The sequence below is a fragment of the Gambusia affinis genome, linkage group LG20 (assembly GCF_019740435.1).
Source record: "Gambusia affinis linkage group LG20, SWU_Gaff_1.0, whole genome shotgun sequence".
NCBI classification, from domain to species: domain Eukaryota; kingdom Metazoa; phylum Chordata; class Actinopteri; order Cyprinodontiformes; family Poeciliidae; genus Gambusia; species Gambusia affinis.
The window spans coordinates 13726633-13795672 of NC_057887.1; the positions used below are offsets into that span (position 1 = coordinate 13726633).

At 37.6% G+C, this 69040-nt stretch overlaps 8 protein-coding genes across 11 annotated transcripts; 7 read left to right on the forward strand and 1 right to left on the reverse strand.

Moving 5' to 3' along the window:
* The first annotated feature begins 4839 nt into the window (after positions 1-4839).
* On the forward strand, positions 4840-7499 carry pde6gb (phosphodiesterase 6G, cGMP-specific, rod, gamma, paralog b). The gene is made up of 4 exons (XM_044103740.1): positions 4840-4934; positions 5970-6187; positions 6281-6321; positions 6410-7499. Exons 2-4 carry the CDS (start codon positions 6042-6044, stop codon positions 6484-6486), a joined length of 264 nt encoding a protein of 87 aa, XP_043959675.1. The 5' UTR covers positions 4840-4934; positions 5970-6041; the 3' UTR covers positions 6487-7499.
* A 1727-nt stretch (positions 7500-9226) lies between these two features.
* On the forward strand, positions 9227-18303 carry LOC122823771 (elongation of very long chain fatty acids protein 6-like). The gene is made up of 4 exons (XM_044103741.1): positions 9227-9530; positions 13296-13427; positions 13795-13946; positions 15284-18303. Exons 1-4 carry the CDS (start codon positions 9448-9450, stop codon positions 15712-15714), a joined length of 798 nt encoding a protein of 265 aa, XP_043959676.1. The 5' UTR covers positions 9227-9447; the 3' UTR covers positions 15715-18303.
* Positions 18304-20059: 1756 nt separating this feature from the next.
* LOC122823774 (transmembrane protein 150A-like) lies at positions 20060-34320 on the forward strand. 3 transcript variants are annotated; one of them, XM_044103744.1, is made up of 8 exons: positions 20060-20256; positions 21959-22079; positions 22652-22699; positions 24745-24831; positions 26058-26125; positions 28860-28987; positions 32540-32717; positions 33365-34320. In XM_044103744.1, exons 2-8 carry the CDS (start codon positions 22015-22017, stop codon positions 33610-33612), a joined length of 822 nt encoding a protein of 273 aa, XP_043959679.1. In that variant the 5' UTR covers positions 20060-20256; positions 21959-22014; the 3' UTR covers positions 33613-34320. The 3 variants fall into 3 exon arrangements, with proteins under 3 accessions (XP_043959679.1, XP_043959680.1, XP_043959681.1); XM_044103745.1 differs by lacking the exons at positions 20060-20256; positions 21959-22079 and having other exon boundaries at positions 24691-24831; XM_044103746.1 differs by lacking the exons at positions 20060-20256; positions 21959-22079; positions 22652-22699 and adding an exon at positions 22820-24609 and having other exon boundaries at positions 24691-24831.
* Positions 34321-34416: 96 nt separating this feature from the next.
* Positions 34417-37376, forward strand: LOC122823773 (L-seryl-tRNA(Sec) kinase-like). The gene is made up of 6 exons (XM_044103743.1): positions 34417-35677; positions 36053-36299; positions 36397-36598; positions 36706-36781; positions 36888-36981; positions 37064-37376. The coding sequence occupies exons 1-6, from the start codon at positions 35471-35473 to the stop codon at positions 37276-37278; spliced, it is 1041 nt and encodes a 346-aa protein (XP_043959678.1). The 5' UTR covers positions 34417-35470; the 3' UTR covers positions 37279-37376.
* A 1781-nt stretch (positions 37377-39157) lies between these two features.
* LOC122823772 (zinc finger protein Pegasus-like) lies at positions 39158-41729 on the reverse strand. The gene is made up of 4 exons (XM_044103742.1): positions 41492-41729; positions 40937-41094; positions 40655-40843; positions 39158-40220 (listed from the first exon to the last, which is right to left on the reverse strand). Exons 1-4 carry the CDS (start codon positions 41587-41589, stop codon positions 39307-39309), a joined length of 1359 nt encoding a protein of 452 aa, XP_043959677.1. The 5' UTR covers positions 41590-41729; the 3' UTR covers positions 39158-39306.
* A 200-nt stretch (positions 41730-41929) lies between these two features.
* acadsb (acyl-CoA dehydrogenase short/branched chain) lies at positions 41930-46465 on the forward strand. The gene is made up of 10 exons (XM_044103142.1): positions 41930-42040; positions 42306-42468; positions 42546-42680; positions 42775-42857; positions 44058-44228; positions 44341-44481; positions 44576-44665; positions 44766-44903; positions 45064-45163; positions 45865-46465. The coding sequence occupies exons 1-10, from the start codon at positions 42008-42010 to the stop codon at positions 45939-45941; spliced, it is 1131 nt and encodes a 376-aa protein (XP_043959077.1). The 5' UTR covers positions 41930-42007; the 3' UTR covers positions 45942-46465.
* Positions 46466-51721: 5256 nt separating this feature from the next.
* LOC122823776 (homeobox protein HMX3-B-like) lies at positions 51722-53023 on the forward strand. 2 transcript variants are annotated; one of them, XM_044103749.1, is made up of 2 exons: positions 51722-52199; positions 52421-53023. In XM_044103749.1, the coding sequence occupies exons 1-2, from the start codon at positions 51917-51919 to the stop codon at positions 53002-53004; spliced, it is 867 nt and encodes a 288-aa protein (XP_043959684.1). In that variant the 5' UTR covers positions 51722-51916; the 3' UTR covers positions 53005-53023. The 2 variants fall into 2 exon arrangements, with proteins under 2 accessions (XP_043959684.1, XP_043959685.1); XM_044103750.1 differs by having other exon boundaries at positions 52424-53023.
* Positions 53024-56242: 3219 nt separating this feature from the next.
* bub3 (BUB3 mitotic checkpoint protein) lies at positions 56243-60702 on the forward strand. The gene is made up of 8 exons (XM_044103748.1): positions 56243-56452; positions 57383-57577; positions 57662-57731; positions 57940-58091; positions 58175-58333; positions 58485-58662; positions 59059-59275; positions 60397-60702. Exons 2-8 carry the CDS (start codon positions 57383-57385, stop codon positions 60404-60406), a joined length of 981 nt encoding a protein of 326 aa, XP_043959683.1. The 5' UTR covers positions 56243-56452; the 3' UTR covers positions 60407-60702.
* The last annotated feature ends 8338 nt before the right edge of the window (positions 60703-69040 follow it).

Genomic DNA, 69040 nt, shown 5'->3' on the forward strand with positions numbered 1-69040 from the left:
CTTGGTTCATTTTATCAGTAATCAACTAATAAACTGCTGCTGTTTTTGGAATTATTTTTTTTTTACTGTTCCTCACATTTGAAATGAAAAACCTGATAAATATTTAAAGCAATCTTGTGTTTTCCAGATCTTTTTTGTTTCCTTGTTACACATGAAAGCTCATCGCGCCAGCCTCTGTCCTCTACATTTATGGAGACATTGTCTCCATAGTGGGATCATTCGCTTTTTGCCAGCCGGACCAGAATCCTCTCCGCCTTCTGCAGTGACGGACCTGGCTGACAACACTTCCTTAGATCAGAGCCAAGACTCCTCTTCTACTTGGTCTCCTGAGCAAGGACCCCCACCTGCTCCCACCCATTGCTGCATGAGTGGTTGCCATAACTGCGTTTGGATTGAACATGCAGAGCAGCTCCTGGCATATTATCATGATGGAGGAGATAGAGCGCTCGCTGCCATAGAGGAAAATGTTCTTGATGAGAATCTTAAGGCATATCTTAAGATGGAGATCAAACTGCTGAAAAAGACGTGATGCTTTCCATGGACTCCCACTCATGGACTCATGTGGTCAGATTTTTGTTCAGTTTATGAGCTTTATGTAAGCTCAATAAGTAACTTGTGTTCTGTTTTTTTTTTTTGTTTGTTTGTTTCCTGCAAGCAGCCACAGAGTTTTGACAAGAAAATGTTGAAGCGTCCTTTGACAATGATTGATGAAATTGCATTGTGTCTCTTTAAGTAGTGTAAAGTTTCGACGGTGGAAAGTGTCTGTTTTCTTTTCTCCAGTCAGTGTCATATTCCTGTAGCTTTAATTCACAAACGCACATTTTTTGAAAATCATCTGTGTGTAATTTTATTGTAATTTAATTGTATTCTATTTTAATAATTTTTCTCAGAGATTTTTTATTTTCATTAAAGTTTGTTCTATTTATGTATATTAACTTAAAGTTTCCTACTTTTTTTCCCTTCTGGGCACAGAGAAATAGTCCAAATAGCCAAACAAACCTACTAGAAACAAGAAACTATCTGAATAGTTCAAACAGTAAAAAGGCCGAAGGAATGAGCTGCGGTTGTCTCGAAGTGTTGATTCGAAATTAGTTTTAAATTTCGCTACTTATACCACAAACCTTCCTCCAAAAATAACTTGTGCAAGTGAGCTGTGTGTCAAGAAATATGTCATAATGGTGTTTGAGAAAATGGCTGAAAAAATGGCACACTTTCTAACCTCAGAACAGGAAATGTCACTGCATTTTCATGGTCAGTCATAGCTTTACTTGGTAGAAGTGGTTGCGAAACACTGGAATGTTTGATTAAGGAGTTTTCATCAAACATTTAGCTGGTCATCTTCTCAGAACTGAAGTCTCATCTATAGTCATTCTCATGTCAGTAAGCTTTATTCAAGGAAAGGGTTTTGTGGGAAGCTTATGACTATTGAGTAATGTTGCTTTATCAAGGCAGATTTTCATCAATTTTTATCTCAAAGGTATTTCATCCACAAATGTCTTTGAAACTAACCTGTTTACCCAAAAGAAGCTACATTTAAAAAGTCATTTATGGCAAGTTATTGATTGCTCATAGCTTATGATAAACCTGCTTGAAAATCTGAACTTTGTCTTCAAGGAGCCAAAACCTGAAGAATGTTTCTCATATTTATGGCATAACTCAATAAAAAGGCTAAGAAAGTTTGGCCAGCAAAACTTGGTTCGGTTTTTAAATTTGACTAAATAAGAGAACCCCCAAATTTGAAAACTATAGCATTCTTCATAAAACATACAAATTAATTAAAAACGTGACATTCTGCCTTACAATTTTTGTAACAAAACATCCAAACATATCAGTGACCACTAGAGGGAGTCCTAAACCCAGTTTGAAAGTTTTCCTGACTACTGAAATATTTTCTGGATTTTTGTCAATAATTTTCCTATTATACTGATCCCATCCCTCCATTTTCCTGCTGTTTGTTGTAAAGTACAGCAAACACATTTAACTAATAAAACCAGCAAACCCTTTCTGTGTCACTGATTTGCACTTCAAATATTTATCTTCCAAGTGTTGATGTTCTCCTGATGTTAATAGGATTTAGAGGACTGACGGATGCCATTAGAGGACTGACGGATGCCATTATTGATGTCTGTCAGTCACTCAGCTGGTGAGTGCTGCAACCAGCCTGCCGTCCCTCACGTCAAGTCACCAAGGTAACGGTGACCCTGACCCCATGCTCTGAGTTAACACTAGAGTAGTAATACAATACAGTTGTACGGTGTTAATAATACAGTGATCAGTGCTGCAGCTCCAGCCTTGCACAGTGATGCCCTGATCTGGGTTATGCATTGGATTTTACTGATCATACACAGTAGTCTGAACTAGATGACTCTGTCAGTGTCGGATAAAGTCGAGACAGATTATCACTGATGCCAAGGCTCCAGTTTCACTTTGCGTCATGGCAGTGTGTGTTAATTAGGTGGCATAAATCTGCGTAGATGTGCTTTCAAATAATTGAAATCCTCTTTTGTTTGGTTGTTGTCAACTTCAATGTTGGCAACAAAATAACTAAACACTTAGCAGATAAAAACAAATGTATCTGGAGTTGTGCTCTATAGTTTTAGTCATCCAGCAATTCAACAACAGAGATATGGGAAGAGTTCAAGGAGTTCAAATGCAGAAAGTATTTGTTTAATAAAACATACCATGCCAAGATAGGGGCCTGCTGGTATGTCAGTAACTTTAAAAGCCAAGGGTACTTACTGGTACATAATTTGCTTTTTGCAGATGATTTTGTTGTATTGATACCATAAAACCACAACCTTCTGTCCAAAGTGTGATATAATCTTCTGATTTTGTTAGAAATTTGAGATATGAGAATATTTTGTTTCTGTCCTGGTGGATTAAAGGACATAAACATTTTTTATACATTATGTGTAAAAAATTAACTATTTATCAGAATGTTGTACATTTTCATATTTAATATAACTGTTCTGTTTCATTCCCCTCTGTAAAACAAAGAACAATCAAACATATTTTCCCTTCTGACCATCCAGCTAAGGAATTAGAGTAGGCCTCAAGTCAGCTGCACAGACAGCCTGGAGGCAAGGAAAAAAATTCACAGCAAAACAAGAGAAACATTCATTCATCCATCCATTGTCTACTTGCTTGTCCTTGCAGGATTACAAAGGGGTTGGTGCCTATCCCCAGCAGTCATTGGGTGAGAGGCAGTACACCCTGGACAGATCACCATTTCTCTGCAGAGCACCACAGACACACACATCTAAGGACAATTTGGAGAGACCAATAACCTGACCATCATGTTTTTGGACTGTGGGAGAAAGCCAGATTAACAAAGCAACATACTTCAAAAATAAAATGGATCATGGGTGTTTTGATAGCTACTTTTCTAACATTTGTATTTTACTGAAAGTCAGAAATCAGATTCGGTAAAGACCTCACAATTGTCTATTCCATGTGTCATTGGCTTGTCTTCAGTGAGCAATCTAACTACTATTAACAGTGCAAGAAGACAACATATTTTACAGCTTTTGATGAATTCAACCACTAAAAGATCATGTCCACAAACATTCAGCAAAGTTAATGTCTGCCTTTACTGCACTAGGACACACAATGTCCGAAGTAAACTGTTTATTACTGTCACTTTCGCTTATATGAGTGGTAGCCAATTTCTAGGTCAGGGTTTATGGAAACTCCAACTTTAAGAAGCTTCCTGTTAGATAGTTGGATAAATCTGGAAATTCTCTCATAACTGAACACAAATACAGCACAATTACTTCTTCTAACTGCTAGCTTAGCTACACTGCTAACATTAGCTTGCACAGGAATGAAAAGCATGTAAAGATTTAGGTATTTTTGTCAACTGCTATGACTGATACCATTGAAAACATTTTGAAGAATGTTATTGTAAAAATATCTTTTAATTTTTTTAATTTGCTGTTGCTGTAGTCAAACTTTTGTTGAGTGAATAGCATGTTATGTTTGCACTAGGCCAACTCATATAAAATGTGAAAGCCACAGCATTTTTTTAATGGATAATAAAGTACTATCTGTCTCCAATTTGCGACCTCTCAGTCTGTCTAAATTGTTGAGTATTTCTTAGGGTAGGAGATGAAACTTTTTCCTAAATGAGTTACTGCTTTTAAAGTCACAATACCAGTTTGGTTGGGAAAACTTTCTTTATAAACATAGCAGATGTTGGAGAATTGCATTGCTAACAGCCAGGGAAGATTCTGACAGCTTTAGGAGTCTTCCTGTGACATTGATAATCTGCATGAACATAATCTGGCCTGTGTTATCTTGTCCTGCATTCTCATTGTCTTCAGTCAGTAGTTTAATTACCTTCCAAGTGTTGACATGACATTTCTAGAGACCTTTGGTGACATTTCTGGAACTTAAAGTTTTATAAAATTTCCTACGAAATATAACAGTGTGTGAAAATGGGAGAAAGCCATAAAAAAAAAAAAACACTTCATGCCTTAAAATTGGAAAATTATGAAATGATAACATAATCCAGAAACAACAAAGTTTCAACATATTTCTTGACTGTAGAGGATCCTCTTTTAGGCAGTCTGTATCAAAAATGGGCACAACAGTACTCTTCAGTAACAAGAGGTAGAAATGTTTGGTTAAAGTCATTACATATTCAATGTACAAAGTAACATGAAAATTCACAAAAGCAATCAAAACTGCACTAAGATTAAAATATATTTGAACCCTGAAAAATTCAGTTTGCCTCAAGCCCAATCAATTGATATGTTGTCATAAGAGTTTGGAGGCGGCACCTTCATAATCGCCTGCTGGAGTCGGGTTATAAAAGGCCCTGAGGTCCAAACTAGCCCTCACAGCGAACCTAGCATAGAAGTCCACTCATCTGCTAGACTGAGCAGTGCTGCACCCACATCCACTCGTTTGGCTGTGCTTCAATCAATCAGTTGGTGAGTACATTGGAAGTCAGGTGGATTTATTATGCATAGAAAACGGGATGATCTGCAGATGAATGGAAGTTGCATTTATTTCTTATTTGCAGATAATTTATGAAAATGTCAGACTTTAAGAAAACAATCTTATTTTACCAGCTGATGTAATAAATGTAATTGTACTTTTTTTTCTGTGTCGTAATTAGGTTTGAATTGTAATGTAGCTCATTTCATTTTAAACCATTTTTGTCTTTGAATTTCATTGGTTTGAATTATATATATTTTAGGTTTGGAATAAATTTAACTTGTTTTTATTGTAAAGTGTCTTAGGTTGACCTCTCTTCTGAACTGGTGCAACACACATGAAATAAATCAAGCAAACTTAATTAATAAGTCTAATAAACTGGACGTTTTATTAGAAAATTTATAGACAGAAGATCTGCGACAGACTGGCGACCTGTCCAGGGTGAACCCCGCTTCTCGCCCGGAACGTAGCTGGAGATAGACACCAGCAACCCTCCCGGCCCCATTAGGGACAAAGGGTGATTAGAAAATGGATGGATGGATGGATAGACAGAAGATAATGTGGAAATTTTAATGTTTTCTCCAGTTATTAAAAAATTTTATGGATTGTAAAGATACAAATTATGTATCTTTACATAATTTGTAAATTATGTACGGTTGGTCAGTCATTGTAACGGGGACAGATTGTTCGATTAGACCCTCAGTGCACAGCTCAGCAATTCCTGCCAGTCATCCTTGTTTTAACAGGATTACATGAGTGCACCCTGCTTGAAATGTAGAGGGTTAGAACATCTTAACTTGAGCCAGGGATTAGAGGAAATTGGGTCATCTTTGGTGGACAGGCTGCAGCATGGACCCCCAAGGACTTTCAGTTACAGGAAAGCGTCAGATCTATAAGAGGATTAGAGCTGATAATGTCAGACAGAGGTGACAGTAAATCTTACATCAAATCAAACTGGACTTGGAGGCAGGAAAGAAGACCGAGGTGACACTTTTTGTCAAATCGTAACATGAGCTTTACTTCCACAGATTTCATCACGACAGCTTCACTTCTGAGAAACCCAAAGACTTACCTGCGCACGTCCTTTCGGAGTGCTCAAAATGAATCTTGAGCCACCCAAAGCTGAAATCAAATCAGCCACCCGTGTAACCGGAGGCCCTGCCACTCCTCGCAAGGGCCCGCCCAAGTTCAAGCAGCGGCAGACCCGACAGTTCAAGAGTAAGCCTCCAAAGAAAGGAATTCAAGGGTACGTCTCGACTGAAGCTTTTTCTCCTTCAGGTCTTACAAAAAGAAAAAAATTAATGAATATTTTGAGGTGTAATCTATGGTGTTCTTTTAGCTTTGGAGATGACATTCCTGGCATGGAGGGCTTGGGCACAGGTGAGTTTACAGTAAGACTTAAAATGCAGAACATTTCAGCAATTGAGAAAGTGCCTAAGCAACTTCACATTTCCACCTCTATCCCCAGATATCACCGTCATCTGCCCCTGGGAAGCCTTCAACCACCTGGAGCTGCACGAGCTGGCCCAGTACGGCATCATCTGAGCCTTCCCATTATGAGCCGAGTGTTTCCAACCACCCGCCTCAGGCTCCATCCCAAACCTTTAAACGGAACTGTTCTAAACAAAAAAACAAAATAACGAACCGTAACAAACATAAAAATCGGAAAAAGAGAAAAAAGTGAACAAAAAAAGGATGTTCTCTGACTCTGGACTCTCCAACTCTTACACAACATCTGCTTGTTTAGGATTTGTTTGATTTTTTTTTTACAACTTCACTCAGTAGATCTGCTCCGTTTCTCCTCCATCAACAAAAAAAGAACATCTATGCCTGCTCTCTGTTCTTTTGCTTTCTTTTCTCTCTCTTCTCTTCTGTCCTGAACACGGATAAAAACAAGAAACATATGCAAGCACGGCAGCCTCACAGTGAGTTTAAGTGACAGACCCGTGAAACAAGTGGGCTCCTGTTTCACGTGCCTCGGTGCCTCGTTCTCCATCTTAAGAGGGTTCTTCCATCGATGCCGAACACAAAAAAAATCCTGAACCTGAATTCTGTAGAGAGCAGACACCAGCTTGCCATTGCTAAGCGTAAAAACAATAATCAGAGCCCCACGATGCAAAATGAAACTGCCCTATATACTGCACATATCAACACTTTGACATCAGCTCAAAAACTGGCGTGTTATCATAATTTATCACTGTCCCTCTACCGTCGTGTTTTCTAATGAGGCCAGTATCACCCTTCTACCTTGTAAATTTCCCTTGTATGATGTTCATCTATGTTGTTACATTTCCTAAATTCTCCAACTTTTCTTTGGATGCTATAATAAAATCTGGCATATTGCTTCCTTTATCCCACTATTTCTCCATTTGTATTCTTAATATACATTTTACTAATATTTTTAACCTCATTTTACTCATTTTAATATTTAAAGAATGCAGAGGGATCAGTGGAATAAATACGAACAACAAAAGTCTATTGAAATGTGTAATGGAGCTTTGTTCTCTCTACAGGACAATGGAACAAAAAAAATAAAGAAAAAAAAGAGTAAAATAAAACTGAATCTGTTTCTTCATATAAAGCTCTTAGATTATTAGGAAAAACATGAAAATGTAATCTATCTCAGGGGAAAGGTGACATTTTATAAAGCCTTAGAATGTTATTTGAGCCAAAGTGACAGGAGATGAGAGGACGTTACATGTGAAAAGAGAAGAGTCAAAGGCCATGTAATGCAAATAAAACAACAAATGTGCAGTGAGGATTGCTATAAATTTATATTTTATACAAGTGTGTAAACTAATTTATAAACTGATATAGACAACAAATGTTAAACATAAAAGAGAAATGGGTGCTTTGATTGTTGCTTAATTGTGTCATGCTGGATTTTAGTTTCCTTGCCCACATGCAGGTGCGCACAAAGGAACAGACTTTTCTGCAAAAGGGTTGTCTTCAATCAGTTAAGATTGTTCAGGAAAGGAAGGACTTCAGAAAGGGAACGAGGGTCCAGGTAGGTTCGGAGTCCGGAACAGCAGCGATTCGGAACGGCTTGGTGGAATCAACCAGCGAGACGCACCCAACCAGTGAAGATCCAGGCTCGGCTCCAGGAACGTGATCACGGTCAACAAGTGGGAACCATCGAGCGATGGCTGGTGGTTCCACCGCTTCTTAAGAAGGCAGCCGCCAATTACCGGAATCCCTAGCAGGTGCATCAAGCTGTCAAACTCCTCCGCATAGCTCGTCTCTGAAAAGAACCCTCACTCCAACCTGAATCCTGACAAATTGGACAGAGGTTCTAAAACAAAATTGTTTAATCTGCTTGTAGGAGAAACTAACATATGGGAAAGTCAAGCATTCACGGAAGTTAAAAGGAAAGTGTTCAAGAAAACAGAAGTAAAATGGATCCTGTTTCTGAACAGTTTTTTTGCACTGTCTGGTTACACTAAATTAACAACATATTCACCAAACCTTTTGAAGTTACTTTCTGAACCTCTTTAAGGTTTTGTTTCTTGTCTGTTTAATTTTTCAGGAATTCCTCAGATGAATGACCAAAATTATGCACATGTTAAGTATAAAAATGGAAAGGTTTTTAATTATTTGATTTTATCTATTTGAACAATTGACAGTTCTAATAGTTCAAATTGGCAAATGAGGAACCTTTCATTTTAGCCATGCAAAATTTAAGTACGACAAAGTAATTTTACAAACCTCTGTAAACTGGTCTAACCACCTGACTTCTGCATACTGCGCTTAATTAAGATGCCCAGATACAATACATTATGAAACTTGAGATCTACTCAAACTTTTCTTATAAATGTGCTTGAAACAAAGAGCATACCAGTGCGTGAGTTCAGTTTAAAGGCAGATAAGACGACTGCACTATAAAAAAGACAATAAAGATAAGATGAGCAGGTATGTACAGGCAGGGATTGTCTTTTGTAGATCGAAAGAATGAAGAATAAAGCCAACACCACATGCTGTATGAAAGATGGCTAACAAACAAAAAGATGAAAAACTTAGACAAACACACACACACACATATGTATATGCTATATATGGAGAAATTTCTTGTGATCATCAGAGTGAAGTTCATGGCACTGTTGTATGTTCTCGTGTTACACATATTAAGATAAGATTATGTAGAATTTTCCTGTTCGAGTAAGTGTAATGATGTAAAAAAAAAAAATAATCCGATATCAATTCTTTTCCTTTGTCTCTTTTTCCTTTTTGATTTTTGAAACAGCACTGTGACACCTATTTTATTGTGAAAGTCTGAACCGGAAACGGCTAGTTATCCTCGAGCTAGCTTTTTCCGCGTCGAGAAAAGTGACAGCGGGACACTCCATTCGAGCACATCGCGTCTTTCCTCCTTCTCAGGACTTACCTGGAAGCCGGAAAAAGCTGCAGCAATCACATTGTAGCTTTCAGTAGCCGCTATAGTTCTGGAGAATATATTAATTCCCTCTCCCGTCGATAAAATAATCCAGAAACTTCAAACTCCGGAAGAAAATGAACGAGAGCGAACTGAATCTTTTTGATTTTGAGCGACGTTTCGATGAAACTCGAGCTCTGGAATGGATGCAAGAAAACTGGTGAGTGCATTTAAAACTATCGTAAATAAGATAAAACATCAGAATTGTCTGCTGTTACCTTTTTAAAATAGGTAACATTTCGTACTTTACAATTACAAATTCGTTTTAAAGGCGGGGCATTTTAATTTTTGGCACTTCCTTTTCAAAAGGGTTTCAAGGATGCAAAGTATTACTCAACACACCTTAAACTTTTTAACATTTTGTTATGCTGTAGCCAAAGCCTAAACTTTTATTTATCTAATAGGGAAGACAAAAATACATGATATTAAAAAAATTACAAACACAAACCTAAACCATACTTTCAGTGTGGTATGAATCTGTAGAGTTTGCACATAAAGAGACTCGGTCAAATTGGATGGAGAACTCTGATCAGAAAAGCATCACAGGGAGGTGCTGCCATCACCAAAAGCAGCACAGAAATCCTCAGATCAGATGGGGGGGCATCTGTTGACTGGATATCTCCACAAATCAGGACTCTGTGGTAGACAGCCAAGAAGAAAGGCTGATGAGAAAAAGCCACAAGACTGCAGTCCACTACAAGCCTTATGGGACAGGCTTGTAGTGGACTGTGCACTACAGTCCACTACAAACAAAAGTACAAACAAAAGGATAAACATGCCATAATCAGGGGAGACCACAAAGTAAATTTTTGACCTGCATAAAAAGTGGCAAACAATTAAAACTGCAAATTACATTTAACATACCATTACCTCTATAAAACATGGGGGTGGCAGCATCATGCTGTGGAAACTATTTTCTTTAAGAAAAACTGGGCATCTACCCAGAATTGATGGAAAGATTGATGGTTAGATAAAGGGTAATTCAGGAAGACAAGAATCGGAGCCTGCGTATAACCTGAGACTGAGGTGACGGTTCACCTTCCTTGACAGCAGTCCTAAACATACACCCAATTTGCAGCTGTAGTTGCATTGAACCGTTCTCTCTCAGGTGGCAGGATTACAAAAGCAAGGGCATGGTTTGTTTATAAAAAGTGTTAAAACAATATCTCAATTTCTTTCTAATTTGCAGTCACAAAATCCAAAGAAGTTAGTGACTTTCATGTGGCAGAATGTAAAACAATAGTGTGAATACTTTCAAAGGGCTCAGCTAGCGTTCTTCCTTGTTACCTATCTGGGTGCAACGACTACATCTTTTGAATTATTTGGTTGTGCAGCATTCCTCACCTCCAGCATCTGCGTATCACCTGAACAACACAAAGGCGTCTCCTTTATCAGTTTGTTCCTTGTCCTCAGGTGTGATGCAGCTGCGACTATGTTTCTGAAGAAATTTGATAACGATACTCCAAAAAATTACTCAATACTGTTTTCAATACTAAGCAAAAAGTTTTTTGAAGGCACAGGATTAATAACAATATTAATCCTGAACATTAAGCTTCTTTAATTAGGGGCTAGAGTAAGAGCTGAATTAGGATAGCCCTAATTTAAAAATAAATAATTTAAAAGTGCTTCTTTCCTGTTTGCTAAACCAGTAGACCAAGTGTTAATGTCCTTTTATGGAAACATGTACCTCTGATTAAGATGTATCCTTCCATTTTTCTTTCAATTCATATATATTTGTTGGAAAAAAAGTGCGACAATTTGGGAAAATGAGAATGCGTCAGCTTACGGATTTTGCTGCAAATGAATATCTATGATTAATTCATTTTTCTAGTATCGATAATATCAAGTTCTAAATGATTGTGACATTCCTGCTCCTCACTCCCCAGGCTTTAATAAGATCCTTGCAGAAGTTATTTGAGAAGGTGGGGTGAACCCACAGATGAACCTGTCAGTCTCAGGTTTGGCTGCATTTTTGAAGTAGATAGTAGCCCAGAAGATTGTTGCAAGATTAAGAAGGTGTTTCTCAGGTACACAAAACTTTTCTTTCTCTTGCATTTTTCAGCAGGTGAAAGACCTTTTCAAGATGTTGCTTCAGTAACTCATTGGAAAAGGTTCCTGCTTCACAATTATATATGTATAAAAAATAGTTTGCCTTGGTCTACCACTTTAAATCCCAATGAGATACAATGATGTTTGTGGTTTGAATTTGACAGAATGTGTAAAGGTTCAAACTTTGTTTTTGCCCCAGACTCATTCAGACACTTTCAATATGTTTACTCATGAATACTGATTACCAAAAGTCTAGACTTTGAAATCCAATATGGCTACCCTGCTTATACAACATAGTAATAGACAAAATAGTACAGAGATAATAAATTGTTTATTTGCACTTTTGATCAAGTGTATGCTATTAATTCTGTCTTACTCATAGCAATCTTCAGTATTCAGGAGTGAAAATGTGAATTTCCTTAAATTTTCTAATGATTTTTGTTGGGCCACCGGGTAAATACTATATCTTGTTACAAAACAAAAGAAAAATCATTTAGAGTGCTAAAAAACTACATTAATCAACCACTTTCTGATTATTTGGTATCACCTGACAGTAACTGTGTCAGATTCCTCTTGCATAACAGTTGGCTTGTGTAGGTCAAAAAAGCAGAACTATGAAGCAAAAATGACTTCATCTGTTGATTGTCTGAGGCCCTTTGGATATCAGTCCAGGTTAAAAATACACTGATCGTTAAAACTTACTTCGTTCATGTGAATATTAAACCGTGGATCAGGTAAATGTTTGATTTTCTGGATTAGGTGTTCTTTTCAAGACACTGCTATCCCTATGGCCACATTCTGAACAAAGTTACATGTATTTTGTGGAGATTGTATGCGATAGACCAACATAATAAGTACTGAAAGTCTTTTGGAGTATATCTTATCTTTCCAATTTTTCCTTGCAAAATACCTCAAACTTAGTCAGACTGATGAAGAGAGTCTGTGAACATTGATTAAGTTGAAGTAATTCAAAGCATTATATATTGGTTTTATGTCTGAACTTTGGCTAGGCCAGTCTAACACGTGACTACGCCATTGCTCTGGCTGTTTGCTTAAGGTTATTGTCCTCCTGGAAGGTGATCTAACAGATTTACTTTGCCGTATATTCAGTTCCAATCCTTCAGATGAGTGGAACTAACAATAGACCATGAGATTTTAAGATTAAATTTGTAATGTGGGGGTGTACTAGTTGTGTAATCAGCAGATTTCCCATCAGTGCTGTAAATCTCTGCAGCTCCTTCAAAGTTATGCTTCTTGACTACTTCTTAAACGCTCTCCTTGTTTAAGAAGTAAACAAGGAGAGTTTTCACCTAACTCTGCTTTAATTTTCTCCACAACTTTATCTCTCCCTTGTCTGCTGTGCTCCTTAATCTTTCTGAGGCCGTTTGTTCACTATGTTCTCTAACAAACCTCTGAGTTCTTCACTGAAAGCAAATAAAGACTGTAATTAATTTGAACAGTCTAACTCTAATTAATTGGTACATTCTTAAGGCAAATAGGTGCACTGGTTTGTATTTAGGTGTCTTAAATTAAGGGTGTAAATGCATAAAAAGCCACAATTTTTCAGATTTTTATTTGTAAAGTATTTTTTTTTTTTAAAGCATATTTTTTCTCCTACAGTGGCTTAATGAATAACACTAGGACAGTTTAGCTCTTTTGCTGAGGCCCATTTACTGAAGGGAGTGAACGCGGTATCAGACTTTTAAGTGACTTATTTGATGGGTAACGGCCAATAAAAAAACTAAAATCATTTAAAATCATTCACTCACATGCTAAACAATCACAGCAACCCTGTGTATTTTAGCATGTCGAGTGTGTTACATTGTTTGGAGTTTTGCAGAGGCCTGGGAGCTTACCGCCTGTTTCCTCTTTACAGGAGCAAGTCATTCATATTTTGTGGCCTGTATGCTGCGCTCGTGTTCGGAGGCCGACACTTTATGAGGGAAAGGCCGAAGCTGAACCTGCGTCGACCTTTGGCATTGTGGTCGCTGAGCCTCGCCATTTTCAGGTGAGTCCAACTTGCTCTGCGGTGAACTGAAAGCTTTTACTCATCAACACAGTTGCTGCCATAAGACAGTTAAACATCCAAGATTCTCTGTTTATTTTCCTGCTCTCTCAGATTGTTTCTTTACAAAGCATTTTCATCAAATAGAATATTTACAATGTTTAGGTTGATTATTTCTTACACCTGTGAAGAAAACTGCAGAGTGGTGCAGTTTAAGGCAAACTGCACCACTGCAGAGTGGTGCAGTTTTCTTCACAGTTTATTTATGTCATATTGAAGAGTAATTCTGAGTTTTGTGGTCTATTAAAGTTTATGTATTCATTAAAATATTAAAATGTCCTTTTTTTCTTATTCTTTCTTCACAATTCAGTATTATTGGAGCGGTCAGGACTGGGAAATACATGATGCACATTATCACGAAGAGCGGCTTCAAACAGTCCGTGTGTGACAATAGTTTCTATAATGCACCCATCACCAAGTTCTGGTCCTACGCTTTTGCTATTAGCAAGGCCCCTGAGCTCGGTAAGACTCCCTCTGTTTATTTTCAAATGTTTTGTTTGAAGCTGGATTATATTCTTGTTTTTATATTCTTAATGCCCTGCCTGGTGCTAGTTGGTCAATTTGAGGTTGAGCAACATAATGGTATGAACCAGTTCCAAAATGAAAATATCAGCATTTATTCAGGAGTTCAGAGAGCAGGAGAATAACACATATTACAATATTGTAGAATAGAATAAACCTGTACTGTCCTCAAATTAGGAAATTCATAATGCTCATAATGCCTGGCTCTGAACATCTCCAAAGAGAATCTGTCTGTCAGATGGCGCCGACTGATCTATAGAAAAAGAGCTAAATGCTCAGGCAGTGAGAAAATTGTTTTAGTGCAGGAGTGAAATGAAGAATGTTTCCTCAGCTGCAAGCAGGAAGGACGTAGTCGCTTTCCCACTGCTCAGAACTGGAGGATGTTTCTTTTTTAAAGGGACTGGAATTGGAAAGCCATGGCTGAGATGTTTAGTTTAAATTATGAAAGTCTGATTTATTTATTTTTTACATTTTTATCAAGTTTAAATAGAGTTGTATAAATAGATTAAGAAAGATAAACAATAGAACACAGAGGAATTACTTGAAATACTTTAGTTTTAGTGGTAATTTAACCCAATTTCCTTTCTCGCAAATTAGTCACTAGAACTAGTTGTGAAATATGTCTCTTACCATTGTGTTGCAGTAATAGGTTTATTTTGAAAATTAAGTTAACTGACACGTTTTTTTTGGTCAGAAAATGATTGGCTTAAAACATTTTTTTCTGTACAGACCAGATAAAAATGACTCTATTTGCACTAACTGTGCACTCTACCTACTGTTGAACATAAAAAATGCACATGATGTGATAAAAATGCATTCATTATGTTGTATATATTAAAAAATAAAATAAATTTGGTTGACACTTTCGCTCTCTTTGTAAATTAGCTAAAACTTAAAACTAGCACAGGGTGGACAAATTTCACTTCCCATTGTGCAACTATGGAACTAATCTTGTGAGTAAAGAAAATATAAAATGGAAAAGACATCAAATTATATTTGTTTACATTTTGATTTCATAAAGCATATAAGTAAAAATAAAATATACCGGGTTTTTTAGAAAAACTTTTAAAGAGAAAAGCACTTTACAAAGAAGACATGACGACAGTAAATCCTTTGAGACACTTTAACAAAATCGCCATTTTTATAGAATCAAATGTATAAATGTGTCCATTAGGCTTTCATAGATAAAACGATCTAAATTGTGAAAGAAACGTTAAATAATCTTTAAATCACATTTTTGAAAATACAGATCAGATTCTCTTTCCCAACTCACCCAGGAGACACAGCGTTCATCATCCTGCGAAAGCAGCGCCTCATCTTCCTGCACTGGTACCACCACATCACCGTGCTGCTTTACTCCTGGTTCTCCTACAAGGACCTGGTGGCGGGCGGCGGCTGGTTCATGACCATGAACTACATGGTTCACTCCATCATGTACACATATTATGCAGCCCGGGCAGCTGGACTGCGGGTGCCCCGGCCACTCGCCATGATTATCACTACGGCCCAGATCCTCCAGATGGTAATGGGCCTGGCTGTGCTAGGCTTAGTGTACATGTGGATGCATGAAGTGCACTGTCCCTCCAACATGGAGAACATCACATGGGGCACACTCATGTATCTCAGCTATCTGGTGCTGTTTGCGTCCTTCTTTTACAACAGCTACGTAAAGGATCCATCCAGAGACAAAGGATCCAAGGCAGAGTAATGTCTTAGAAGTAGTTTACTGACCGTTTACTGTTTTTCTCACTTTTATCAGCCTCTGCTTCTTAAAGCAGCGATACATCAGCAACAATAGACAGCTAGGAACAGGAGAAACATACAGGTCATTCTGATATAAGCTCACAAGTATTTGGAAGTAAAGTATGAGGAATGATCAAGGAAGAAGATAAACAAGCATTGTGATAGGGCTCCATCCAAAATTTTGCCTTGGTGACTCTCCACCAACATCTGCTATGAACATGTAATGGCCAAATATTTGTGAAATGTGTTCAGCAAATGTTTGTGGTCATATGCTGTAATAAAAACAGCCTTAATGTAACTTAAAAAACAACAACTGTGAGATAGGGAACAAAGGCACTTACTAATTTTATGTTCTTTAAGGAAATGTTCTGTTTTATTTATTCAAGCTTGTTAGTTGAGAGCCTTAGTGTAACCTATGATTGGAAAAGCTTGAATCTACAACTTTAACACAAATTTATATATTATTGTTTCTAGTTACTTTAATCCATGAATGATCAGAGATACTTTATCCATTCTATCCAGTTCTAACGATTTTGCCTATCCACCGTCCAAATTTTTGCTTGTTTATATTTGAGCGCAGTTCATCAGATATGTTTTAATAAGAAGATTCTGTTAAACACAAGTTATGAGTGTTTTTTGTTTACATTTCTGTATTCGTGACCCAAAGAATTGATTGGTTTCCCATTTTAGTGAAGTAAATATTTTGCTTCACTAAAGTGGTAAACTAGAATTGATATTTTTCCGAATATTTTCCTTCTGTTACAGCTGTTATCAATATGATTAGTATCTCTGGTAAGATTTTAGGAACCGTCTAAGTTGATATTTAACACATAAAAGACAAAGTAGAAAAATAATCTTAAAAGATGCAGACTTGTTGATTGAGAGGAAATTGTATTTAATAAAAACAGCAGGATGTTGATCTTCTAACACATCCGCAGCCAGAGTTTCTCACTTACAGCAAAAATATCATAATTATTTTTTGTCAGCAAGGAAATCCTGCTTATGCAAAACTGCTGCTTATTCAGATTAAATGCATGCAGTATTTTTCCATTTAAAGAAGAAAATAAGTTCACACTTGCAAATTTGAATGTATCAAAAATAATTCAAGTTGCGATTTTTTTTTTTTTTTTTTTTTTTGTCGGTTCCAATTTTGTTGTGATCATTTGCAGGCGAATTTGGAACTGATAGACACTTATGGGTAAATATTATCCAAACGTTTCTGCTTCTTACTGACCAGACCCAATTTCTTTAGAAGGTGTTGAAATGTAAACTCTCTTCTCTGGTTAGAGAAAATAGCCAGTTAAAAAAATAAACCCTAGAAATAATTTAAGACACTAGGTACGTTTTAACTAATAAACTTCAGGTGAACATGAAATAAATTCTTAGATTCTAAAATATGGTGCAATGTCTGTTCAAATTCAAGGGACTCAATGATTTTGGCTTTGTCGATGCTTCTTTTAGCGCACTCCTTAGATTGTTTCCTCCCAAAAATCTTTTTGGCCGTTGAGTTTTCACTTTGACAATTCAGGATGAATGTCTGACGAACGGATAGAAACCGTGCCGATGCTTTTGATTTTAGAACACTCCCATAGCGCAAATATGGTGTGAGCTTGTATGATGAAGTGAATACATTTTCATATGTTTTGTCAAGTACACTATGACACATTACAAGAAGTGCATTCTTTGATACCTTCACATTGGAAAGTGTTTCTAAACAAAAATATTTTCATATTGATAACGGGATCAAAATCGTTTTTTTTTTTGTTTGTTTTTGTTTTTTTAGTGTTGAATGTTCGTAGTTAATAATTTATAGATTTTACATTTGTTTTCTTACCTTAACATGGCTGTAAAGGAACGAGGTGTATTGAAAGACGAGTTTAGAAATTTTTGGAACTGTATAAGACGAAGCTTTGAAGGAGAACTCTGAATTTAGCCCAACATTAACATGATGAAATAAGGTCACAAATGCTAGTAAAACCATTGGACTCTTCTTTTCAAAGTCTTTAATTTCTGCGTGATATGCACTAAAAGAGAATGACAGTGTAGCAGTAAGCAGTCATATTAAAAACATACGCATCACAAAAGCACTGATAAGCTTTCGTAGGGTGATCACTTTTCTACCGCTGGCACTGCGCAGCTTTTTATGCTTTGTCTCTTAGACCAAAACCTTAACTGGTGTTTCACGTTTTGCCTTCAAAATTCAACACCAAGGAATTTCCTAAGTTTAGTCTGTGAGAAAAACAAGGAATATTTTACCATTAAACACCTTTTAAAAAAATGTAAAACAAAGTTGAATGTGAGTCTTGTTCACAGTAAATTTTGCTGCCTTGTTGTCCCTGGAGTAAACTCCAAAAGTCAAAGCTTCAGTTTTGCAGGTTTTGCAAGTTCTCATTCTATTTTATAAAAATATTGTTGTACTTACTTCTACTTTGAGGATGTTTTTTTTGGTTTTGCATTGAATTATTTCCACTCTTATTTTTAAAAAAAGCGTTTCTGTGAAATATACAAATTGTAATTTAAAGAAAAAATAAAGTTAAAGGGCTTCTGGTTGCAATAAATCTCTTTGTTTGAGCAGACTCAGGTTTTTTTTTAGCTTTAAGGTCATCTTATAAATTATTAATATAATAATATAATAACTAGATTATGAAATTAATCAAAACATGCACTAGTACGTATCATTGAAAGGGTTTATTTACCTTTGGAACTGGCTTATTGCATATTAAATATGGAAAAAAAAAACATTTTCATTTAGGATTCCCTGCACTAGAGTAATGATAACATCACTGTACAGTAAATTAATATCCAGTTGAGCTTCTGATATATTTAAACTGAGTTTACAAGTTGCAGTAAAGTAACATGCTAGTTTCAGGTTCTATAAAAGCAATCAGTAAGTTATGGAAAAGTAATATATACATTTCAAGAAATTATGGAAATAATGTGTAAGTCCAGGAAAAAGTAACTTGAAAACTAAAGAAATGTAACTGGTTTGATATAGAAAAAAATAATATGAGTTCTGTGAAGGTAAATAGGGAGTTACTGGACTGTTACCCATAAATTCAAAGAACACAATCTGTAAATTAGGGGAAAGCAACGTATAGATTAAAGAAGGGATGTGTAAGTCCTGGAATGGTAACCTTAAATGTATACTATTTAGAAAAAGTAAAAAAGTTCTGGTGAAGTAAATGTTAAATTCTAGGAATGTATCCAGAAATGTTATTTATATTTATGGAGGGGGGAAATTCTTTAAATTCCGGGATATTAATCTGTAAATTAAAAAAAAGTATCTGAAAATTGCAAGAGAGATAGTGATGTTTTTAAAGTTTCTAGTAAGTTGCAAAAAAAAAAAAAACTAACAACTAACCTTTAGATCCTGGGAAATTAACCTGTAAAGTCTGAGAAAATATGGATTGAACTATATATTTCTTTTGTAAAGTGTTTATTATGCATATTTTGTTCAGACATTAAACATTTTTATTTTAGAAAACCTGTTTCCACAACTAAACACTTTGACGGCATATCAATGACGTAGCGCCCTCTTGTGGCTTAGCAGAGTTCTTTTCGCCTTCTTTAGTTTCACTCCACTCCGTTGCAGAGCTTCTTGTGTTGCTGCCTTGGGTATTTACATTTCAGCACTTTGAGGAAAAGCAGAGGCAACTCACCCAGACACTCAAGAATCTATGCGATACTGTTTTGTAATCTTTTGCTACTTTTTTTTTTTATGTAATTTGTTTTTGTTACATTTATGGAGGGTTTTGAAGTTATTTCAACTGGCAAACAGATTCATTATTGCTTCACAACATTGAACTGTCAGTTAGAGTGACATTGTATCTAGTATTTGCCTGGTTGTGTTCCATTTTAATTTTTACCTTTTTACCCTGAAACTGGGTTAAAGCTCTGCGAGAGAGCCTGCAGTCAGTTTAAATGTACTGTTAGGCCAAAAACAAAGTCTAAAACTTAGAAAAGGCCAAGAAACCTGCATTTGTGCTTCTCTAGAAATCATTTTGGTCTAATGAGGACCATTTTGACCTGGCTTAATGAGAACAAAAACAAAACAGACACACACTGCAGATTCCCATTTTGAAATCTGTTTTACAAAGAGGACAAAGTGTGCTGAACCTTTAGAGCTACTGGATCCTGGAGTCGATTTACTCCACTTCAAAGTGAAAAAGAGGATAAAATCAACCACTTTCTTTACACAAATAAAATTAAAATGGGAGTCAATATGTCCAGCGATAGCATTCCATTTACTTTGGGGAGAGAGCGGAGTTGGGAGGAGTTAGAGGTACCACAGTTCTGCTGCTCTCCTCCTTTGATCACAACACATTCGGGAGAGAGTCTGAAAGAAGTGATGAAAGAAGACGAGAGAGACCAGCAGCTGCCTCATTCCCGATCTTCATAAGGCATCAAACCTGCAGCAGTTTTACTTCTGGACAATGAAACCGGCAGGACCAAGGTTTTCTGGCATTGAAGAAGAACTGAGTCTGAACCCTTGAATAAAGAAAACAAGGTAAGAGTTGTGTACTGAAGCTGTGTGTGTAGGAAAGCATAAGATTTATAAGTGACTTATATATATATAATTGTGAAGTAGGAAGACCGCTCCGGTTCCTAGCTGTCATAACCTGGAAAGCATAACTCTGAGCTTTGCTAATGAAAGACATCAAGGCATTCAGATTGGACTGGTTAGATTATTCATTTTGGGTTATTGGGGGTGTAAGTCCCAATATTTGGATATGAATGAGTCAGACTTTCTTGTAATGTCAATCAATAATTCTCATAATGTTTTTCGTTATTCTTGACCGCTTTTTCACTACAGTTTACTGGATGCGTCCCATTCCTTCCCACAGTATGCAGTGAGTCCTTAAAATATTTTAGAAATCCAGGATAATTCAAATGATTACATTATGGCAGATAGCCTGTGACCTGACCAAGGAGAAATGACAACTTGTTGAAATAGACTAAGGTTACTTTAGAACTTATCTCTGGTGGTGACAGTTTCAGTTAAAAAGGTAAGAGGCTTTCAGTCCACTGTTCTTGCGTATGAACTTACGTGATATGCCTTGTTTTTGTGCAAAGATATGCAACTTCATTAGAGCTAAGAGTCATTAAACATCATTATCGCCACTAAAGACTTATTACTATCACATTGTATTCAAATTCTCATGATCAGTCAGTAAGGAGTGTGTCACAGCTCACTGCTGGCACGCTGCACTGATCTTTTTCTGTCTTATCTTCTCTTGCTAGATAGTTGCATTCTTCAGCATTCCTAAATGATTAATCCCTCATCCATTTAATCTGTAAAGTAGCACAAACAGTTTAAAAATTCCCAAATGTCTCTGTCTGTTTGACTGAGAAAACAATCCCAAGAGTTTACAGTAAATAAAGGAAAACGCTGAACATTTTCAGGTATATTAAAAGCATAGAAAGTTTATGATATGATAAAATATTATTGATTCAGTTCTTATAAAAATTTGAAGAACAAAGGTGTATGAGCTGAAATAATGTTTGGTAATGCTCTCAAAGATGTGTTTATTATGCCAATATTATTCTAAAAAATACATTTTTATTGCAAATATCAGAATTTAAGTTTTGAGTAAACAGAAAAAGTAAAAGGTACAGAAATATAAGGTTTATCGTGGTTGCAGCTGTCTTCTGTACCATATTAATCTGATTTGTATGTAAATGTATTACTTGGATGTATTTTTTTTTTTTGGATTATGATATTTCAGATGGCATCTATCCAAACTCTACATCCAAATTGTGATTTACTGTGGATTTATTCATGTAAAATAGTTTCTCTGAAAATGTCACTTTGCTTTCAACTGTACCAGAATTGCACCAGCGCAATGTCATGCTTTGATCTGCATGATCCAATATCATTTATGTATTTTATAAAATGCAAAGGACCTAGCACAGCACCTTGTGGTACCCCACTGCTAATCTTAAGTACATCAAAGTCAAGATTTGTCATCAATATATGAATCATTTCCATTAAATCTTTCAACAAGAAAGGAATCAAGACAGGAAGAAAATCTGTGATAGACATGTTAGGATTGGCATTAGATTTTCTTTGTTTTTTAATATGATTTCAGATGATTTTGTGATCTGAGGTCATACTTAAAGCAGATTTTAGCACGTTAGTATCATAAGTGTATTCTGGTTGTGTGATTAAAAAAGATAAAAACTGGGATGAAATGTTTTTCTCCTGAAAGTCACGGCGGTGGGCCCTGATTGGTCCTACAGGAGTGAGTATCTGCCAGTGGTCGACATGTCTGTGTGGATGATCCTTCCTGTCAGCCTACCAATCTTCACCATTACAGGAATATGGGTCGTGTGAGTACAGTCAGACTTTTTAGAAGCATGTTTCTTTTGTTGAGAAAAGTTAAAACAAAAAAAAAAAAACTGCAGCAAATTTGTCACAATTTAAATGTCTAATTAGAACTTTAGCTAAGCAATGCAGAAGTTTGTAACAAAGCAAGGCTGGGACAAAAAAAGTTATGTTGCTAAATGGCATATTGCAGAGACAATACTCTGGCAGCAAAGTAAAAGCGGGGAAAATGAATTTCATCAGAGGATGGTTTTGTTAGTTTTTAGGTTTTTTGAGTGTGCACTTTTAAACTTCATCTCAATTTTAGAAACTCTTACCAGAACTACTTTGTTCTCTCCTGTCACAGTGCTGGGTAAAAGGTAGCCACCAATGTTTGACTAAAGCCAATGAGAGCAGGCGCCTCGGGGTGTTTGTCTTACTTAAAGTTTGTAGACCTGAATCTGCCGCTAGTCACGTTTTATGCAACAACAGAGAATTAAACAGAATTACACACACAACAAAGCAATGAAAAGATTAATCTTTTTGTTCTCCTGTTTCACTTTTTCTTTTTAATATTATCTTCTTTGTTCTTTTACAGATATGCAATGGCCCTCTACAACCAGCATGTCTGCCCTGTGCACAACTGGTAAAAGACATAAACATGTACACTAATAATAATAGTAATAATAATAATAATAATAATAATAATAATAATAATAATAATAATAATAATAATAATAATAATAATAATAATAATAATAATAGGTGTTGTTATTATGCTGCATATGTGAAACATTAAAGGTGGAAGCGTCCACTGAACATTGTCAAATCAAGCTGGCTGTCACCTCTTATTAGAAGAAACATTTAGGCTAATTTATCTCTTTGGTTTGGTTTCACTCATTAGATTTTATTTATCTCTCATTTTATCTGCATACAGATCAGCAAACCCTTTTTAAATGACCATGTTTCAGATGCTACGGTGAAGCTGCTTTGCTTTAAAACCTCATCTGTTCATGTAAAAGGAAACGCACATAGGATGGCTTGCAGCCTGAGTTTTAGCTTTCAAAACAGAGAAAATGAGTTGTGAAATGTAGACATTTCACCCAAGACATGTTTATTTCCTGAGCTGTCTCTACTCGACACACACCAGCGCGTCCTCTCTGCAGGGTTAGTTATAATCCGAAGGAAGGAGAAATTAAGAAAAAATGCTTTTGAAAGTCAAACGTTGACGGAAGAGGTAGCGGTTTACAGATTACGGGCAATTATGTATATATTTGGTTAAATTTCTACTGTCATTTGAGCAAAATGAGAGCTGTGACGCGACAAGTGTTCAAGGCCGTTTTTTCAACCATTAACAGTGTGTTCAAACATTTCTTTCGCTCACTTATTTTGCATCAGAAAATGTTTTACAATGAGCCTTTAAGGTGAAAAATATTGAAATAGTTTTCTTCAACTTGGAACTGTTTCAAAATACATCTTAGATGTGTTTCATCATAGGAGAGATGTCCTATGAATGTATGCAAACACGTGTTGGCACCCCTAATATATGTAAAAAAAAAAACTAAAAATGTTTTTAACAAAGCCGCCATTGGCACAACTATTGGTACACCCAACAATTAGTCACACAAATACATTAAAAACAAATTTTTAACGTACACTTTATTTTTAAAATTGTTCAGGTTTTCCATATTATCCAGAGTTAAACCCAAAATAATTTAACTTTAAAATAATTTTTTAGTTTGATCAATATGTGACTTCTGACTGGAAGTAATATTTGGTTTTAATTTAGCAAGTAATTTTTAATTTGGTTTTGGAGTGACTGACTTGACTCTGATAGAGAATCTGTGGAGGGAGTTAAAGATTAGCGTGATAGAAACCCCAAACCTTGGAGCTCATTTCCAAAGACAAATAATCAAAGTGCCAGCAAAAACAAAGGAAAACATTGAAGAAAAAAAAAGAAACACCACTGGAAACATGCAACAAACAATAGAGTAAAGATTTTTACATTGATCATAAAGAATAATTTAATCTTTCAACATATTATTTTTCATGAACATTGTTTTCTCTTCAAAACCAATACTCTTATTAGTACGCTGTTTTATTTGCCCTATTTACAAAAGGACGCTGTACAAAGTAAAGATTGTCGTGATACCATGGCGACATGTGTCACCAGTGATTTTCTTGAAAAAACAAATCAAAAAACTTATTTGTTGTCAAGGTAGTATATCTACATTGATTAGATGTTCTCAACTTATGGATTATTCTTATTGTTACGTTTACCACAGTCCTCCTATCAGGCACATAATGAGACTCTCATTGAGAGCCAATTAAAATTCAGTTCAAACTGTAATACAATCAAAGGTAGTTGATAAAGCTATCCATCTACAGAAGCCCAGCTGATTGAACTGAGTCCCTGATGTAGCAGTATTTGTGTTTTGGTATTTGTCTCATGGTGCTCACCAAGGGGGATATAAAAAGGAATTGCCCCAGGCACCCATCTGTCCACTCCTTCAATAACTAAACTGGTGTGTGAGTAGGATTTATCACTAACACCAGGTGAGTCTTCAGGTTGAAATTAGACTACTGCAACAACAAATAATATCCTTTTAAAGTTTTCAATATATGTTGTTTTTCCAGGGAGTCGTATCTGCAAACTGAATGAGTAGACTACATGGACATGTGTCTTTCCAGGTTGTATAATGAGTCCTGCGAGGAACAGCTCCCATCACAAAGAGGACCTGAACTGTGCTGCACCCTGGACAACATACCCCTCATCAGGTCAGTGGTGTCAGGCTTCTTGCGTAAAGAGTTCAGCTCTGTTTGATGTGTATTCACACGCAGATGTCGTGGTTTTTCTAATCCCTGTTCTGCTATGCATTTTAAGTCTGCACAGGGGAGGCACCATAGGGACACAAACTGAGAAAGCCCTTTAAGCCCCGTCACCATCTTTCAAACAAAAGAAAGTATTCATTGTGAATAATCTTACATATCATCTGACATGGCTGTTGGCTTTTCTGCAGTGTGTGCTTTCCTGTCATTTTAAATCTGCTTTTAATTCCCCAAAAATGAGAATAAATGGAAACTTTCTTGTTCCTTTGTGAATATGTCCTCCACTTGTTTGTTTTTTTTATGCCGGACTGGAGATTAAAACAGTATTGAGTTGGAGTTAGAAGTTTATTTGGCAATCAGATTGTATTATTTTTGTTTGGGAAAAATACTAAAAAGAAAAAAAAAAGTGCTTGGTGTCAAATTACTGAGAGTACCAAGAGAGTCACACATGCAGAGGGAGAACATGCTGACATGCTAGTGCGCAGCTCCCCCAGCAAAAATTATGTTTATGTTGTATCATACTAAAAAAAAAATAATTATGTTGCCTAGTCATGTTAGCCTTGACATACAAGATTAAAAATGCTGATAAGTTTGTTTTGTTGACCTTGTGTTAAACATAACCAGCCTCGTCACATAGAACAGCAATGTTCAAAGTTCCCCCTCATTTCCTGACCTTTCATCATTTAGAGTTCCTACCTCTGAAATGAAGAAATTTTGCTAATGACGGTAAATTCTGCCTAAATGTTGATCATGATCTCGACTGAGATGAGAAGGACCTTTTCACCTCCGCAATAAATGGCGCTCGTGTGATCCTTCACCACTCTTTGAATTGCCACCGCAGAACGCAAACAACGATTTCCCCCCCTGCAGAGGAATGAACAAACAAGGAGTTTATCTTGGACACATTTCCAGCTTTTTTTCCTCCAAAAGTAACGATGTGGTTTGTTCATGGTTCACATATTACAGCTGATAAAGACCTCACGAATTGTTGTAGTGCAGCTAAGTTACCATTAAACAGCAAATGTACAAAATTGTATTGTAGCGCAGCTAAGGGATTGAATTTATGACTATATATGAATGCCGCACATTATGATTGAATTTGAGTCCAACTGAACCAGAACATTCACCTACGGTGCTTTGCTGTCGGCTCATGCTTCTGTCTTTTTCTGTTACAGTAAATGTGGAACTCTGCCACCTGAAAGCTGTTTCTTCAGCCTCATATGCAGCACAGGAGCGTTCATGGGTAAGTGTCTTAACGATTAATGTTAGAGAGACACCCACTTTTACATGTGTGCACAGTGATCATACAGATGAAAAAAGTTCAAGCTTGTTTTCCCAGCTGCAGCAACTCCAGCCTTCTCCTCTCTCCCTAGAATCCAAAGCTTGATCCAAATCTCAGTCCATAATCTGAGGGGGGAAAAATTTACTCAGTTCCTTGAAAGGCGATTTTTTTTTTTATGCCCCACATGAACCACAAACATTCCCCCTCTGGACAAAAGGGGCAGCTTTTCCGTTCCACTGTGTGCCAAAACTTCTTTAAACCATCTATTTTGGGTGGTCCTCTCTGAGTTCAGGACCCATTGTGCTCTGTGTATGTTGGTTTTATGGATTTTTTAAAGGAGGCCTACAGGGAAGAGGAAGAGTTGGCTGAGAGGGTACAGGAGCTTTTGGGAAATGCTCCACACATGTTCATGTCTCGTTGTACGCGTGTGGAGGAACTGATGTTTGTCCTGGGCCTTACAGAGCACACTTAGTGGGGTTCTGACATCAAAGAGGCAGAAGAGTGTGACAGGGGCTTCCCTAACAGGACCGAGAACAGCTTTTACTGAAATCAACACATTAGGATTTTATGTTTTTCCCATCTGATCACATAAAGTGACTTTTAATCACAAGGCCAAGCGGATTTCAGTTGTCCCTAACCAGTGGATATTGGTGGTGCCTTACAATGTATATATATTTTCAACTATGCTATTTTGATATCATATCTAAAACGTTTGAGCACATGAATGAAAATAACTGAATGACTTGCGTCGGATGTTTTGGATTTCCTTCCAGAAGGCGTTCAAAATAGTTTGTGCAATTACTCCAGATTGAGCAGGCCTAACTGAGTCAGTTTTTCCTCAAACACACCATTTGAGCTCGGCTCAAAAGGTTTATGGGACTGGAATCAGGGCTTGTTGATGACTACCGCAAAACATTGACTTTTCTCTCCTTGAGCCACTTTGTAACTTATTTAGCTGTACGCCCTGAACCATTGTCTGTTCGGAAGGCTAATTTGTGCACAAGCTTTAACTTTCTGGCTGACGTCTCCAAATTTGCACATAATGTTCTTTCCTCATTATCTGTTTTTTGAAATGCCTCAGTGCCTTCGTGCAGTAAAAGAAAAATAAATAAAACAAACTCACAACATGAGGCTGCTACCCTCATGCTTCACTGTTATTGGTGTTTAAAGGCCTGAAAGCTTTCTTCTTTTTCCTCTAATAAAACATTGTCTTAATGGAAAAACATTTTAATTTAGTCTCTTTGTATCACAGAAAAGGTCCTCCAAAAAATAAGATTTTGCTCCAAAAGTCAATTGCCAGCTGCAATTTGGCTTTTACGGCAATGCGTTCACCTCATGCTGGAACAGAACCCATTCATTGTAGGTATTGATACCTTCTTGTCAGTGTCAGCCGGTCTCTTCATAAGGTCTTTTGTTCTTGTTCTGATGTTGATTCATACATTTATTACCAAAATACAACGAGAGAAATCTCCATTTTGAATATATTTATGGCTGGTCTTTCCGATGGTGGTTGTGCTTTGAGATAACTGCGGCACCTTCTCACACCTGGAAATAACACATTTAAGGTGTTGCCTACAGAGGCCAACAAAGTCAACAATGGTATAATTTGGGTTTTTTCAAATTGGTACAAAGCATAACAATTTTTGTTAAGTTCTTCAGACTTTGAAGAAAATTTGTCTCTGGGGAAGAGTAAGACATAAAAACCACAACCTTGACTTTTACATGAATTTTATGCGATAGAATGACACAATGTACAATATGACTGCAATGTGGAAGAAAAGGAATGCATCATTTTCATTTTTTATTAGTCTTTTTTTCTCTAAAAAGTAAGATTTGAAACGTGTAACCAACAATTTTTGTTAGAATTTTGATAAACACTTACATTTTACCTACCAATTATTAATTATGTGCTTTCTTGTGTTGGGCTGTCACATTCTCACAGAAAATCCAGAGGTTGCTTCTGTAAATTTTTCCGGAATTAAAATATTCTTGCCTCCTGGATAGCAAACACAATCCAGAGTTTGTGTTTGAGTAAAAAAAAAAAAAAACTCACAAAGATATTAGTATAGATTTGAAGAATGGCAATTGTCAATGCCCTACAAATCAGAAAGTATGTGCCTTACTGTCCAACTTCCCTTTGAAATGCTCAGAATATCCATAACTTTGAACATGGATTTCATACACAGAGCTCCCTTGATCATCAAAAGCTAACCGCTGCATTCAGTTGGACTGCCAACAGCATCGTCCAAACAGGCTCTCTGAGCAATTTGTAGCCTGATGAGCGCCAGATGTGAATGACGACGCTGCTGTGAGCCTTTGATGGAACTGTTTGATAAACAAACGGCAGGAATCTGCAGCATCACACCGCAGGAGAAAACTGCGAGCTTGCTGCTAGTTCTGTCGCTGCTCATATCATGCAGCAAGCTGGAGTTGCTTTGAGCAAAACTTCTTTTTTTTTTTTAAGCTAACAAGAAAACGCTGCAGAGGCAGGTTAGATAAAAATGTGTTGGGGGGAGGGGAGGAACAAAAACAGGAACAAGGCTGGAGCTGACAACAGTGTACTGTGTTTAACAGAGGCTGAATTTCTCCACCATATTTCCCCCAAAAAAAAACAGAAATAAAAAGAAGGCCAGGTGCCTAGGATAAAGAAGGTGTGATCATATAATGATGTGTAATTTCCTCTCTTTCTTTTCAGTGATGCTAGTCACTCTGTTGCGTTACGCTCACGTGATTGAGAAACACCAGAACTGTGTTCTGAACATGGCCAGCCTTTCCACCGGGTGGATCTGTGCTGCTGGTCTCGCCATTGTGGGAAACTTCCAGGTAATCGAACACCAATGAGTTCAGGTTTTGAGGTCTAACAAAACTATTAGAGTTAAACATTGAGATATATTCAAATCAAAGGGCAGCGTGAGATAAAATGAGGCCTTAATAACATTTATAAATGGAAAAAGGAAATAAAATTTGAAAAAGCTGTAATAATCTGGTGGCATAACTGTGCACATTTGTAAACTAATTGTTGAGGCACTTTTTTATGCGTATGCAGATTATAGAGTCAAAAGCCAGCTGTTAAGAGTGGGGAGACGAGGTTGACAGAAAACAAGGCTCAGTGTGATTCAAACAAGAACTGCCAATGTGCTGGTTGTGTTCTACATGTGACAACTAATTATTCTCCATATATTTGGACAAACAAGAAAGGGTTGAATGAAGTTTTTTCTTCCAAAGAGACCATCTGGCAAGATCTAGCCACAATCACCCAAAACCTTGTAGAAGAATTTCTTGTGTTCTGATAAAACCAAACATGAGTTTCTTTTCTCAACCATTCCAAAAATGTATGTTTTGAACAAACAACACAACACAGCACCTCACCAAAAGAGCACAATACCCAAATTGAAACATGGTGATGGTGGTATTATGATCTGGGGTTATTAAAGCTAAACCTTTGCCAAGATAGAAAAATGTATGAACAAAAACTGGTCAGTTTTTACCGAAAACCATGAAGTTTCTGTTGAAAAGTTTAAGAAGTATTTTATTTTTCAGCAACATCAAACATCATGAATACTGAAACTGAATCAAAAATATTTTACTTTAAGGGAGTGCATAGATGATAGATGTGGAAAAGATTTCGAAAGGATTCATAACACTCATTTGTTTACCTTAATTAACTTGCTATTTTACCAGGTGTGTGTAGACTTTTCATATACATAACTGAAAGTCTATGTTGCAAACAACATAGACTGTTGAAAACATTAATTACATTATTTTATGTCTGAAGATGAACGTTAAAAGATACAGTAGCAACACCACAAACATCTGTCTTACTGGAATTTCATGGGGTTTTTTTGGTCTTTTTATTGTGACGAGTGGCTGTGAGAAAAACAAATGCAACTCTTACAAAAGTTACATTTATTTTAAGACTTTTTAAAACATCTATGGAGTTACATAATTTCCAGTCAGACTGTAATCTCATTGTGAGTTATTCACACCACTTCCAGCTTTTGTGCTGTTGGTTTGTTTGATAGTTACGTTTGATCTTGGCAAGAATTTCAAGTCTAATCAGAACAAAAAACCAATAGGATGTAGAGTTATTGTACATAGCAATATGCTCTTTAATCTATAATTAGAATTTATATTCATACCAACATGTGTAATTTCATGCTTCATTGTTTAAGAAATGGAATCAACTATTCTACGTAGATGTTGATGATTAAGCAAAACATGATTTATGATTTACTTTTGATTCTAGTGATCAGTTTTTGACACTTAAATGAAAGAATAATAGGAAATCTTTCTCACGTGTCCAGAAGATATGGGTGGCTATGTTGGCAGGAAGATTAAAGGCAAAACAATCACACACTGAACGTCTCAAAAGCTGTTATTAAATGCCGCTGGGATTGATAACGCTCTCCCATCATGTTCCCATGATGACTCTGCTGTGTGCTGACTGCTGGGCCCATCTAGCGTTCTCTATTGTCCTTTCTCTGTAGACCTTCCAAAATAAATGTTCTTTCATGTTCTGTTTGTTCAGTCTGAAAACACCCTTGCTGTGGAGGGATCTTAAAAGCATCGTTTCTGTGAGGAGTGCAGGACAGCTGGTAGATTTATTGAGGAGTCATACATGCTTCTCTTAACTCAGATGTTACAGTGTTGAGTATCTCGGGATTTTTCTGACCAAAACAGTGTGAAAAAGTGGGGCTCGGGGGCCATTTGTAGCTCCTGGCTCCCAACCACAACGTGAGGGTGTTGCATATCTCGCTGACCACCTGCGCTGGTCATTGAACCAAATCTCCTACAAGAGGAGACTTAGTTTACTGACCAATTAAAATCTTGTTTCAATAGTAAATGTAAGTATGAACAACACTGTATTTGTAATAGTCACACTTTTTTTTATACATACACATATACATGATAGTAATTTTGACCACTTTTATTGAATCACTTTTACTCAACAGCAAACTTGTTTTCTTTTATAAAGTTAAGCTTTGCTAATGCAAACATCCCCAATGAAAATGAGTCAAATTTCAAACTAGAAAAAAAACCCCCAAAGCAATCCTATACCAAGAAAGTAGGAAAAAAAACAACATAATGTATTAGCTTACTGGAGACTTTTCATATTACAAGGCAACCACATAAAACCCTGAGTGTTTTTATCTGCAGTCATCTACCCATCCAATTGTAAAACACTGACTCCTTTATTTCAAAAATTATATTGCATGATTTATTAATAGATTTTATCGTAGTAAAAAAAAAATCTATATTTGAATATTTTTTACTTAAGTTTGGATGAAAACTGATTCAGATCCATTCGTCAGTGGATCTGGAAAAGTCTGAGATCCCAAAATTTGTTCATCAGTTAGTTTGTCATTCATCCATCTATCCGTGCATCTGTTTCATTTTTGTTCACTTCATAAACCTCATTTCATTTACTGCCACTGTTTTTGATATAGAAGAGACAGAATATTTAGAAATGGGCACCAAACTTGAGCTTCTGCTTCAGCGTATTCCTACTCTTTTAATATGTTGACTCCTTCAAGGAAATTTTAGTTAACATTTAGAGCTAAAATAGATGCACTGTTCTTGTGAAAAAATAAAGATGGCTCATTTTAATTTTGTTTATTATTGTCAAAATTGTGTGTACAATAGTTTTAAGTGATTTAAATTATTATTTTTCCATTACATTTCTGTGTCCGGGAAGCAGTTTTGACTTGATTTTGCCCTTACAAAACCTTTGGATGCTACTGTGTTAAAGAGTTTTCTGGTGCAGTTTTGATTTTCCCAACTTGTTCTGGTCTGATGCCTGATTGAATCACTACTTTATTAAGGAGTCAGGATGACCTGTAGATGGATCAAATATAAATTAAATAAATGTTTGCACTTTCAACTATTTATTTCTTCACAATTGACAGCAAAGGAATAGTCTAACATTTGTTGTTTGAATATTTGCAATGAGGTTCTGGTCAGCAGGTTTAGAAAAGCACTCGGTAACCATTCAATACGGACATGTGAGAGGGCTATCTTGATTGGACAAGAAAACAATGCTGATCCACATTTGTGGGTCAGAGGTGAAAACAGATGAGGGTTGGTGTATAACCTGGAACAGCCAGTTTTTTCAAAACATGTTGGGAACATTTTCTAAAACAATACATTCAGTTGGCATGTTAGCAGGAAACATTTAGTTTTCTTAGAAGTTACAAGCAAGATTTGTGTCTTTGTAGGCCTTGTTGTCTTAACTGTTAGGTCATATGATCAAGTAGCTTATCAAGTGAAGATGTTACATCAGTGATTAAAAGGTTGAGGTTCAGGAAACGCTTGTAGAAAATAAACTTTATCCTTTGTCTCTGTTCAGATGACTAATTATTTGTGTGTTTATTGCAGGTGGATTTTGCCAAAGTCCTTCATTACGTAGGTGCTGGAGTGGCGTTCCCATCCAGCATGCTGTTTGTGAGCTTTCAAGTGGCTCTAACTTACAGATTGGCCAAAACCCAGGAGGAGTATTGGATAGGTCACATACGAGCAGGGATGGCTCTGCTTGCACTGATCGCCCTGGTGCTCAGTATCCTCTGTGTGAAATGTTATTATTTTTCTCTAAAGTTTAGATTTTTTTTAGCAGTTCGCCGAAGGCCTTTAGGGTTTTGTTTACTTGCAAAATCTTACTTCTGAGGTTGCTGGCCTCCCTCTGACAAGTACAGAGGTAACTTAACATCACCCTCTGCTGGAGAACAGACTACTTTACATGGCAGTGACACAGAATCTTAAATGTATTGCTCTTGAAAAATCTCTAAAGTTTGTCAGCTGGAAACTCCTCCAAACTGAAATGCTTACATTTAGAAGGGAAGGTTTCATTCTTAGACCACATGTTCTAGATTTCTTTGCTTCTTTGATTTGTTTGCTTGAGTGTAATGCCCTACTAACCTGCTTTATGTCTACTGAGTGTTTACAGTCTATATTTTCAAAAATTGCAGGTAAAATCAGATATGAAATTATATTACCTGCTAATCAACAGACTGTGACGGTGCCAGTTTTCACTCAGAACGCAAAAAAGATCTGAAATAAGCTCAACACAGGCTCAGATATCAATTAACATGACATTTTAAGACTGATAACTCAGTTCAACCAATCAACAAAACTCATTGCAATTGCTTTGTCCTGCCCATCAGATCTGGGGGAGTGTGTTGTTTTTCCTTAACCTCCCTTCACCAGGTGGAGTTTTTTTCTGCCAGGAGAGCTACTCCCTGCAGCATACCTCCGCCATCTTTGAGTGGATTTACTGCATGGTCATCATGTTCTTCTATGGGACGTTTGCCTTTGAGTTTGGAGGGGTGTCAGTCGACACCCTGATTGTTCTCTCCAAAGGAGGGGGACTTCCCAGCTTCTCCCTCACTGCTCACAAGCCGGAGATTAGCAGTGGGCCCGGCCACCACCAGGCAGAGAACCTGTCAATCCTTTAATGGAACGTCACTGGAGGTCACTGTGTAAAACATGGAGGGGGACCCTAATTGCTATGCTCATGTTGCACATTCAGTAGCCTCAGCACCAAAGACACTCATAGACTTGTAGTCTGCTACGCTGCGAAACATTGCACAATATCACAAGTGGCCTCGTGAAGACAGAGGCCAGTTACGATCTATACGTGTGGAGACAGTTCTCGCTGTTTGTTTTATTTTGTCCTTATGTAATGATCACCCTCTGAATCCTCAGCTGGAGCTGCCTTTCATCTGAACAAATATCTACAAAAAGTGCCTCAGATGTCTCTCAGAGTTGAAATGTTCAGACACAGAGCCTGGCTATTGTTTTCTGCCAGGAAGTTCTGTTACATCAACACTTCACACCCTTTCTGTCGGCGCTAAGGTGAGGTTTTCCAAAAGCTTCAGACAATGGGTGGACGTAACTGGGTGCCAAGAATAATTTTCTTTCATCTGAAGTGGATTTTCCATCCAAATCATCTGATATGAGTATTTCTCTTTACTCTGAACAGCGCATGTGATTTTTCTCAGATTATAATATGCAAACTAATGCAATATAATGTTGAGGTAGACGCCTCGTTTTTGCATATAAGCTCAGCTCTGTTGTATATTTGATCTCATCAGCTGTTGTTTTGAGAAATAAAATTCTGTAGAGAGCATACAGACTAGAAAATAAAGCCAAATGAAAAATGGGCGCTTGATTTTTTTTTTTATGTAATTTTTTTTTTTTAGAGTGGTCAGACTGTTGCATGGAAGATAAATACATTTCAGTTTGCCATAGATCAACTAAATAATACAGCAAACACACATGAAAGAAGGTGTTCTTCTTTCATGTGTCTGCACACAAAAGACACTGATCTATCACAAATAGATCTGTGAGCGCCATCTCGTTTTTTTGCATTCCCAAGTTAGATAACTTCACTGCAAGGTGTGCAGAATCTTAATTTTACTCAAGTAAATTGTTTGGCTATCATTTAAGTGCTTCGTGTAGAGGAAACCAGACACTCTTAAGAGCCATTGAATGAAACATGGTTGTGGCAGTATCATGATATAGAGATACTTTTCTTCATAATACATAGGATTGCTGGTCGGAGTTAATGCCTAAAGTGATACTGGAAGAAAACCTGAATAAGGCCACAAAAGACTTGAGAAAGAGGTGAAGGGTTATCTTCCAACAGAACAACATGATTTGCAGATGTAATTTTAGTGAAATTTTTGGTGGTGCAACAAAGTATTAAATCAAGACCCTGAATGTTAAATGAGATTTTTGTTTACAATTTTTTTTTTTTTTTCAAAGACTGCATCTTTTCTTTCTACTTCATACTTATGCACTGTTTTTTGTTTCTCTATCCCTCCAAAAACCCTCAACTAAATAAATATGGGCAAAAAAACAATGATATCTTACTTAGCTTTTCACACATTTCCGACAAAACAAAATATAGGTAAAGATTAAACAAAATCTAAGCTTTGTATTTTACTCTAATTTCGAAAGCATTGCATTTTATTTTTGAAGCCTGTTAGTCTTTCCCCATCCCTACCAGGTCAAAACCCCTGCCGGGTCGTGCATGACGTTTCTACCGCTGGGCGCATGCGCAAAGAAAAACCTGTCCAGGTTTTCTTCCGGTGTTAGAGCAACAAGCAAAATATGATTCCTTTAACGACTTATAAATGATGTTTGTTGTTAAGCACGAGATCGGGCGGCATATTTTTAGCTTACATTTAAATTTTAGTGCATGAGGGTAAATATTTGCAAACCGGAAGAGGACTGAGAGCGGTGGGGCTTGAGAGCCGGCTGGATGCCGGTGTTACGTACGGTGTCTGCTGCCAGGTGTTCTTGGACCTTATGGCCGAAGTTGCGCCATGGTCTCCGGCCTGTCTGTGCGTCCTCTGCGGACTGCCTGCCGCCGGGAAGTCAACGCTGACCCGCAGGATTGTGGGTACCGCGGCGAAGCACGGATGGAGAGCAGCAGTCGTGTCCTACGACGAGCTGATCCCCGAGAAGGCTTATTACACCGAAGTGGAGGAGGATGGTCTCAATCTGACAGACATGGTAGTGTCTCAGATAGGGGAAATTTAAATTAGTTAGGACTATGCAGTTGCATTTGAACAATTTTTGGTGTCGTGGTAAATGTAATTTGTTTCAAATAACCTGAAACTCCACACAAAGACTGATATCTTCAAGTCTTTACGAGCTTTCACTGAAAACTAGTGAAAACACGCCATCTAAAATTTTAATATTAAAACAGACCGATATGAAACGGTGGGCTAAGTTAAATGAAATGAAATGTGGGCTAAATGAAAAGTGTGATTAATAATACCAAAAGGCACTTTTGAGCTGGCAAAATCAGAAGTGCCATTTGACTTAAATTTCTCTAAATATGCAGATTTTATCAGTGATCATGTATTTTTTTTTATTCTCTTTTAGCACTCCAATTGGAAGTCCTACAGACAAGCTGTGTTGCAGTGCATAGAGCAGGTCTTGGAGCAGCCTGACCCGGTGGTAGAGTTGCCAAGCAATCCTCTCATCAATGGAGCTGCATGGCAACCATGTTTTCAAGCTCTGCTGCAGCCTAAAGAGTCGCACAGTGATGGGATGCCACTGCTCTTTCTTCTAGATGACAACTTCTACTACCCAAGCATGAGATACGAAGTGTACCAACTTGCAAGAAAGCGTAAGGAGTCTTTGTCAAAAGAATATGCTCCTCAGCACCCTGAAGTGTTTTTTGTTTTGTTTTGGGTTTTTTTAAAACATGTCAATTGTGGTTGCAGTGTCGCTGGGTTTCTGCCAGGTGTATCTGCAGTGTGACTTAGAGACCTGCATCAGGAGGAACCAAAGCAGACCTAAGCCCATTCCCGTCAAAGTGATCATGGAAATGGAGAAGCGTTTGGAATTTCCAAATCCACAAAAGAACCCATGGGAATCCCAAAGCATCTCGCTCAACTCGACAAACGATGTGTCCAAGTCCGACATGTAAGAGAGCAGAGTTAACAGCTTTTGGCTCTTATTTGTTAAATACAAAGTGATTTACAAAGCTTTTTTTTTTTCTGGGTTTATCTTCCTGTGTGACTTTTTATCAGCCAGAGAGTAATGGAGTTGATCTCTGTGGCATTAGACAATCCATTGAGCCCAGCTGAAGACAACAGTGAACAAAAGGTGGGTTGCAGTTTCTCACATTGGTGAAACGCAGTAAAACGGAAGTCAAAGCTGAAAAGTTGAGATGTGAACAATTTCTCAGAAATTTATCGTATTGACGTTGCAGGAAGCTGATCGTCTCAAGTGCGCCACGAGTGTGGTCCACCAGGCTGATCAGGCCTGTCGGCGTCTGATATCGGAGGCTATGAAGGTTGCCAGAGGTCAGCTGGGAACTTTACCAATTGATATTTATTATATGCGTTCTTCATGTTTCGTAACGACCTTTGCTGGTTTAATTTGTAGAAAATCAAGTCCCTTCTGAACACATGCGGGTTCTGGCTGCTCGGCTGAACGAATGCAAAACGACTTTCCTTCACGACTTGCGGAAACGGTTCCTGCAGGAGGTGTGTTTCCTTCAAGAGGAGGACATCAGTGTGGAGCAGGTGGTGAAGAATGTTTTTGATGTCAAAAAGAATGAAATCCTGTCACAGTTTTTAAGTAACCACCAAACAATGTAATGTTCTTTTTCAAGATCACGTCAAAGAAATTATTACAATGAATGGTTGATCTCTGTATATATTTAAATTCAAATAAAATTTATTTTTGCTGACAATTTGCACTTAAGTTAATTGAATCGTGTTGAAGTAATTTATTACTTTGGAAATACGCATTCTATTCAGAATCTCCCCTGAATACTTTTTTCTGGCCTTGTAGCCTCTGTGTCACATTATATTTATACCCCAGGGAAACAATAAGTCATGCACTGGCACTAAATACTTTGGTTGCATTTATTAGAGGGAGTGTTAGAGTCCTCAATGTGGTTTTATTTAAATTATTTCATTAGATTTTTTTTTACTTTAACTAAAGATACAAAACATGCCTTTTCTAGCTTTTTTGTGAGAATATTAAACATCAGAAAAAGATTAACACAGTTAAAGGCTTTATACGCTTCAGAGCTGTACATATAACAGTAAGGTGGCAGTCTATATTTAAAGCTGGTTCAACAAATACTGTTTTGGATTCATATGTACAGCAGCTTGCTAAGCTGTTGGTAAAATTCTTATAATTCTCTCTAAATTGTGTCATAAATACCAAAATGTCAACAAATTTAGACGGGATGTTGAACATGACGAGACACGATCACATTTACAACCTCGCACAGGGAGTTTGTTACAAACTTTGCGGTATTTCAAACTGAGAGGCAATTTGTATGTTTATACAACAAAACAATGGCATGTTTCAGCAGTGAGACATCATTCCAGTCCAGGTAGAGACTAGCAATTTTGTGTTTTGTTTATAGTTGATTAATGATACAACAAAGAATTAGGAAAGTTGATTAATATGAAGCTGCAGAATATATTGTGAGTATTCTATATACTGTTGGCATCTTAAGAAGCCAGACAGTAGAAATTCCTTCTAATTCTTACAGTGAAAGCAGATAAGTCCTTTGAAATGTCCTGAGTGACGTAACATTACAGATCCCCGAGTCCCTAAGTCAGGCCCACAGATGATTCCTCTAAGCTTTAGAATTGCCACTTCCCTAACAACCTGTAGATGCATACTGCTGATGCGGAAAAACACAGACCAGGTTTTCCCAACTCTTAAAAGAGTTGGGAAAACCTGGTCTGTGTTTTTCCGCATCATAAAAATTAATACACATTTTTTAGGTTTTCATTTATTTAAAAATAAATGAAAACCTAAAAAATGTGTATTAATTTTTATTCATCCCGCTGAGTCGCTGAGAATCACCTGCTGCTGCACTTACAGCTGCAAGTTATTTACATTTGCGGTATGTCTCTAGCAGCTTTGCACATCAAGAGACCGGCAGTTTTTTTGATTTTTTTTTTTTTTTTAATCATTCGTTCCAAAACAGCTCAACCTCAGTCAGAATGGTTAGAAACATCTGAACACCAGCTTTTAAGTCTATTCATAGATTTTCCAGTTAAAGTTATGTTCTCTAATACATAAGTATGCTTTGATATAAACCATTCCATTGTATATCTGGCTGTATCTTCTGCAGGAAGGTGAACATCCACTTAGTCTCAAGTCATTAGTTTTCTATTAGTTCTTTTAGTTCAGTCCATCCATTAATTGAGCGATTTTCTCTGTCCCTGCTGAAGAAAAGCATGCCCTTACCATAATGCTCCCTCCACAATCTTATACCATAGAATGGGCACATCTTACATTATAACAGTCCTTTCAACCTGAGCTCTGGGTGTCTGCAGCTGCTCCAGAGTTACTTGGCTTGTCAGTTAAGGGGGAAAGCATTATCTGGTTTCCAGCTGTATTGTATTCTTTTCATTGTCAGGTAATGCAATGAACAGTGCTCTGTTTCCACGAAAGGTAATGGGACGAGGTGAAGTGTCTGTGTTGTACTCAATAAAGCCACACATCGGCTTCATTTAACTTCACCACATTGTGTTAGTCTATTAAAAAATTTTTTTTTAAATGCAACACATTGAGGTTTATCGTTTTGACGTGACAAATAGGAATAAAAGCGCAGGAAATCCGTATCTTCAATTTCATTAGATTTCTGTGCACTTATTTCACTTCTTATGTTGTCCACGGGCAAAATGGCACGCAAAATTGTATTTGTCCATGCACATATGACCACAGATGTTGCATTGGAATGGATGTTCGTAACCGTGGCAGCCCATGTGAATGGTATAGATTATGTTATCAGAAAAGCGGATATCACAATGCTGGCATCTGTGCAAAAGGTTTTGCTCTTCTTCGCTTGGTGCGTTTGCAGCAGGCGTTGGTGTGCTCGCCAGGCTGTTGCTAACACTGCCATTCCAAGTGTTGATGTTAGTCTCCATGCCACAACCAGATGCAGGACTGTAGCTTTTATGACCTGAGGTGGGAGATTCTTTAGGCGGAGACGTCTGCACGCCGTTGGAGCAGACTGCCACCTGCTCCACCAGGATCGGTTTCTCGTCCGTTAAGGACTGCCTGTCGGTGGACGCAGGACTTTGAGGCTCAGGGAGAGCTTCGAAGTCCTGACCCGTAAGAGCAGAGAGCTGATCCAGCGAGTTTCTAAAGCCGTTTTCACCCTGGCCCCGGCTCTCGCTTTCATCCATCTTAGGGGGCGTTTTGTATTCGCTGCCGTTCAACTGGTGGATTTTGTGTGAAAACTCGCTAAAATAGTCGGACCTGGGCACGACGACTGAGGGAGGGCTGAGACTGATCAGGAGCCGCCGACCGAATCCCAGAGAGCCTGTCCTCTTCTGCAAAGAGCTCAGCATCCTCTTGTTGGAGAAAGGGGAACGGGCCACTCTGGTGGGGAGGAGCTTGTGGCGGCGGCGGCGGTGGTGTGACAAGTTGCTGCGGTCGCTGCATCGGAAGGCGCAGAGGTCACACTTGTAGGGCTTCTCTCCCGTGTGGGAGCGCATGTGAGCTTCCAGGTGGCGCTCGTATGCTGAAGCAAACGGGCACAGCTGGCAGCGGTGAGGCTTTTCACCTGCATGAAGAAATATTTCCAGTTTTATTACCCAATATACAGCAAAAACAGAGGTAATAACATTGCACTACATGTATTGTACAGATAAGTACAGTTGAAAACCAGATGTTTGCACACACCAAATAAAATGTCACATACTAGGCAAGAAGATGGTAAATGCACCTCATGCTTAGTATGGTAGAGGATCTGTGATGCAAAAATAGGTCAATCTATAGGATAATGCATATAACATTTAAGAAATATTTCCAGTTTTATTACCCAATATACAGCAAAAACAGAGGTAATAACATTGCACTACATGTATTGTACAGATTAAAAAAAATTAAAAAAAATTGTATTTCACACGTTTCTATCAAGAATGCCAATAGAGTAGGGTTGAAGTTTGCAGCTTGTTATAATGACCTACAGTGTTACAATGTAATGGAAGCTCTGACCTGTGTGGATGCGTATGTGCTCAATTAAACGAGCCATGCCCTTGTTAGCGTAGCTACAGTAGCTGCACTTGTATTTCCCATCGCAAGTTCTCTCCAGACTCTCCACTTGTATGTCTGATCCATCATCCATTGGCAGGCTCACCTCCACAGAAGGAGGGTCCAGGACATTCTGCTCACATCTCGGGGCAACTACAAACACACACACACATAGATTATATGACCATGGCGTCAGAATAGATATTTATCTGACATATTTCTCTTTTGTTTTGTACTCCTTCCCACCGGCATGAAACGGCTCCGTTGTCTCTTTTTCTCCACAAACAGAGCCCGAAATCATGTTGACATGCTGAGTTTGCTGGGTTAGGTATTCCTGAAACTCTTTCACGAAATCCACAGGCTCAGTCTTTATCTCCTCCATTTTTTTGTTTTCTCCGTTGAACCTGAAAATGCATCCAAAGATGCCTTGAAAGAGTGTCGTAGCTGCTCTTATTATATTCAGTAGGTATCTATTAGTAGCATTGCTAACACGTCCTTGTTCTTTCTTAATCTCTCTGAAGTTATTCTGTAAAATTCAAGTTTGAAACCATCTTCACCCGAGTTCCTATTTGACGTTTCGGATTCCAATGTTACGCACAGGAACATCAAGCTCATGTTTTATTGCTAGATAGCCGTTACCATAGCTCATGTTTTATTGCTTGATAGCCGTTACCATAGACATATGGTAACGCACATGGCCGCCATATTGTGAGTGGCATTTAAATGTAGTGTGTGTAACACATTAACAGTGAGGAAATATGAACACACGCACACACACATATATATCACATTTTCTCACACCTTTGTCCGTAGCGAGGTGGGGAGGGGTGCTGGCGCCTATCTCCAGCGAACGTTTCGGGCGAGAGGCGGCTTACACCCTGGACGGGTTGCCAGTCCATCGCAGGGCATCATTATATTCCTAAACTCTTGTTAGGAGAACCTTGTTTTCACGTATGAAAGTATTAGTTTTCATGAGAAGATGCCACTCATAATATGGTGGCCGCTGACGTATGGCTTTTATGGAGGCAATAAATGCGGCATCTACCTTTTTACATCTATGCGTTCGAAATGTTGCCTTCTTGTAACATCAGACAAAGTTTGATTCAGGCACAATTTCTCAAAAATATTTAGAACATTTATACTAAAGAAATTTTCCAGTATATATTATATTAATATATTATACCACTTTATTGATAGAAAGTCTAAAAACCACATACCTTAAAAAAGAAGACATGATATCTGTGTGAAAAAGGGAAGATTCCATACCGCCATGAAGGCACCTTCAGCCTATTTGTATTCGCAGTTTTATAACAAACCATGGCTGCCCCGTTGGTCAGATTTTTGTCAAAGGTGAGACTGTGCTCCGCGTTTCTCTCATATTAGGCTACTGCTCCATAAAACTGAAAATCAGTATTTTTCACTTATTTTGTCATTAATTTTATATTTATGTTACCTAGCTGGCTAATCACTCAGTAGATGCTAACGTTTGCTAAGGCATCAACCAACTTGTTTGATAACATAAACAACTGACTGGTTGCAAATTTATTGATAAGTAATGGAAATTACGGTGGACACTCGATGTGAATACAGTGTTTCCTCTCTTGTTGACCGTCAGTCCCTCAGACAGATCTCTCGTCCATCATGGGGGGCATGTCAGTCTGGATTGAGGAGCAGGACTACCTCTGCCCCAGCAGTGGCTCCAAACCAGGCAGGTGGAGTGGTGGCCTTCCCTCCTCTACAGACATATTCAGAGGAGGAGAGCATGATGAGGGACGCAGGTGAGCAGCAAAGCTGTGTTCCTGCTGCTGCAGAGAGCTGGAGACAAAACCTTCTAATCTTTGTTACTGATTAACAGTGAGGAAATATGCACAAGAGCGCATCGCCCCATTTGTGCCAATGATGGATGAAAATTCTACCATGGATGAAGAAGTCATTAGATCCCTGTTTGAGCAGGGGGTATGTACACTGCATCTTAAGATATTCCAAAAGAGCATAATTTTTTTTTAACGCAGTAATGCCAGACTCCTGAAATGTACACTGGATATTAAATAGTCTATGTTAATTGCCTGCACAATGACTTCCAGTTAAGGAAAAACATGCCCACAGCATGATGCTTCTTCTGCCATACTTCACTGTGGGTAGTTGGGATCTTCTGGTTATGTACAGTGTAATTTTTTTTTTACCAAGCACCACTTGGAATTATGGTAAACAAAATTACACCAGAAGACATTTTCCCACCTGCTTCTTGTAGACCTAAAATGTGTTTTTGCAAAAAATAAAAACACAAAATGTTTTTTAGAGTGGCACTGACTGTTTTATACATTGCATTTATACATTTATACATTTTATGCACTTTTCTCTACCACACATTTTCCTTCCACCCAACCTTCCATTGTTATGCTTGGATACATTAGTACACATCCTGTGATTGTGTAATCCTTAACCATGGCATAATGTGTGTGTTGGAGATATATATTTTTTGATTTTCATGTACTATACTGCCTGAGAAACTGAACGTTATGGGTTGTGTTAACTCTAACCCCCAATCTTAAAATTTATTGAATTAAATGGCTAAAATGTGTAATTCTACATATAGTAACATAATATATTTGGGTTTTATGTTTTAACCAAATTACTAAAATAAACTTTTTAGTGATTTGGTGGTTTATTAATAACCAGTTATTAAGTAATTATCTTAAATATTTGTACATTTAGAGAAGATTTTATGATCTTGATTTATTAGCAGCAAGCGTCTGAAAAATGCGAGATGCACTGCTTCGATCCTCACAACGCGCTTCTGCTCGATCCTCACAACGGACCCTGTTCGATCCTCAAACGCGCAAGACCCCCACCCCCACCCGGTCCGAAAGAGGAAATTTACGATGCACTAGACCAAATGCGTCATTTAAAAAAATCTCAAAGAACATTCGATCAGTCCGGCCCTCGGCTTGTAGCTAAATTTTTTATTTGGCCCTCCGTCCATTTGACTTTGACACCCCTGATTTAAACGGATTAAAGTTTTTTAAAAAAGTCTCTTCGGCTTCCACTGAACGGCCGTCGTTTGTCTTTCACTGCCTTCGGATCTCAAATTTCTAACAGCAGAGGCTCAAGGTTTACTGAAACCACTTGGTCGACAGAATTTTAGTTTCATTCTGAATGGAACAGTGTATGTTTTCATGACTGGGACAAGACATAATGTCTGAAGTCTACTGAATGTGTGTAGGTGGGGCAGTAGTCCATCAGTAATCTGGTGCACCTGGGCAGAAGAGAAACCTGTTTCTTAAATCCATATTACAAGATACACTGGTATATTTACCATATCGCAGTACAGTTCCTGTAATGCTTTGCATCTTGTGGCTTCTGACAGATTGGAAGCTTCTGCCTCTCTGAAGCCGAATCGGGGAGCGATGCTTTTGCTCTGAAGACACGAGCGGAAAAACACAAGGACTATTTCATAATCAATGGATCCAAGATGTGGATCAGCAACGCAGAGCATGCAGGGGTTTTCCTAGTGATGGCCAACGTAGATCCCTCTGCTGTAAGTTCCTGTAAAGCTTCTAAATGAGGATTTTTAATGACAGCATTCCCCAATCTTGGGTTTGGAGAATTACTAAAAGCTAGTAACATACCAGAATGCTGGACTGATGTAGACCAGGTTTTTTGTTTTTCCTCTACAAATCTTCCGTTGTCTGTTGCAGGTACCAGAGGCGAATATTTTAGGAGAGGTCAGTCATGGATACAAATATGCTATTGGAATGTTGAACGAAGGCAGGATTGGAATTGCTGCACAGGTATGCAGCAAAAATGTTGGACGTTAATGGTTTTCAATAAAATGCATTCAGTGCAACTTAGTGATGCGTTCACTTTCCCCACCCGGGACTGCAGATGGTTGGGCTGGCGCAGGGTTGCTTTGACCATACTATTCCTTACACCAGACAGCGGGTGCAGTTTGGAAAGCGCATCTTTGACTTTCAGGTGTGTGGGGTCTTAAAGACAACTCCTCTCTTCTGTACATGCACATTCACTTTTGAGGGCAGGGTGTTGTTTGTTAACAACGCACTATTCTGTGTCCCAGGGCATGCAGCATCAAATAGCTCATGTAGCCACCCAGATCGAAGCGGCGCGTCTGCTGACGTACAACGCCGCCCGTCTGAAAGAAGCCGGCAGACCTTTCATCAAAGAGGCCTGCATGGCCAAATACTTCTCCTCTGAGGTGTGATTTCTGATTGCTTAGATAAAAGGAAGCTGTGTGCATTTTCCCGTCTCTGAGCCATGCCTCTGTTTTTGTCAAGACATCTCTAGTGGAACTTGACGACATCAGCTTGAGGCAAGCATCGTGAATTATTTGTTTAATTTTGTTTAATTTTATCCAGGTTGCAACTCTAACTACGTCGAAATGCATCGAATGGATGGGAGGAGTCGGCTTCACCAAGGACTACCCCATAGAGAAATACTACAGAGACTGTAAAATTGGTGAGCCTCAACGAGACGTTGCACCGCTTCACTAAAATTGGCTTGATGTCACGTGATAGATAGATCAAACCAAAGTGGCACATAATTGAACATTTCTAAATATCTAAAAATCTAAATAATTTTAGATTTCAAAATAAAAATCTCCAAAAAAAAAACACCTTTACTGTGACGTTACATGATGATAGCACCATCATGTTGTGGAGATGCGTTCATGATCTGGGACAGGGAACCTGATCAGAGTTGGTACGTGCATAGAGAATGTACCAACTCTATTATTTTCAATCCACTTCACAGTTTTGTATCTTTTTGTGTTGGTCTGTCACAAACAAGCCCAAGAAAACACACTGGCTGTTATGTTTGAGACAAAATCTGAAAATGTCCATGGGGAATAAGAATTTGTAGAGAACAGAAGTATTATAAGTAGTATTAGGGACACACACATTTGGGTGTTTGTGATTGGACCAGTGGGGTGGGTGGGACTGCAGCAACTGGAACTGGAACTCAGAAGGAATCCCCCACACAACTGCTTCCCCCAATGTCATCACACCTACACAGTTTAATGAAGCTGCTGTGAATAAAAAAAAAAAACAACACATCTAATGCATAACTGCGTACCAGGAGACAGGCAGGGCTGATGGCATGTGGACTTTTTGTGCAATCTTGGAATAAAATCATTTTTTTCTGTTTTTCTCCACTTGTAGGAACCATTTATGAGGGTACAACAAATATCCAGCTGTCTACTATGGCAAAGTTCATTGATAAGGAGTATGACCGCTGAAACCATCAAGCCACAAACTGATCGATTCCATCTTGCTGTTGCACTCTGTAGTCTTGTCATTTTTGCGATGACTTCATTAGATTCAGCCCTGCAGAATTGTGTTGTTGTAGAACTATTCTAATAGGGTTTTGTTGTAACGTTACAAAGTAGTTTATATAACTGATGTCACGGATTCTTTAAGGTTTAAAGTTGAGTTGTTGTTTTTGCATTTTCTGCATGACATTTTCCCAAATCAGTGCAGAAAGGAGCTTGGTCACTTTTAAGCCTTCACGGTATCATGTCTCTCCCACATTTGTTGCATATGTTTATGTCTATTGATCAGTTTTGCAAGCGTATCATCTCCAAGGGTTAGAATATGGGTTTGAATGTTTTGAGTTTGATCAAGTTATTCTTCAATGATTCAGTGCCTTCAGAGAATTTTGTCTTCAACGGTTGGACTGTGGTAGCTCAGTTGTTTGTTTCCATACTATAAGCTGACTGATTTTACATTATAATAAAAACTTTCATAACATGCTAAGATATGATCTGTCTCTGTGTCATCTTTACTGTGGTTGAGTTCAACATGGAGAGGGGAAAAAATTGTACGTGCATCAATCTGTAGCCTGTACTCATTTGTCTCTCCATAGTCATAGGAGTCTTGTCCATATCCATGTATCTGAGAGTCCAAAAATCAATTAATTTGAGTAACTCAGTTCAAAATAGGAAACCTGCTTTCCTTCCATCTAGCTTTATATTGCCCATTGGTTTGTCCATGTTATATCATTCATATGTTTTCCATTATCCATGTGTTCCTCTTTTTAATCATTTTCTCTTTCATTCATCTGTTTCTCATTTATCTCTAATAATTGCTAAACATCTCCTCCTTTACTAATTTGATATTTTTAATCGTCTTTCCACCAGCTTCTCATACACCTATCTACCATTTCATCCATGTTTCCTTCAGTGTGTTTTTGCAGGTTTTTGTAATTAATTAATTACACCTTAATTACTGTATATCAACCGTAAAATATTTCCAGTGAAGCAAACTTTGCATTATGGACTGGGAACACTTAATTTGAGTAACGGGAAAGTCCGGAATTTGAAACCGCGGTTGAACCAAACCTTTACGCTAGATGGCAGCACTTCCCCAAACAAGTTCCGTACTCTGCTTGCGGAGGCAGCTCCTCAATGAGAGTTCGGTCAATTATTGTGTCTTTTAACAGCCTGTCACCTCTAATGATATTTTATATCAGCTTAATTATGCCAGTGCTTCAGATGAAAAGAGCCTGCATTGCATAATTCACTCACTGATCATTTTGTAGCTAAGGCTAATTAAATTTCCGCAGCCTGCGTCCAGCTGTTCAGAATAAGCTCCATTGTTTAAACCACGGGCTATTCCCGAAGAGCACAGACCCAGTTAGTACACGCAAACACTTAGGAGGAATTATAATGTTTCTTGCAAGAATGTCCTGTATGACAAAACGCGAACATTAAAAAGAATACCCTCAAAAAATGCTTAAGGTTTGCAATGCTAGTGACAAATATGATGAACGTCTTTCGCTCTCTGAAACTCTTCCAGGGTTTATATGTATTCATACAGTATGTCACTTAAACGTTTTCCTATTTCGCCCCCAACACCCCTAAAGAAATTCAAATGCGAACAATTATCTTCAGACATCATCTGAGAGATCTGTGCAATTTAATCTCACCATAAAAGCAGCTCTTAAAGCCTTAGAGGTTTGTTAGAGAACATAAGCAGACAAACAGCATGAAGACCAAGAAACACAACCGATAGATTAGAAATAAATTTATGGGGAGGATTGAAGCAGGGTTAGGTTTTAAAAAGAATATCCCAAGCTTTGAAGATTTAAATTACCTAACCTGACAGGGCAGGAGAACTTTAATGAAAGAAGCAGCCAATAGGTCCATGGTGACTCGAGAGGAGCTGCAGAAGTCCACTGCTCAGTTGGGAGGATGACTATTATTTGTGCAATCTACAAATCTGAGTGTAAAGGTTGAAGGCAGGCACAAGAAGTCCCCTTGGCAGTTTGCTATAAGCTTTATGAGGGACATGGCCAACCTAGTCTTGTAGATTGCACAAGACTAGGTGCTCTAGTCAGAGTTCATGGAAAGATTGATGGAGTTAATTACAGGGTAATCCAGAAAGAAAAGCTGTAAAAGACTTGAGGTGGTTGCACTTCAAGCAGAAGATCAAGTATATACAAACAAACATATATGTGCTATATGTGCATACTGGAATGGTTTAGATCAAAGCATGTTCATATGTGCCACAGACAAACTCCAGAACTCTGAGTTGTTTTCAGAATTCTCTTATCAAACTTGGCCTCCATTTTTGCGTCACCGATTACTCGCTTCTCTCCTCTGATCCATTCTCAGCTGTCTGTTTAATGAACACAATCTCCTGAAAACACACAACTGCTTTTCACTTTGCCTCCCTAAATGCAGCTCAGCTAGCCTCTTTTCTCCACCCCCATCTTCAACACAGCTATGAGACCTCTAATTATGCAAGGATTCAAGTAGCTTTTCACAAAACACTGTGTTGTCCTTTTGCGTTGGAGAGCGCTCGACAAGTTAAAAGGACAGGCTGTGTGCATGCAGGTTGAGCAAATTCAATTTGGCTGATTAATTCTCTTCGTCTGCTGCTGGTTTGGTTTAAACGACAAATGCAGTGTGTTATAGATTTGGGTTTTTTTACCACTTTTTCTTAAGTAATAATATGAATAAATCCATATGATATAAATAAGTACAGATATCCTCTTCCTGCACAGTGCATGAATTAAAACAGAAAACATCTACACTAATCTCACCATCAAAAATCGCATTTCACCTCTTTCCACTCATTGTGAGCACTTAGCTCTTCATTTCTTAAATTTCTAGGACATCCCAAGCATTAATGTAGGGGGAAGCTACATGGAAGTGGTTTAAAAAAAACCCTTAAAAACTGAGACATGTTTGCAAATACACTCACAAAAATAAACATTTTCTCAGCTAATATATTTTAATTGGCCCATTACCCACTCAAATGTCCAGTTTGAGGTGTTCTAAGTTTCAGTCGATTTATTCATGAAAAATACCAAGTGTGAAACATTTCTCAATATAAAATAGTTTTACAATATCAACTATTTGAATGTGTAGATTATCGCACAGCAATGTGTTTTCTTTCCAATCAAACCAAAACGAATGGCTAAAAAGCTGTTCTTATTTCTAAATTTAAGTCACTGCTTAAGTGAGGACAGAGAACTTTTTCCAATAACAATGTTGTTATGTAAAGTTGAGTGGAAGGAAAAAAAAACTGCACCCATGAGAAGATTGTGAAGCAAAGCCAATTCAAGAGTTCTTGGGGAGATTTACAAAGCAAGATGTCTGGACATGGGCTACTTCTGTGGCCATAAGCATCCGTTATATTAGTCCACTCAAGAGCGAGAGACGAGGTCAAACGTCTTTTACCTAGATTAAGAATAAAAAAAAACATTGAACTTTTTGATTCCAAATTCTCTTTTCAGATGAAAGTAAATTATACATATAATTTGAAAATCAAGATGTAAGAGAGCTGAATGAATGCAGAGGCACAGAATCAGAATCGAGGTTGCTATTTAAGCAAACTGGGTTCCCTTAACAACTCAGCAGTCACATAGGTTGATTGCCTCAACGCCATGCCGCACTGATGCAGTGTTTCATACAAAAGGATCCCCAACCAAATACTGAGTGCATTTATGCTCTGCATTGCATATACCGGTACTTACTTTTCAGAGGGCAGGCTTTTCTGTAATAAAAATCCTTATAATATTGAAATTTTCTGAAAAGTTCAATCTTGGCTTTTCTTTAGCTATAGGTCATAATTGTGAAAATTGAAAATTATTAAGTGTTTGTAGTTTATAGTTCTGTGTGTTTTTAATCAATTTGCTACAGAAGTTTTGAAGTTAACCAGATTGTGTTTTAAATTAATAAGCTAAGATTGATCATTTTTGTTCACTGCGTTAATTTTGGACCCATACTTTTGTCTGTAATGCATACTGCGGGGATTTAACAACACACTGTGCATCATTAGTCGCATATACAAGAAATCAGTTTCTTGCTCAGCTTCTTAAAGGAGTGTCCTGTTTTACTGTGGAAACCTTTCAACCTCTTAGTTCAGCACCAAGGGACCGGAGGAGTGCTGTAGGGGAGGGATAGCCCTACGAAATGGGATTTAGCCCCACATGTTTCATTCCACAAATGTCATCTGCTTCATTCATGTGCTTTCATATTTCACAGGGACATTACTGTTGTCATTCGCATTAGGTCACCTGTTGGGGTTTTTAGTACAAAGCTGATCTGAAAGGGCTTTATCAGGATGGAAGGCATTCAGTTTGTAACTCGCCTGCAGCGTTTCCTGTCTAATAAAATTACACTGAAGTCAATAAGCTCTGGTCCAGGTAAACTGCACATATTTCTCTGCTGAAGGTGGAACAGATGAACCACAGCCTGCATCAGAACAGATACCACTTAAACAAATGAAATCAGTAATTATTTAATGGCTTTTTGTTTTTTGTGCTTTTAAAGACACTATCCAAGAGGTCTTGTTTTTCAGTAATTAAATATTCCACAGCAAGATTTCACAACAGGTAAGGGCTTTAAAAATAAACTTTATAAAAGGTTTAAATTTATTAAAGGAAAATGTTATCCAAACAAAGCTGTCCCTACATAAAAAAGCAATTACCCCCCTTATTAAATCGCAAAACATATGATTAAACACATCTTTTGTTTCAATTTCAGGAGTGACATCATACCTAATTGCTGGCTAACCTGTAGAATCAAGAAAACACTTTCAGTGTCTGTCTGTCGACATGACAACGATCTCAAAAACCGGCATTATGGAACAAAAATATTTGAGAACTAGGAGTCTGGAAAAGGCTACAAAGTAATTCACATCGTTTTGGGACTCCAATAAACAGTGAAAGTTGTTATCAACTAATGGCCAACTAAAATTACACCAGCAACTAATCCAGGAGGTCACAGAAGATCCCACAATAACATCTACTGCACTGCAGGTCACTCTTACCTCAGTGAAGGTCAAAGACATGTTGTGGTGGTTTGTTTGTATAACTGTAAATTTCTGTATTTTAAATAATGTATTTTTGTTTTTGGACAGGTTGTGATATACAGTTATATGATGTTTTTATTCTAGAAAACAAGTAAGTAGATAGTTACCAACTAATGCTTCAGAAGTGAAGAACTGTGAAATAAAATAATAAAATAATTTCATGGTGAAAACATCCTGATGTTGAAACTTACAATGCGTGGATAGGGAACAAAAATTGTCTCTAGCCCAGAAATCACATCCTCCTTCTTCCTACCCTGGTGTTTCAACTATACCTAAATGAAGTTTGATGTGTTTGATGAAGTTCTTTGATTATTCTTTAAAAATCCTTTAGTAACGCCGTGCGTAAATATGTGAACACGGAATTTACAAAACGAACCAAACCTTCTCTGTGTCATCCACGTTTATTCAATTTACTGCCAGGTGATTGTGGTTTGCGCACGACCCCCCGAGCCCGCACCAAAACCCAGAGAGATTTTCCTCTTTAATCTAATTGGATGATAAGTGGGTGCGTTACTATTGAGCCCGGAGCCAAAACGCTTGCGCGGCCTTCTTCTTCTGTTTGGATCCTGTTCCCGTCACAGCCCCCATCGCGTTTCCCATTTGCTATTGTACCTACCCAATAGCAGAGACCGAGCGCGCTTTAAGTCAGATGGCATTTCCATTCTCCGTCATTACAATACAGCACGAGTTAGACGCAGTGATCCCTGCGCTTTTTCACTCCAAATCATCCTCTGGAGAGGCCGGGACGCAACTTCTTTTTTTCTTTCTTTCTTTTTGATCCTCCTCTTTGGTAAATTTTCTTAAAATCACCAACAAGTTGGAAGTAAGTGTTTTAACTGTTTTTACCTCCAGAACTTTGCTGATGGTCATCGATATCGGACAATAAGCGGTAATGGCAGAATCTGACACGCAGGAGACTCGCCAAGCCGCAAAGGATTCCCCGTTTTCCATAAAGAACCTGCTCAACATTGAAGACAAACCCTCGAAGCCAGCACCCACCCTCGGGTCTTCCAAAGGAGTGTTTGAAGGCACATTTTTCTCCAGGCTCAGCGATCTGTCTCTGCCTAGATTTGAGCTGCCCGGGCAGAGGATCGGACTGTCAGCGCAGTATTTGGAGAGAGCGTCTGCCTGGTGGTATCCATACACGTTGGGAGCGCATTTTAGGACTGCGTCGGGTAAATATTTTCCCTAAATTTTATTTTATTTTTTAAAGTTAGCGTTTAATTTTCTAAATTTCGGCACAAGGGGCTAACTGATAATATGTTAATTCATAAAAAAATAGCTTAGTGTTTATTCCATTTATTTGGCTACTACAAACAAGCTGATTCGTGCAACGGTTATGGAGTGAAAACATATTCACATTTTAAAGCGTATTTAAGAATATTTTTTCCTTCAGCAGGTTCGGAGAAAATCAGTCAGACGGAAGAAGACAGGCGCTCGCCGGACCTCCAAAAAAGCGACCAAGATGCCAAAGAGGAGAGCGCCGACGACGACCTGGCGCTGGACGAGAGCGACGCTGACGAGTCCAAGAAGGAAACCGACCAGGAGGAGGACTGGAGGAGAAAACCAGACGAGCTGGACCCCGACAAGAAGCCCTGTCGTAAGAAGAAGACGCGCACGGTGTTCTCCAGGAGCCAGGTGTTCCAGCTGGAGTCCACCTTCGACATTAAGCGCTACCTGAGCAGCTCGGAGCGGGCCGGCTTGGCCGCGTCGCTGCACCTCACCGAGACTCAGGTGAAGATCTGGTTCCAGAACCGGAGGAACAAGTGGAAGAGGCAGCTGGCCGCCGAGCTAGAAGCGGCAAACATGAGCCATGCAGCGGCTCAGAGGATCGTGCGGGTGCCGATACTTTACCACGAGAGCGGGGCCTCGGAGGCGAGCGGCAGCCCCGGTACGAACTCGCCGGGCAGCCAGTCACTGCTGGCTTTCCCCCATCACATGTACTATTCCCATACGACGCCGCTGTTGAGGCCGGTTTAACAATACTTGTGTTTTTAAACGGGAGCGGTAAAAAAAAAAAAAAAAAAAAGAAAGAAAGAAAGAAAATCAAATTTTGTACATTTTGTATATTATTATTATTATTATTATTATTATTATTATTATTATTATTATTATTATTATTATTATTATTATTATTATTAGCATTAGTATTAGTATTATTGGTATTATTATAATAAGACCAAAAACATTGTAAATAAAATCTTGCTGTTGATTCCCAAAAATATGGTGCATATATTTTAATGTATTCAATTTTTGGGGAAAACATAAACTTGTTTTAAACGGGGTTCGTTTGTCTGTATTTCAAAGATTTGCGTCAGTGTTTGTAAAAAAAATGTGGAAATTAATATTTTAGTATCTTTAAACCGTGCAATACTGTTGGAGTGTCACCCTTTTATTTTTGTCACAGGTCCGTTTAAAAAATCGCGAAACATTGTTTTTTGTTTGTTTGTTTTGTTTCGTGAGGACAATCATGAGATTCTTAACCTGAACGCTGTACAAAACATTCATTTGCTATTTTTCTTTTTTTTTCTTTTTTTGGTTTGTTGTTTCTTGTTGTTTAGTTTTTATGACGGCTGTATAGTTAAAAAGCTACGAAAGAGCCAAAGCTACGATTTCTGCCTCTGTGTTTTTTTCCTGATATTAAAATTTTGTATAGTCCGAAGCTCAGTAAAGTTTATTCAAAACAAGTTTGTTCATCTGTTATTATTGTGAAGTATAAATAATTGAATAATTTTTACTTTTGACCAACGTATATGCAACGGGATCAAAACTGAAACCTTTTATGCCAGCATGTCTTATTTAAAGACTTAAAGGAAAAACATTTCCATATGCTGGGAGCGCATTGTCCCAAGTTAAATATTTGAGCCTTTATTTTCAATTGGGTACAATAGTCTGTCTTAATTAGGCTATATGCAGATAATGATGCATTATGGTTAGGTATTTTTTTTTTATGTTAGAGGCCTCTGTAAGTGTTTTTTTTTCTTTTGCTTATTTGTTTTTATCAATACATTTCTTTTGTAATATATACTTCTGTAGTTAAAGCTTCCTGAACAGCAACAAAAAAGACCAAAAAGCAAGGGTCATTCAATTAAAACCATTGCGAAATCTGTCATATCACTGTAAAAATGAATCTTGAGGGGGTATTAAATGTTAGCTCTTAAAATTTGTGAAATGTTAAATAAGTATTATAGGTTCCAGCTGTAATTTTAATGGTTACATTCTAATAAAAAAAAACATGTACTTTTAGTAACAAGATTTTTATTTGAGTTTAGCTCATGTTCATTCAAATCAAATTTATATTTGTTGTGTGTGCTGTCCAACAGAAAATTTTACAATGCTTTTTAAATAAATATATCAATAACAGAAAGGTTGCAAAGGTTCAGAACTGCTGGTAGACTTGCTGAGGATGTTCCAGGAATGTAAGATTATATTTAGCTTTACCTTGTTTAGAAATACCACTGATATTGAGGTCAAATTTGATACCAGAGAAATTGTTCTATATTGTACTAGTTGTTATAGGGAAAATTATTACATGTTACTTCGTCAGGTTAGATTTTAAAAAGTTTAAAACTATTTTTAATCAAAGAACTATTTTTAACATTCCAAGCACCAATTACAACCCGATTCTTCTTCTTTTTTTACCGTTAGACAAGCAAAATTATAAAAAAACAAAAACAAAAAAACAAACAAACTAGAATTCAGTTGAGTAATAATTCAAAATTTGGGTTGAACTTAAACTTTTTTGTCTTTCAGTTTCTTTTTTTTTTTTTTCAACAAATGTCAAAATTCTGGATCTATGCTCTGTGTTCAGATTTAAGCATTTATGGGAGGCTGTGAAAGTTTGTGGGTCCTAAGCAGCTGTTCAGTACACTTATGCCTTGTGAGGGCTCTGGTATGGCATTATACAGTGATAAAACATGCTGCAGAATTTAAAATAACATTGCGGACATAATTTGGTTGTATTTAACATTAAACTACTTAGAAGGAAGACCACTTTTGGGTATATCAGAGATAATGGTGTATAAATCTGGTACAGACAAAAATATAGAAGGGCCAGAAAAGAACAGGGTAAGTGGTAGGGTTGGCCTTGAAGAGTTGGGCCATCAAGAGTTTCTTTAAGACACAAGGATGTCCCTGTTCTGGTTGCGCATGGTTATTCCAGCATCATGGAACAAACACCAGTCCTGCTTTGTGTAGGGACTGCTAGACCACAATACTTCGACGACCGAAGTGAGAAAGCCACGACAGCATTCGAGTAGATGGGAGTTGTTTCATCTAATCAGGTGGCATGTGTATTTCCGTAGAAGCCACACAAATTACGTGACTTGGGTCTCCAATTTTTTTTCTTACCAATCTGCTTTGCAATTATTGGAAAATGTAAAGTAATTATTGATTATAAGAAAACAAGATGGATATTGGTATCTAGGTAGCAAAACTGTGGTCTATATAAAATAATTAATTATTATGCATTGGGTTGATTTTTAGGATTTTCCTTAATTATATATGTTTTTAATCCATACTCCGAATCTATTTATTTGAGATCAGCCCTGCAGTTCAGGATCCAATTATCTCCAACATTCAGTTCATTCCTGCAATCATCATGGTGATGATTGCAGGAATACACTCCTGACAATTTGCATTTCATTGAAGCAGTGACGCTTCTGTTTGTGAACAGACTCCTTTACTGTTTTAAAGCATAGAGAGAAATATATTGCTAATAGTAGCACTACAGCAAGTGGTAAATCCCACTGACTTTTCAACTTTTAGAGTTCTGTCTTCTAAAAAAAACAAAAAAATGGGATAGTATGACAGTTTTTAACAATATTCATAACATTTACAAAGCACATTATTATGAGAGACTGCTTATAATTGTCCTCATGAATGAGAGCGATGCTTGACTAAACCAGGTTAATCAGGTACATTCTAATGTAGGCAGGATCTGCTACCAAAGCATTCCAGGTAATAGAATGAATACTGCATTCACAAAATGCATGCTTCATGAAAAATTTGAATACATTTTATGGCTAACAATATAGTGCCTAACCTAATACTCACTACAGACCAGAGTTTTGCTACCTAGATACCGATATCCATCTGGTTTATTTTAATCAATAATTGCTATCAATTTTCCTATAGTAAGAAAAAAAAATGGAGACCCATGTCACGTGATTTGTGTGGCTTCTACGGAAATACACGTAGTTTTAAAGCAAACCAATAATGTTGCAGGCGCCAATTTGAACGCTAACGTCAGCCAATCAGTGAGTTGATATTGTTCCTTGTGCTAGCAAGCGAACTAGCTACACGCGACTGCCTCGCTTTCTAGCATTTTCTAACAGTATTTTTCACATTTTAATTTGGTCTGAGTCGTAATACTTAGTCCTGCGAGACATATTACCCAATCGCGTTTGTACAACACGAAACTGAAGCGGTAAGTAAAGTGAAAAAGCTACCACGAATGTTTGTAGCCACTTGCTAACGCTAGCTGAACTGGGCTCGGTGTAAATACTGGAGCTAGCTGTATAAGAACAGTTATGACTTTAACCCCAGCTAAGTGAAAAACAAATAGCCCAGAAACGTGTGAAAGATTTTGATGTTTGTTAAAGCTTGTGTTTATGTCATATTTATGGCGTAAATATTTGTTCTTTTGAGATTTGGAAAGTCATTGCCTTTACCATTGATTCCACGAATAAACTGCAGCTTGTTGTTGATTTTGGCCAGTCTTTCTTGTCCATTTTCTAAACTTTAAACTTACTTTGAGTTTAATTTTTTAGAACGCAATTTAGACGTTCTAGAAATGATTGTTGTCATCAAGTCAGCGTTTTGTAAATCTGTTCGTTAAACTCTGTATGTCCCTGAGTGGAACACAGGGTTTTAACGTTTACATAGTTCATTCACTGCCTATGCCATAACCTAAAGCTTTTGTTAATCTGTTTATCTATCCATCTAATTGTCCTTCATCTATTTATCAGTCCATTCATGCTTATTTCCTCTCCCGGGCTTTGTTTTTCCGACGTTGTTTTAAGTGTAAAAATATTTGTCACAGATTCATAGTAAGCTTCAAAAAAATATGTAAGCCTAATATATCTACCTTGCAAAGATTTTTGCTCTTTTGTTTTGATTTAAATCTTGCTCCATGTTCCATATGGCTGTAATAATGCATAATATTGCCAAAGGGGTTAATATCAAGACTTTGCTACAGAAAACTTTGGAAGAGATTGTGTTTTTTAATATTTCTGTTACATTGATTTGATTGTTATTATAAACTGTTTTAATGAACATCCAAAGTTATTCTAATCAGCTGTTGACTTTCTGATATTTATGGCTAAGTGTAGATTTACCTTATCCTCCTTTTTCACAGATGACGGGCTGTAACGAATACAAATTAAACCAGGGGCCAGAAGACAGCATCTCTGCTGTGAAGTTCAGCCCCAGCACTGCGCAGTTCCTCTTGGTTTCCTCGTGGGACTGCACTGTACGCCTCTACGATGTGGGAGGAAACACAATGAGGATGAAGTACCAGCACACAGCTCCTGTTCTTGATTGTGCTTTTTATGTAGGTTAATTTGCCTTTGACTTAATGCTGTCACCTTATTTAACGAGTGTGATGCAAGTGGATAATGTCAAGTTTTGCTTGCAGGACCCAACACATTCTTGGAGTGGAGGTTTAGATTCCCAGTTAAAGACTCATGATATGAACACAGACCAAGGTGCGCCTGTAGCATCGTTATAAGCAAAAAAATATGTACTACTTTGATACATGTTGTAACACTCTGACCTGCCATTACTGATTTCAGACAATTGCTTTTTCTCTTCTGAGCCTCTGTTTACAAATCAGACAATTGTACATTTGGTTGAATTTATTCACCTGCTGGTTTCTTATAAAAGTACATTTGTTTACTTTTATTCTTTGAGCAGATGCAGTAGTTGGAACACATGATGCCCCCATTCGTTGTGTGGAGTATTGCCCAGAGGTTAACGTCATGGTAACGGGCAGCTGGGATAGATCAGTACGACTGTGGGACCCGCGAACGCCCTGCAACGCTGGCACTTTCACTCAGCCTGACAAGGTGGCAAAACACATTAAAGGGGACTGTATAGATTTATTCCCTTTAACATTTCATTGGTTTTAAACCTGCTGACTTTTGTGAAGGTTTACACCCTCTCTGTGGCCGGAGACAGGCTGATTGTTGGCACAGCCGGAAGACGGGTATTGGTGTGGGATTTGCGGAATATGGGTTATGTGCAGCAGAGAAGAGAATCCAGCCTCAAGTATCAGACTCGTTGCATCAGAGCCTTCCCCAACAAACAGGTACGCTTTGTGCATGACAAAGAAAAGCTCTAGTCTGTATCAAATTTCTTCAAGTATTTACTCTCAACTGAAACTTATGTTATGAATACATATGTCTTATTGAGATGAGGCTGGATTGTAGTTTCCTTTCTGTTTTTCGTCTTGGTTTCAGGGCTATGTGTTGAGTTCAATCGAAGGCCGAGTAGCTGTGGAGTACCTGGATCCGAGCCAGGAGGTTCAGAAGAAGAAATATGCCTTTAAGTGCCATCGGCTAAAGGAGGAAGGAATTGAACACGTCTATCCTGTCAATGCCATTTCTTTTCACAGTGTTCACAACACCTTTGCTACAGGTACATAGAGTTTTCAGCAAACTGCAATGAGGTTTGTGGCTGTAAAATGTCTTTGTAAGCCACTATTTAGATATGATGTAATTGTAAAAGCATTGGAATTACAATTTGGACTCCTAAAACTCCAAAATAACCAGGTAAACTTTTACTTTTTCAGATTTTATGTAGGTCTGATATCTAAAGCAAAGTGGTCTCAAAAAACCTTAAATTAAATTTTATTTTTATTAGAACTTGAATTAAACAGTTTTTCTTTCCATATATTGCTCAACTGATTCTGTTTTGAAAAAGCTTCTTTTGACCTTTTGTCACTGACCTGTCACAATCTGCTAATAAAGACCTAATCTCTATTCTAACTGTTTAAAACTTCTGAGGTTGACCTTGAGCCTCTCCTCACTCCAGGTGGCTCAGACGGCTTTGTGAATATCTGGGATCCATTCAACAAAAAGCGCCTGTGTCAGTTCCACCGCTACCCAACTAGCATTGCTTCCCTGGCTTTCAGCAACGACGGCACCATGCTCGCCATTGCCTCGTCCTACATGCACGAGAAAGGAGACATCAGCCACCCAGAGGACGCCATCTTTATCCGTCAGGTCACAGATGCTGAGACGAAGCCCAAGTGAGTTTTCTGAAAAATTCTTTGCCTTTTTTTTTAAACCACATTGAGGCACATTGTCGTAATTTACACCACCCCCATCCCACCCGTTATGTTTGCAGAGAGCATGTCCAGCTGCAGGCACACCGATCTGTATCTCTTTGTCCACTTTTCAATATCCGACAGCTGAAAGACACAGAAGAGAGTTTCAGCTTTCCCATTTGGAATACCTGTGACTCTTGTAAATATACAGCAGGACCGCATGAGTTAAAACCTGATTAAAAGGCAACCAAATTCATTATTGCATATATAAAAGCTTCCAGTTGCATTTGGACTACTGTTCCACTCAGAAGTGTAAACTGCATTTACTGTCGGTCCTTCTGACCCACACTGAATATCTTGCACATCATAAAGTTTCTTCTTTTAGTATAATTTTTTACAAGTAAAAATCTTTAGTGTTTGTGGTAATTTTATACCTTTCTAGATATGTATAATAATATTGCTCATGTTTAATATTCACTCACTAATGGAAGACCATTCAACCCAGGGGTCTGCAATCATTATAATAATACATTACAAGATTTTTAGATGCATAACTTAAATTTATGAGCACATTTATTGAATGAATTTGGGTTTCCAATCGTATATAAACATTAGACCTTGTTATAAGGTTCACGTGGAGCCTTAAAAGTCTTTGAAATATTTGACACCCAGAACAGTAAGTTTATACAGTTGCTTTTTTCCCCTTTCTGGAACGTAATTTTTTATTCCTTGTATATCTAGTACATATGACATCATCACAATAAAGTAGACTTTGACTTTATGCTATTAGTAAATAAGTCTCAAAATGACAATATTATCACGTATAACAATTTTTGAATGTATTAATGTTTATGGATGCGTTCATGGAACAAATTGGTTAAATAGAAAAAAATTACAATTCTATCAATACAGCCAGTTTTTGGAGTTTTCAAATATTAATTAGACTTTATTGTTGTAAGAAATTAATCATGACAATGATAGAGGATACAATAAAGGCCTAAATACATAATATCAAAGTTCACCAGCTAGAATTTCTTTGAAAGATACTTAATTGTTTTCTGTTCTGATCTCTAATACAATTTATTTTTTCTTCTTCTTTAAAGGTCAACCTAAAACTGAAGCATAATGGACTCCTTCACCATCCTGGATTTCTGTTTGCATCCTGTGCTTTATCTGCCTTGTATGTTTGCTATAATCTACATGGTAAATATTTCTTTGTTTCTTGTGTTGTCTTGTATTTTCTTCAGCAAAGCTGATTTAAACTTAAATACTTTCTTGAGCTTATTTCCCTATGTTTAAAGTTCATAATTTAACATCACGCTGTTTCTGTCTTTTACTCCTTGTTTTATCACTGATTGATGGGTAAAGTTGACATATGAATTAAAATAAAACCTTTTCATAAACTTTGAGTCTGAATTCAATCCTTTCTCCACCGTTTGTCACATACCAGGAGGAGAACATGAGGTGTGCTAGGAATGTGTCAAAGCAGTAGTTTTACTTCTGACGATGTGTCGAGACAAAGTGGGGATTTTCTGGTTATGCTGGGGGCTACACTTGCCCAAGACAGTGACCTGTGCTGATATCCATCACAGTTTTGTGATCCAAGGAAAATTCTTGTTTGTTACTCTGCAAACTGGTAAAGAGCCACTAAACTGACTCCCCTGACATGGTGGCAACCTGCCAACAAGGAAGAATGTTGACTCTAAATCAGAAAGCATCCTGAGATTATTCTAACACCTTTATGACCTCAGTGATGGTGTTCAGATTTCTAAATCCACTTAAAAGTTTTAATGAACTAATGCATCATATATGAATTTGTCCAAATATTTTTGTATAGATTTAATGGGTTCATTGATGTTTTGGAAATGATTTTTCTGCTTTCTGGAAATGATTGGTTTGGTAAAATTATTGAGCACATTTCTGTGACTGTCTGAAACAAGCCAATATTTGACGTCTGACTATAGCTTGATATGAAGTGGCTTTCATTTTAGACCGTAATTACAGTCACTGAGGCAGATGCAGGATTGCATGGAGTTTGTTATTGGGGTTAAAGTGAATTATTTCTGTTCCTGTCATCTGGCTGCTGCTGAATTGTAGCTGAGATGTAGAGAAGTTTGACTTCACCTAGGATGAGGAATCTGGAGTCATTTTTTATGTATTAAAGTGGTCTAGGCAAAGTCCAGACCTGCATTAATTTAAGAATTTGTAGCTAAACTGTAAAACTGATGTTCAAAGATGCTTTCTATTCTGTCTGACAGAGCTTGAACTGATGAAATATATAAGCACACCACACATAAAGATATTTCAAAATCCTCTGTTTTCCATTCCCAACAGAATGTATAAAACCTAAATTGACACTATTAAATTTAAATAGCATTAACACATTTGCAGTGTCCTGTCAATTTAATCAGTTGAAGTATTTAATTCAGCTTTATTAATTGTCAGTATTCTACTACAAAAGCCCTCCATTTTTTTTTCCAATGCTCATGTGGCAGCCGTCCAGATAACCACACCAGTGTGTGGCTTGTGTGGCTGAGCTCTGGTTTCCAGCAGCTGAAGTGTTGCAGACAGTTTGGCTCTACATGAAACCGTTACATGACAATTAAAAAGGGTGACTCCGCTGCAGTGGCTTGTCAGGTGCATTTAACCTGACCACAAAGGGCTCTTATGTTCACTCAAGAGGGCACTGATGACCTTCAGTCAGACACCTTATCCCTCAAGACCGGCTTCTAATACAAAGGCGATGATACCATCCTTCATGAGACGCTGTAAGTTATGGGAAGTCATGTGACGCGTCAGGAAAATATTGACAACATTTTGTCTTTAATTTCATTACTCCAGACAGTTGTCAGAATGCTAACAATTCATTTATTTATAATTAGATGTAGAGGTGTAATGGATTTCACATTATAAATGAATGCTTTTGTTAAATTTTTTCCTAAATAAACTTTTCCATTTGTAAGAGACTTATTATAGTTTCCTGGAAGTAGTAGTTGACATTTGTAAATAGATTTCTGAATAGATTTTAGATATTTGTAAAGATTGGATTCAGATTTGGCATCATCAGTATATGTTATATTAACCATGCTCATTTTGGGAGCAAAAACCTTTCATAGATTAATTTTTTATGTTTTTTCTAATGTATCAAACACTAATCAAAGGCAGTGAACAAGCTTTGGTTTTGCTTGTAAAACTGAACAAAAAATATTTAAAGCAGAGGTATTTTACGATTTAACAATGGACATGATTACTTTTTCACAGTTATAGATAAATTTTTTTTCCTTGTTAAATTTATTTTGATCAGAACAAAGATCAAAAAATAGTTAAGGTGTGTTGTTTTTTTTTTTTCCAGATTGGAAATTCTGTTTTTTGTCTTTTGTTTTCCCTTTTAACCAACAACATACTGTTTCCAGAACATTGAAGCAGAAGATCAAGAAACCTGACCCTTTCTCTTGGACATGGCTGTGGTCTGCCACAGGACCTCACTCCAAGCTGTCCCCTGCTGCCCCAGGGAGGCTTTTAAAGAGCCTTGGCGGGCAAGACAACATCTTCTCGAGAGCATTGTAGTTACATTAGAGCCTAATTAGACGATAAACCTCAAGGCCATGTAACCCACTGCTAGGTGTCACACTAACAGCCATCTATCTCTGTCTGGGCCTGACAGGCAGCCAGTGTGGGTTGACTAGTGAAGGGTGCGCTCACCCGGCAGCTGGACTGCAGTAAATCACAAATCTCTCAGCGTGGCAAGAAGCTGGGAAATACATTTGGGATTCGAGGTTTCAGTTTTGCTCTGAGGTGTTGTGAAGGAAATGAATCAACTGATAAATGGGATTGTATGGAATTGGTGTTTCTACAAACCTTTCCAGAATTATGAAGCCCAGATTTGGTTCTTTATAAGCAGCATGTTGTCATTTATTCTGAACAGGAAATATGTGTTATGCTGAAACGACACTACAGGAGTTAATGGCATAGACGAATTGTCTTATCTGCTGTGTTAAAGCAACACAAAGAAAAAAAGAGATTAATAAATTATATCATTGAAAAGTTAATTTAAGTAATTCAGTTCATAGAGTGACTAAGAGTAACTTCTTAAGCTACTTAGCTCTGTTTTAAAAAAAGAAGAAGGTTGTGTTCAAAATGACACATCCAAGTATATTTTAAATGGTTGAGTGGAAGGAAAAAGTCAAGTTTGGGGGCAATTAATAAGATGCACCAAGAATATCCAGGACATTAACTACAACTGTGGCATTGCTTGTGTTAATCTAGACACAGTCCAAAGTGTCTATTTTGGGTTTGGGGGGAAATAGGAAAATAGTCTGAAATGTACTTATCAGGTAACCATAAATTTGGATTTTTATTTGGATTTTTTCAGTGACTCTTCAGTATGCAGCCCTGATTTCCAATGAAATGACTCCTCTAAACTCTTGAATGGGCATTGCGTCAGTTACCTTTGTTAACCACCTGTCTTATCCAAGCTTTTTCTTCCACTCAACCTTATATTTATATTTTGAAATTTCTACAATATTTTTTTGTCTGAAATACTTTAATAGCTTATAATTTTTTTTAAAACAATGGTATAAGGCTTAAATGAGCTCAGATGTTATCTCAGATGTCATCTGTGAGAAACAGAAGATGAGAAACAGAGATCAATCGGGTCATGTTTGGAAATGTTTTGTTTAACAGCTTCTAGAATAATTGAGACAGAAGATGAAATTGCAGACAAAATATGCATTCCAGTAGCTAAGAAAACCAACTCCATTTCATACATTTATTGAAACATTTAGACTTAGTTTAGGGTGTTGGAAAACAAAGTTTATACTGCAAATAGTTAACATTCCCAGGTATTCCCTGTCAAATTCCACCCGGCGTGGTTGTGAACGTCCCCAAGGGATGGAACCACATTAACACGTGTCCAATAGAAAGTTCAGTGAATTTCCTGCATTAATGACAGGTAAGATTTGGCACATCCCAAGAGAGAAGACTGGAAAAACATTTGTTCTCTCCATTCAGATAGAAATCAGATTGTACTTTTCTTTGTAGGCTGTCTGTTTCTACGAAGCTCCCTGGGTTATTTAATGACTTCATGGCCACAGGGCCAGGGTTACAGTTTGTCCTTTCCTGCAATTAGCATTCACGGTTAGCTTAGCGGAACTAATGCACCGCAGTCTTTGAGGCTCAGGTTTCCCTTGCGCCCCTGAGTGACTGCGGGCAAGATTTAACTGACTGCTTGTATCCATTTCAAGCTGCTTTAATAGAGCTTACTTGCAAAATCCCCAAAAGAATACAACATCAAGTCAGCTATTATCAGCGTAAATGTTGCAGTTTTGCTCTTTGGGGGGAAAAAAAAGGAGATTATGAATTTTATTTGTCGGTAATGCTTTTGGTTATTTAGTTACACAGCTGTTGACACAAGTGTCTCAAAGGATGTCTGACAGAGCCACGTATCCAGATCAATGTGGCGCAATTATGTCTGCTTTTATCTCTCATACATGTCTCATAACAGCATTAATTGATAAGTTTTGTGCTTCGCCCACTGACATTTAAGCAATTAGGTCAAAACCAACTGATATTATGGATAGATTTGGTAGACAGGAACATTTACACCAAAGCTTATTCGTAATTTTTTTTTTGGGGGTGGGTGGGGGGGTCACATGCAAATTCTTAATCAAAATTGTAATTCAGGTTATGCATGTATACAAATACATTATACATATACACATATTTTGATCTATGCATAGATATGCATGTATATGTATACTTTCACAAACTGCAATTTTGCTCCTAAATCATTGACATATCAGTCTAATGTACATGTTTTTGCTATTTCTATCACACTTAAATATTTTAGATCATTAAAAAAATTTTTTTGTATCAGTCTAAGATAACTTGAGTAAATAGATAAAGTTGAATTCATATCAGGATTTTATTTAAAAAATGAAAAAGCTATCCAAACAAACCTGGCTCTCTAAGACAAACCCGATAACTGAAACCCTGAACTTGATAACCGTCGGTGCCACCTTAAGTGGTATTGTTGTTGAGTCAATCACAGAATTAGAACCTGTCTGATAACATAAAGTGGGCAAAGGATCTCAAAAAGGGATTAAGTGTTTACTTGGAGTCTTTTAAATCCCTTTAGATGAATTTTGGCTAACTCCAATGTTTGACAAATTGCAGCATTTAAATTAGAACTGAAATTGATCTGAAGTATCACAATATTTTCTTTAGACTCCAACATGTTTTGAGTTCCCCTTTCACCGATTTAATGTCCTTTACTATAGAAGTGGAAAAAATGTTTTTTTTTTTTCATTATGTTCCACAATCCTTCTAAAATCTATGATATTGAATATAAAGTACATTTGTCACTTTGTAAGTGCATTCTGTCTGAGTGATCAGTGTTTGTCCTGCATTATGGAGGCAAATCAATGCCGCAAAAAGTAAGTATTTTCATAAATAGCTTTTGATTATTGGACATTATTAACGTTTCTGAATTCGGTTAAAGTGAAACAGTGCTCTGCCCCATCGGCTCAATCGCAGATTAGGCAAAGTAATGCGAATGCAGGAGATCAATCCACTCATCTAATAATGCTTCTATGTGCGCTGCAGCGGGGCATTGAGAAGCCTGGTCCTAATTCATCATCGTACACACACATTATTTTATTATTGATGGCTGTTGCCTCGGGCAGGTCCATTTGTTTTTTTTCTTTTTCAGTTTCGTGCCAGGCGGCAGAACGCTGGATGGAGGTTTATTCGAGCAGCCCCTGCCAGCAGCATCACACACAGCACTCTCCCATTCAGATATTGATCATCATTTCTCTCCGATAATCCAGCACCTGACACATTTTTACAACATTATGTGGAACAGGTCAGGGGACAGTGTTAATGAAACAGCATGATGGATGTTGTTATCCTCAACATCAAGAACGGGATTTATAAGCGCACAACTGCAACTCTGCAGAGCTTGTGAAGACTTAAGCAGCGAGGTGGTCCAAAATCACACTGAAGGTGGATTTGGCTGTGACATACTTATTTCGATTAATTTACTGTTTCCAGGTCTTGTTAAGTAACAACCAGAAACTTTAATGCAGTCTTTGGGGATTTCCTGATAGAGAAACACAAAGTAGTTTAGAATTGTGACTTGGAATGAAAATGATATTTTTCAAAGTTTGCACAAGTCAAATTGCGGTCTTGTATTGAATTGGGTCCCTTTTAGCATTATACCCCCAAATAAAATATAGGCAATGATCTTTTGGACGTATTCATGAAAAAAGCCTAAATCTCTCATTTAATTTATTTATATTTAATTTTCTGTGGATTTTCTTTAAATTTGTTCTATATTTCCATGTGTTTATTTTGAAAACTAGTGTATTGTAGCTCTGGCTATATGTTGAGCTTTGTTGAACCTCCACGTTATTCCTGCTTTCAGTGCATGGCTATGTCTAAGGTTTGTATTTGTATCAAATTCTTTAAATATTCTGACTCAACATTTCTTCATGAGATGTTCATATTATCTTGTGGAGATAAAACGATATTAATTTCAGGTATTGTTATTGAACATAACCCTGCTTTAAAGTTTTCCAAAGCTTTTTCTCTTATTTGTTTTGTACATTTTCTGGTCCTCATTATGCTATTTGTTTTCAAATGTTCAGCTGAGCCCTTCACAGAACACATGGGTTTCTATTGAGATTAAATCGCACCACACTTTGCAGATTTTTGATTCTAAAACACATTTTCATTTAATTCAGAATTATACTCTGAACTTTGTGGTAGCTGTTCAGATCAAATCCCAACGCAGGTTTGATGTTGTAACATGACAAAATGTGGAAAAGTTCAACAGTTATGAATACTTTTGCGCGTCAAAGTAGATTTGAATCTGCTCAATGAGACAAAGACGAGATAAAACTGAATAGATGTTTTTCTTGTGTGTCTTTTCTGTTCAAAAGGGTAACAGCAAGCAACGTGGTAAAAATCAGGCTGCGTGAGAGCACTGGGAGTGAAATCATAAGAGAGGGCTAAAGCACCAGGCGTGAAGTGAGCTGTATGACTGCGAACTCTGTGCTCCACTCCCTCTCTACCATACATCCATCCCTCCTGGCTAATGTATCCCCTCTCAATAGCCCGGGGACAGAGGAGAAAAGACATTGGTTTGTGTGAAGCACAGAAAGCCCCATCATTCGCAGCACTAATTGGCAAGAAAGCTTCACTTCATTCACTGCTGCGTGTCCTTTGTTGTCCTGTAAAGTGCAGTGCCTTTTGAGGGGTTGTTTCAAAACCTGGCTAATTTCTGCAGACCTCTTACCTGAAGCTGCCTTATGTGGCCATGTCATTATTTGTGTATTTTTTAAAAACACAATCACAAAATACCTTTTGTTTTTATCTCTTCATGCATAAAAACTAAGATTTTACAGAATATCAATGATTTTTATTCTTAAGCATCTGTAAGAAGTAAAATAATAATAATAAAAAAAAACATTTAATCTCTGATGAATTCTGCTTTTCACACTTAGGGAGCTTTGCAGAGACAGGACAGAGGTCGGTGGATGAAAAGAGATGGCTTGTCCTTCCTTTCATCATCACGCTCGAGTGGTTGTATAAAAGCCTGCAAAATGTAGCTTGCAGTTGTATTTTTGCCACAATTACACTTTTATCCTGTTGTAAAATGCATTCAAAGGTTTTTGACTGTGTTTCATTGGTCCATTATTCTTACAGGCTCTCTTAACCCCCTCTCACATGAGTTTTGTATTAACCCATTAGGAGTTTAGGCATCCTCTGAAAATGGGAACCACTATGGCCATATGTATCATCAGGTGCTAATGGGTTAAATGCAGCTGCTTAACAGCTATTTTATTTCACAGTTCAGTTGCTATATGCTGCATTACTTCTAGAGATGGTCCAGGGCTGTATGGAGCTCTGCACAGAATTTTATTTGTGGCACTCACTAAATTTCACCAATCTTGAAAGTTCAAGTAATATCCCCGTCATATCATCCGTTCAGATATTTATATTTTATGTAACATTGAACAATTATTTTGTGGATACGGTTGAATTTATCATGGATTTTCTCCTATATGGGCCAAAATATACATACAAGCTCTAATGTATAAATCTACAATGGTTTAGACAAACCACCCTTGGCAGGTTTGATGAAGTACTTGGAGGAATTGGTCGATTTCATAAAATTGGTTGGTTGCCTGTGAAAGATCTGTCTTCTAAGCATAGCCCATATATTTATAGTCAAATCAAGGAAGGTCATTTCAGAATCTTGATTTTTTTTTTTTTTTTGTTCCCTAGCGAGGTTTGATGTGTGTTTGTGATTGTTCTCCTGTTGGAACAGCCCATACCATCAAACTCAACCAAATGAAATTAAATTGGACATGACATTCAAAATCTTGAAATTTTTCTTCTTGGTACTGACCAAGCAAATATTTTGAAGTGCTTATTAGATGTTAAATGCACTCGTGCAGATTTTCAGTAGCAAGTGTCATTTGGGAGTGATTTCCCCTTTCTGTCCAGGAGGGGGTCAAATGAGTCACCTGACCTGGAAATCCTCCAGGTTCACGCTGAAAGGCCAGAGTTCTGCTTTTTTCCACCTCAATTTGATGACGCGTTGCTCGCGTTAGAGGTGATCAGCTGACTCTCTTGCAATGTACATCTGGCTTAGTGGAAAAAAACTGCAGCATAGTTGCAGTTCATTTTATTCAACCAGAAATTTCACTCCAACCTGATATCCAAAGAGGGTTTGTGTTTTAA

Bases quoted from the DNA above. Each gene is read 5' to 3' on its own strand.
- acadsb (XM_044103142.1), top strand. From the start codon at position 42,008: ATGGCTGCCCCGTTGGTCAGATTTTTGTCAAAG. The intron at 42,041-42,305 runs GTGAGACTGTGC...GTTGACCGTCAG, and splicing joins TGGTCAGATTTTTGTCAAAG to TCCCTCAGACAGATCTCTCG. The intron at 44,229-44,340 runs GTAAGTTCCTGT...GGACTGATGTAG, and splicing joins CCAACGTAGATCCCTCTGCT to ACCAGGTTTTTTGTTTTTCC.
- LOC122823772 (XM_044103742.1), bottom strand. From the start codon at position 41,589: ATGGACTGGCAACCCGTCCAGGGTGTAAGCCGCCTCTCGCCCGAAACG. The intron at 40,844-40,936 runs GTGGGAAGGAGT...GTGTGTTTGTAG, and splicing joins AACGGAGCCGTTTCATGCCG to TTGCCCCGAGATGTGAGCAG. The intron at 40,221-40,654 runs GTCAGAGCTTCC...TTCTTCATGCAG, and splicing joins GCACATACGCATCCACACAG to GTGAAAAGCCTCACCGCTGC.
- LOC122823771 (XM_044103741.1), top strand. From the start codon at position 9,448: ATGAACGAGAGCGAACTGAATCTTTTTGATTTTGAGCGACGTTTCGAT. The intron at 9,531-13,295 runs GTGAGTGCATTT...TCCTCTTTACAG, and splicing joins GAATGGATGCAAGAAAACTG to GAGCAAGTCATTCATATTTT. The intron at 13,947-15,283 runs GTAAGACTCCCT...CAACTCACCCAG, and splicing joins TAGCAAGGCCCCTGAGCTCG to GAGACACAGCGTTCATCATC.
- bub3 (XM_044103748.1), top strand. From the start codon at position 57,383: ATGACGGGCTGTAACGAATACAAATTAAACCAGGGGCCAGAAGACAGC. The intron at 57,732-57,939 runs GTGCGCCTGTAG...TTCTTTGAGCAG, and splicing joins TGATATGAACACAGACCAAG to ATGCAGTAGTTGGAACACAT. The intron at 58,092-58,174 runs GTGGCAAAACAC...ACTTTTGTGAAG, and splicing joins CTTTCACTCAGCCTGACAAG to GTTTACACCCTCTCTGTGGC.
- pde6gb (XM_044103740.1), top strand. From the start codon at position 6,042: ATGAATCTTGAGCCACCCAAAGCTGAAATCAAATCAGCCACCCGTGTA. The intron at 6,188-6,280 runs GTACGTCTCGAC...GTGTTCTTTTAG, and splicing joins CCAAAGAAAGGAATTCAAGG to CTTTGGAGATGACATTCCTG. The intron at 6,322-6,409 runs GTGAGTTTACAG...CTCTATCCCCAG, and splicing joins CATGGAGGGCTTGGGCACAG to ATATCACCGTCATCTGCCCC.
- LOC122823773 (XM_044103743.1), top strand. From the start codon at position 35,471: ATGGCCGAAGTTGCGCCATGGTCTCCGGCCTGTCTGTGCGTCCTCTGC. The intron at 36,782-36,887 runs GTGGGTTGCAGT...TTGACGTTGCAG, and splicing joins AAGACAACAGTGAACAAAAG to GAAGCTGATCGTCTCAAGTG. The intron at 36,982-37,063 runs GTCAGCTGGGAA...TTTAATTTGTAG, and splicing joins GGCTATGAAGGTTGCCAGAG to AAAATCAAGTCCCTTCTGAA.
- LOC122823776 (XM_044103749.1), top strand. From the start codon at position 51,917: ATGGCAGAATCTGACACGCAGGAGACTCGCCAAGCCGCAAAGGATTCC. The intron at 52,200-52,420 runs GTAAATATTTTC...TTTTTCCTTCAG, and splicing joins GCATTTTAGGACTGCGTCGG to CAGGTTCGGAGAAAATCAGT.
- LOC122823774 (XM_044103744.1), top strand. From the start codon at position 22,015: ATGTCTGTGTGGATGATCCTTCCTGTCAGCCTACCAATCTTCACCATT. The intron at 26,126-28,859 runs GTAAGTGTCTTA...CTTTCTTTTCAG, and splicing joins CAGCACAGGAGCGTTCATGG to TGATGCTAGTCACTCTGTTG. The intron at 28,988-32,539 runs GTAATCGAACAC...TGTTTATTGCAG, and splicing joins CCATTGTGGGAAACTTCCAG to GTGGATTTTGCCAAAGTCCT.